Below are 72089 nucleotides of genomic sequence, written 5' to 3' on the forward strand. Positions count from 1 at the left end.
TTTCAATGCTCCATTTGAAATCATGGAAAATTACGCTTTTCATTTGATTTCTAGGTTCACAATACCTCAAGAACAAGAAAAACAATCCTGTTTGTCAGGTGAGATTTTAATTTAAATGTGTATCTGGATTTTGTTCTATACACACGAGTACGTGGGTGAAGACTATAATAGTGTGTATCAGTCCAGTGGAAGGACAGTGTCAAACCAGACCAGCAGGTTCAGTAACCTGTCTCTCACAGAAACAGTTACTAATGCCTCAGAAGAAGATAAGAAATGCTAGGAATAAGAACAAAGGAATTACTTCATCCGTGGTTGCTCAATATCTTAGAATATGACAATTTGAGGAGTCTTCAAAGAAACGATCAGCTGTCTGGAAAATAAATATTTCTTCTTTTATAACTTGGTGAAGCATAGAAGCTAATTTGTTGCTAAAATTTTAAAAATATGAACAGAAAAATCCACATAATTAGATGCTTAACAATCTGGCACCAGTTCTGTTCCCACTAATGAATTATCTGACTGAGGACTCAATAAAAAAATTAAAGGAGGATAATATAATTAATACTAATCGATATGGGTTTACAGCAAATAGATGCTCTCAAATGACCTTGTTTTTCTTCCTTTTAATGAGATTACAAATTTGATTGACTTCTGGAGCACATTTAACTTGTAACCACAATGATGCTGATTACAATTATAACAATTAGACAAAATACTAAATGCATTTAATGGATCTAAAGCTATCTATTTAACCTGCAATGGATGAAGAAGAGAAAATAATGATTAAGCATGTAAATTCCTAATAGAGTCTCAGGTTGCAGTTCCTGCCCTGACATTAGTTTATAATCAACCATGAGAATATATAACACCACTGATGACAATGTTTGTAAGTGACCGAAAGACTGCGGGAAAATGAATGAAGGGGAAAAATGTACCGTGATCTGAATTGTATAACAAGCTGGATGCCAGCAAACAGCTTATTAACAGAGGGAAAACAAATGTGTGCATCTCAGGAGAAAATACATGTCTTTTCCCTATGAGATGGTAGAGCTTGCTCTGGAAAGCAGTGTCTTTGAAAGGCAATTGCTGGTCATAGGTGACAATCCACTAAGTAGGAGCTTGAACTTGAGGGCAGAAGGGCAAGAGTGTCTTATGTCTAAATAAACAAAAAGATATAATATACTAAATCATAAAGGTCATGTTGCACCTGTCACCGATGTGAAGCAATTGCAAGTGGAACATTATGCTCCTGTCTGATATGTCCCCTTCAAGAAAGCTGTTGGTGGACTGAGTAAAGTGATGTGGCATCACTTATGTCATGCCAAAGCATTGTCTGAAGCTTTGCAGAAAATGACCTAGGGGTCCTGGTGGACACCAAGTTGAACAAGAGCCAACAATGTGCCCTTTTCACAAAGGCGGTAAAAGAGTATCCTGGGCTGCATTAGCAGGAGTGTTGGAAGCACGTGGTAGATGATCATTCCCCTCTACTCAGCACTGTTGAAGCCACACCTGAAGTATTTTGTCCAGTTCTGGGCTCCTCAGTACAAGAAGGACATGGACATACTGGAAAGAGTCCAATGAAGGGCCACTGAGATGATTAAGAGCCTGGAGCGTCTCTCATGGGGAAAGACTGAAAGAGTTGTGACAGTTTTGCCTTGACAAGAGAAGGCTCAGGGGGGAATTTTATCAATGTATGTAAATACCTGAAGGGAGAGTGCAAAGAAGTCAGAGCCAGCCTCTTTTCAGTCGTGCCCAGTGACAGGGCAGAGGCAATGGGTACAAACTGGAACACAGGAGTCTCCCTCTGAACGTCAGGAAACACTTTTTTACTGTGAGAAATGACCGAGCACCGGCACAGGTTGTCCAGGAAGGTTGTGAAGTCTCCATCCCTGAAGATATTCAGAAGTCATCTAGGCATGGTCCTGGACAACTGGATCTAAGTGGCCTTGCTTTAGCAGGCAGAATGGCCCAGATGACTTCCAGAAGTCTCTTCCAACTTCAACCATTCTATGATTCACTGATTCTTTGAAGCATAATGTAAGACAAAACAAGTTTAATTTATTCATCTTAATAACAAGGTGATACAGAGAACTGAAAAGGGTTAACATATACCCAAGATATACCCAAGCAGAAAAGATTCAAATTCAACAAAATCCAGAACAGAAAACAGATTTATACGTTTATCAGAGATAGTGATTAAGAAAGGAACAATTCATTAAGCTAGGCAAAGATTTTACAGCCATGGCCTCAAAAAGTAAAATGAGGACAGTATTATTATTAATTCTTCTGCAAGGTTCACTGCAGCTCATTCAACAGTTAATCCATGGGGATTTTCTGGCCCATGTTCTGCAGGAATTAGATTAACTGAGCAATTGCAGGTCTTGTTTCTGTGAAGCTGTGACTGTCCCCTGATTCCTGGTCTGTCTGTGGCTGTTTTCATGACTTACACAAGATAGATTGGCTGTTCTACTTTATACTAATTCCATATCCAGAGGAAATGGAAACCCCTAGGGAATGAGAGAAGCTGACCAAACAGGCATCACCCTTCATTTGCACAAGAGATCCTACATGGCATAAGGGATTTTGATGCAACAGGGATCTGTGCTGAATGCTGTTCTTGCTACTCCAACATTGATCCCTTTTATTTTGTGTCAGTCAAGCATCTTCCTGTGTTCACACCTCTAGGATGTGATCACGTTCCTTTTAATTAATTGTATGATAAGGACTGATGGTTAAGAGGGAGCAAGGCAAGCCAGGATGGAGCTTCAGTAAAGAAGCAGGTCTGGACCAAGGTCACACACATGGAAGCAATTCAAGTACGGTGGGGTGGGAGGGGCGGGAAGGGAAGGGAAGGGAAGGGAGAGACTTAAACTCCTTAAAATCACAGTTAATGAGAATTTTAACTTAGGACCCCACTGTTATTTGGAAGGGAAAATCCGGGGAATGGTTTGATTCTGGATATTTTATGAGCAATTTTGGGAGCATGAAATATGTTTCCCCTATAGATACAGTTTGCTGACTTTGCTATGTCTCCTTTCATGTACTCAGAATTTTTTTGACTCCCTAAAGCATTGCCTATGGTCATATTATCTGAGCGCCTACTGCCAGAAAGCAAGTTAAGAGAGTGGAGGAATTCAAAAGAAAGTGAGAGAGGGTGATATTGGAGTAAAAAACCAACAATTCTCAAATCAGATAACAGGCCAGGTCTTAATTTCTCTTCTCTTTCCTTAAAACTGATTAACTCTCTCCTGCCATGAAATTTAAATGTTGTATCTTGAGTGTAGATAATTCATTCTACACACTATATCCTAAAATGTGAAAAGTGTATTTCCTTGTATAAATAAAACTTAAACATTGTTTTTCAGCCAAATCACATACAAACAGTTTGTACCCACATAAACATAGCTGGATTAAATTAAATGAATAAAAATGGAATCTCCTAACTTTCTGTCACGCTAAACATTCAATAAAACTGAGACCTCCCTTTAATGACTGCAGTTTGCCTGTCCTTGATTATGTGAGTCTTTATTTAAGTACAGGAGCTTTTGTTTGGGAATGGGAACAATAAAGAAATTAGAAAAATATACTTTATTCAGATGAATGAGCCAGTTCCAAGTGTCGATATCCCAACTGAGGAAACTGAAAGATATCCTTATATGTTTAGTTTAAAAATTTTTAAGGAAACAAGTTTAGCAACTTTTATGTTTGTTTTGTTTGGCTTCTAGGAGGAAACAGTTTTAGAAAGGATTAATTCACTTTCAGAAGGTGGATGTGGAGAAGAAGGGTAACCCTGAAGCTGTAACAGCAGCTCTTTGGACTCCCCAGACTCCCCTTTGTGTTACAAAGTATAAACCATTCAGTGGCAGATTGTGCATAAGGTCTACAGTTTAATGTTGCATCACCTGACTCCTGCTTTTCCTGTCAATCATGGAAAGCCATGAAGTTAGCACTCAGGATTCCTGTTCAAAGAGCAAAAAGAGTTTGTGTCCTAAGACAAAGAAACACAAACCAAAAACATGGAGCAATCCAAGCTCTTATGAAGGGACAGTAAGACACGAGAAAAGCTTTGCACTCTCTGCCTTAGGGAGCCAAGAACTTATTGGAAGTTCACTGCATAGGTTGAGCACCTACATCAGATCAAAACAAAGATGAACAGATGGTGACATGTGAAGAAAGACCTGGAAAACTTTAATTTTTAACCTGGGACATCTGATTTGGAGCAGTCATTTCTGCTCCAAAGAGTACGGAGCACATAGAACATGTCTGAAGAGGGGATGCCAAAGCGGCATCTAGGTGTCTGATGCGGCATCCCATCACATTACCTCAAGGTCCAGGTCCTTGTTGACATCACCTTCCCATGTTTCTTGTGAAAAAACAGGTAGTACAGAGGGATAAAACTCCGAGACATGATTAGGGTACCTAGTTAAACTTGAATACCAGAGTTCTCTTCAGTACAGTAATACAGACAACACCTGGAGAGGCTCCCTTTTCTAAATAGCCCACAGGCTGCGTGAGGTTTGGCCTGGGAGAACTAGATTGGGAAAAATTGGACGTGAGCCAGCAACATGTGCTCACAGCCCAGAAAGCCAACTGTATCCTGGGCTGCATAAGTTGGGATTCCTGCTATCAAGAATTGGTGATCAAGTGAACACCACAGGTAGATGAGTGACATCTGAGCTCATTTTTTGTCATGATTAGACAAATCAGTGTGTTCGGTTTTGGACTCTACACTACAAGAAAGACATTGAGGTGCTGGAGCGTGTCCAAAGAAGGGCAACAAAGCTAGTGAAGGGTCTAGAGCATAAGTCTTGTGAGGAGCAGCTGAGGGAACTGAATTTGTTTAGCCTGGAGAAAAGGAGCCTCAGGGGAGACTTAATCGCTCTTTACAATTAGCTGAAAGGAGGTTGCACTGAGGGGGGTGCCAGTCTCTTCTCCCAAATAACAAATGATATGACAAGAGGAAATGGTCTCAAGTTGTGCCAGGGGAGGTTTAGATTAGATATTAGGAAAAATTTATTTACAGAAAGGGTTGTCAGACATTGGAACAGGCTGCCTGGGGAAGTGGTTGAGTCATCATCCCTGGAGGTATTCAAAAGATGTGTAGACATGGTGCTTAGGGACATGGTTTAGCGGTGGACTTGGCAGTGCTAGGTTTATGGTTGGACTTGATGATCTTAAAGGTCTTTTCCAACATAAATGATTCTATGAAATCCAAAAATTTAGTTGTTTCTCCAAATAGGGAATAGAGTTCCCCTCAACATGGCTGACTGTCCTTCAGACTGTAACAGTGTGGCTTTACTGGCTATGAATGAATATTTGTTATTACTAGCTCAGAACAAACTTTGGTGTTTTGTATCATACTGTTTAACTTGTATCTATCTGCTTCCTCATATTTGAGAATATTCTCATCCTAAAAAACATACCAAATCACTGAAATGTTGTTTTAAAGTTTCCTCTCACTAACTTTCTTAAGTTTCCTCCTCTTTGCAATCTTACAGCTGTTTGATGATTTTACAGTTGCTGCCAAAAATAAACAGGTGAAAATATTTACCAAGGGTACCTTCAGTGTCTCCTTATGGTAAGGACTGGGATTTCCATAGGGTTGTCTCACTGTCCTAAACTCCTTGCTGTCATTCATCCCTTGCAATTCCTCACCATCCCAAGTGACCCAGACGCAGAGGGGAAAAACAGAGAGAAAACTCCAAAGCAAAGACAGCAACAACGCCCCCCTGTAGACTAAATGTCTTCAAACATACTATGAACTATTTACTAATGGGACTCAGGTCTTACTATCAAAAATGAGTCCAAAGCATTCCCTGAGTTTCCCAAACATCATTATAAACTCGCTTTTAAAAATGGGAGAGAGATGGAGGTAACAAGTCAGCTGGTGGAGTTTCTGTTTTGTGACTTTTTGGTTGATTGTTCATTGTAGAGTCTGTCTGGTGCAGAGCTTTTTTGACTCTCTTCGTCTAATACAAAAGGTCAGGAATGACAGGGAAGACTCCCCTAGCCTTCAGAAAGATGTTTCTGTTCCTCCTTTTCACAGGTGGGGAGTACTGATGGCTGAAATATTCCCTCTAGCCATTTCCAGCCTCTCTGCTCCTACACATGATTATTAGAATGTCTCAGAGCCCTTTTAAGGGAAGACATTTCAGACTGAGTTACTGTCTCTGCCCTGTCCTCCCTGGCTGCAAGCAGTGGTATAGGACAGGAGTGGTAGCCCCAGGGTGGCAGGAGGTGGATCCTGATGCCCAAGGGTGACTGCTTCACCCTGATCTCAGCTTTGGGAAAAGCCTGAAAGGGGCTGTGGCAAAGGGTGTCCCAGGAAGGTCACCACCATTGTGAAAGTCCCCAGCCTCTTCCCCACAGGGTTATTAAATGTGACAAACCGTTTGGACCTGTCCATAGGGGCTCAGTATATGTGGTTGAGCTTTCCTGACTTGCTACAAACTACTCCTGGCATCTATGAGAGCAGGCAGAAGTGAGAGGGTTTGGTGATATCTCTCCACAAAGAATAAGCACTGGGTGGTTTTGGGACAATGTAAAATGATGGGGACAGACTTTCTAGTAGGGCCTGTTGCAATAAAACAAGGGATAGTGGTTTTAAACTGAAATAAGTTAAATTCAGACTAGATATAAGGAAGAAATTTTTTATGATGAGGGTGGTGAGACACTAGCATAGGTTGCGCAGAGAAGTGGTAGATGCCCCATCTCTGGAAACATTCAAGGTCAGGTTGGACAGGGCTCTGAGCAACCTGATCTACTGGAAGATGTCCCTGTCTATTACAGGGAGATTGGACTAGATGACCTTTAAAGGTCTCTTCCAACCCAAACTATTCTATGATTCTATGAAAAACCCTGGTTATATTTACAGATGTAATAGGGAAACCAGATTTACCAGCAAATATGATAAGAAGTTGGATTTATTTTGAGATAAGTTTTGGTATTATTTACATAGAAAATATAAAAAATACACGTGAAATCAATGATTTTTGTAAATCCATAAATAAGCAGGTAGTAAATTTTAAGCTACATTGTGAGATATCCGCAATGTCATATATGATTTTTTTTTTTACCCTGTGAATTAAATTGCCACGAAACCTTTTAATCAAAACCACTGAATTCTGAAATACACGTGAGAACATAAGAAATAAAAGTGTCAGGAAAAAAAGAGCTGGTTTACAAGAAAAGATACCAAACACATCCAAAAAGGCTTTATTTTCAGTTGTAACTGTCAGAAACTTGCCTTTACAGGAGAGCTTGCAGTGAGCAGCAGAGGGCGCTGAAATAAATTGATTTATTTTAAACTCTAGGTAATAATACAGATTTGCTGGCAGTTGGATATAGAGGAGTATATACTTTATTATGGAGACCTTCACTGGGTTTGAAAGGCAGAGCAGGATTGAAAGTCCATTTCTGAAACAGGATCTTGACTAGATGCAGGCAAAATTTTTTTTAAAAAAATAATAATCCCAAAGCATCACATGAAATGAGAGGAGCATAACTACTTGAAATAAGATAAATTTCTTTTTTTTTTTTTTTTATTTCTCACTGAAGTGGCCATTGCAGTGTTGCAGGTCCTCCTCTCCCAGGGCTATTAACAGGCATCTTGTGTAAATGATTTGGATATTTGACTTGGGTTACACGCTGCATTTAGAAGTAGAGGATAAAAGATTTATTCTAATTATAAAATAGAGATTCAAACACTGAGCAGTCTGTTAAGAGAAAAAAAAAAAAAAAAGAAAAAAGAAAGAAAACACAGTGTAAATAAGAACCTGCAGCTTTATCCTAAAGGACCAAACACTCTGAGTGGAGCAACGTTTCTAGCGGAGGAAATGTTTGGCGGTTTGTAACTCCCAGCTATAGGTATAACTGGGATTGCAGGGGCAGGTGAAGGGGGGGAAAGGCAGCAGCTTTGAAAGGGAGCTGCTGCAGGGAGCGAACCCCATCAGAGGGCGCCGCTGCCCCGCTCAACACCGCCCCGGCGCGCCCGGCTCCCCGCCGCCACGGGGCCAGCGCCCGGCCTTGCTGCAGCTGGAACGGCGGGGAGGGTTTCCTCCGGCGTAAGTAGTGCTATACGTTAAAGTAGCTTTTTTACTCTTTGAGCAGAAAACACAAAAGTGTGAAATATTCCTTTGCAATTGCAGCGGCCAAAGCTAAGGCTGCAGTGCTCCTGCCCAGCTCACCGCTGAAAAAGCCGAGGCTTTCGTTCAAATAGATTGTAAAAGCATGTCCCAAAACTCTCCAAAACCGTCTGGTTCCTCTCCCACCTCTTCTCTCTCTCTTTTTTTTTTTATTTTTTTTTCTTAGGTTTGAAAGTATAAATTGTAATGGTCAGTTCTGAGTACATCTCACATTTTGGACCCAGGATTTATTTGCACATTTTGGGTATAAATGGGTGCAAGTCTTCCTATTTGAAACTGCTAAATTAGACTTAAGGAAGCTGTGGGGGTGGAGGGAGCAAAACAAGCACAAAACCCGCAAAGAACCTTTGTTCAATTTAATTTTCTAAATGGTCACTTAAGACACGTTTGTCATGTTCTGCAAGTGCAAGTGGAAACTAATAATAGTGGGATCTGAAAGTAAGAATTTACTATCTATACCATTCTGAGAGCACAAAGCCAGTGGTTTTCAAATCTATTTTAGCTTCTTTTTTTTTTTTTTTTTTTCCTCCCCTCCTCTCCCCTCCCCCAGCACGTACAGCATATTTAATCCAGGGTACCACGAAATGGTGAAGCATTAGCTGTCATGAAGAACATTCGCTCTGCCCTGTGCCAGCTTTCCAGGACATGATTCAAAGACTTTAACAAAAGCGATGGCAAACTGTTCCTTTATGAGCCTGGCATTTTTCTAAGAGGGCCATTTAAATCTATACGTGCACAAGGACACGTGTGGCGTGGCTGCGTGGATATCTCCGCACATCCACATGTAAACAGCGTACATCCTTTCTCCTTTTTTTTTTTTTCCCCAGCATTTTTTACACTATCTCTTCGCTTGAAATGATCTGTCCAACCCACTCGAAGAGGAGGTGCCCTTTTCTCCTCCTCTGTGCTGAGGAAAAAAAAACAAACACAACTCATCTCTGCTTTAACAACTTCCAGCAAAATCATTGTCCGGCTCCTGTTCTAATATCTGCCTGATATTTGTCTCTTGCCTTTTGAAGGTTGAGTTTTTAGAAGAAGATGTACACTTTGAAACAGGGGATGTGGGGCTGTGCTGTAGAGGCTGAGGGAAAAAGGGATGAATTTATACTTTCTACTTTAATTTGAGGCCAAAGCGAAGAAAAAAAGAAAAGCCCACCCTTCCCACCAGCCAACCAAACACCACTAAAAGTGTCTCCTGGTGAAGTTCTCTTCATTTTTGAGATTATATTTATATATAAAAGCGTTTTTACCTGTAGGACCTTTGAAAGTACAAAGGACACTATGCACTTTCCCACAGGATCCCATGCAGAGTAACAAAGATTCTTAGGAACCTTATAGACAGAACTTGAAATTTCCAGAGACAGGACCTTGAATTTAGAAGCACCTTCTTTCTCTCTTGGCTCTCTGCCTCTATGTCTCTCTTTTTTTCCTCCCTCTCCTCTCCTGGTGCACCAGCCCACTGCAAAGCTCGATTGTTTCTTTTCAAAGGCAGAGATGGGCTCTGCTCGCCTGCAGAATAGGTCGCCTCTCTGCAGTACAACGTGTTAAAAAAAAAAAAAAAAAAAAAAAAAAAAGGTTAAAAACGGTCCAACTCCTCCTCTCCCCTTCCAAACCGAGAGCTACCCGGGAAACGCACAAATCCTACTCTGGTTTTAATCGTTTTCAGAAAATAGCTAATCGCTGTTCAAATTTGTGCATTGAAGGGTTTGCTAAACTCTTTTTTGTTTTTCTTTTTTCCTTTCTTTTTTGTGTTTTTTTTTCAGATAAAGTGTTTCCAAGTTATGAAACATACAGCCCAAGTCCGAAGTGTAAGGCTTCCAAATGAAAATCATTGCTCTAAATTTACTGCTTTTAGATATGCTTCAATGTGCTTGATGAGACACTGGTTCGATATTTTACTGTATATGAGAGGATAATTTCTGGACATGTAAATATAAGCATATTGTATGTGGGGAAAAGTATAATATCTCCTTGAAAATGATGAATTGTCTAGTGCAAAGGCAACCTGTTCTTTATTTTAATATAAACAGGATCCAAAAAATATTCATCAATATCTCCATTCTATTCATTTATCTGTCTGTCTATCTATCTATCTATCTATCTATCTATCTAACTATCCATCTAACTATCCATCTATCTATACATCTACTAAAACAGTGGATATATGCACTATACAATATACATATTTGATCACAGTATATCCACATATATATGTGCAGATATATAAATATACACACAAATAAGTATTTATATACACTCCTATATAAATTGATGAGGTTTGTATGTTTACATGCATTCATAACATGTAGTATACATGTGCCTACATATGCAAGAATATATATAATTGACACGTGTAAATGTGTCAATTGATGTATGTCTGTACACGGAAAAAGTTTTACGTTTGGAGATATATGTGTGTATATGCGCGTGTATATGTAGGTCTGTGTATGTGTAACTGCGTATACGTATATGTCTTTATATGCCTGCACACAAGTCTAAGTCTATATATGTGTGTATATGTGTATATATAGTCACATATGTCTGTAGATATATGTAACTATGTAACAGATAATGTTTTTTACTATCCGATTGAGGTAGACTTCTGCAGCCTATTGTTTCAAACAGCAGATATAAGTTGCGATGGAAGAGGAACGTCGGATTTGGTGTCTGTCCCCCATTTCCAATTATAGATGGATCATTACAGACAGAGAAGTACTGAGAATCCAGACATCTGCTCTTCACATGAATGCACTCACCTCCTAGAGAACAGCCTGCCATCATGCTCTGGAAACTGGTTGAAAATGTCAAGTATGAAGATATCTATGAGGTGAGTATATAATATGCATATGAGTAAGAGAGTATATGTATATTTAAATGTACATCTAGTATATAGATACAGGCATGACTATATAATACATATATAGCTCTACATATACATACAGGCAGATATAGAGACGGGTACATCAACACACACAAGTATAGAGACGGGAAATCAAGAGTAAACGCTTAAATGCTTATTTATTTGCATATTTGTATGCGGCATGCCAAGTCCTAAACTTTTTTTTTTTTCATGGAAAAGCTGTTTGATGCGATTTAAAACATCAAAGAAATGATCTGGGGGTTGGAATGAGGCAACTTAAAGGCAAGAGTTTGATTGTTTAGACCTCGAATTAAATATAATTTGATTAAATACGGACAAATGTCGAGAAAAAAAAAAAAGCTGAAAATAGAAGAGAAACACAATCTGGTATTCAGGGACTGGATACATTTCTTTCTTTTCTTTCTTTTATCTTTTATTTTGCAATTCCAAGCTAAGCTCAACCTGAATTTGGATTCTTTTTTTTTTCTTGTTTTCACAATTGGATACGGTTTTTACCACTTTTTATACCTATATACCAACAGATAAGATGTGCATGTGCACATATACATTAATTAAGCAGCACGTACATTCTTGCACGTATGTGAGTACACACACCCGAAAAGATACATCCAAAGGCAGCTCCGCGAAAGTTGTGTCTTTATTTAGACCTCCGGTCTATTTTCGAGGTCAAAAGCAAATCAAGAGAGAAAAAAAAAAAAAAAAAAGGAAAAAGAAAAAAAATCAGAGCGCAAACACGGCGAAACCTTTCTCTTAATTTTTCACCAATTCTTCACTCGGATGTTTCCCAAACAGGCTCCGCGAACGCGTTTCTTGTAAGTTAACCAGCGTGCTGGATTTGCTCCGAAACGGAGTGGGGGGCAAATGTGTAAGGAAAGGAGCTCTGCAAAATATTAAAAAAAAAAAAAAAAAAAAAAAAAAAGAAGATGTATTTAATACGGGGTAGGCGTTTGCACGGAGATGGCGAGGGGAGATTTTCAGGAGGGTGCAATCAGCCGGCTCCAGCGCGGAGGCTGAACCGTGGGGAGGGAGGCGGCTGTGTAGGGGCTGGGGACCGGGCAGGAGACGGGCAGGGACCAGGCAGGGGCTGGGGAACGGGCAGGGACCGGGCAGGAGCTGAGGACCGGGCAGAAGCCGGGGCGACCGTGAGCGCACCCCGCGGAAGCACCGTCGGGGCCGCACCGGTCCCAGACCCGTCGCTTCGGCCGCGGCTCTCCCCTCCGGGAGCGCGTTCGCACTTACAGAGGGAAAACTCCCGAGAAAAGCGGAGAAAGAGGCAGAAAGAGGGAGGGCACATGGCTCTGGCTTTCCGCAACCGGAGGAAGGACGGGACGGAGGGAAGCGGGGAGGGTATCCGCCGGCTGCACGGGAGAAACGTCTCCGCTTCCAAAAGCTGCCGTCAGGCTAATTATCAACTGGCAATAGTGTGTGTGTGTGTGTGCGTGTGTGTGTGTGTGTCCCGCCGGCGATCCCCAGCCCGCTGAGCCCTCGCTGCTTTTCCCTCCCTGTCCCCAGGCACAACCCGGCCATTGTCTCTGCCCGCAGCAGCAGGCGACAAAACATCTCCCCTCCCTGGCCATCGAGGTCGGGGAACGTCGGAGATTTTGGGGTTGTTGGTTGGGGTGTTTGGGGTTTTTTTCCCACTTTGCTTTTGAAGGGGATTTTTAAGCCGCCGTGCGCTTTAAGGACGCTCGTGTTTCTAGATTGCCGTGGGAGAGAAGCAGAGTTGGGGGGAGCGGTTGGGTGGGATTTGGCTACGGGCAGGGTATACCCTAACTTGGGGATGCGCTCCAAGACATTTTTTAACGTGTAGACTTAAAAAAAAAAAAAAAAAAAAAAAAAGTTTGGGGTTTTTTGAAAGAGCTGAAGCCCTCTAGATTTATCTTTAAAAAAAAAAAAAAGTGTTCCTCTCCTTTCTGATTTATAATTAACAGCACGATGGCAGAGGCGTCTCAGTCACTTAAACTGAATCTGTTCTTAAAACAAAAGTGTGTGAATGTGTGTGCGCGGGGGGGTGGGGGGTGCTCTGGGAAGTGTGAGTCTATTTAGGAAGGAACGTAAGTTGAACTTTAACAGAAATGGCAGACAGTCCAGTTGAACGGGTTCCTGCAACATCAAAAAGGTTTTATATCGCCCCTGGCTTTGCCTCGAAACTATAAATTTACTGTCCTTTAAAATTCACTGCATACATTTTACATTTGGGTGAAAATCGGGAGATATATGTACACATAATTTTTTTTTCGTATGGGGTTGGAGGAACGGGATTCGGGAAAAAAAAAAAGTAGAGTCCAACTTAACGCAGATTCGAGTATTTATTTGGCTATTGTGAATAAATACGATCTGTAACACGCACCAGAAAGGCTTAATCTCCGCTGTAAATATTAAAAAAAAAAAAAAAAAAAAAAAAAAAAAAAAAAAGGAAAGGATTAGAAAAGCCTCTTTTTCCTCATTATTTGTAAAAGAAAAAAAAAAAAAAAACAGGTCACAAACCTGCAAGAACAAAAGCACCAAAAGCAATCAATTCCTCGTATTAGGAATGTATAATTAAACGTAAAAAAAAAAAAGGAAATATGTTTTTTTCTTCTTCTTCGCCTCTAGCATTGCTTCATCTCACTTCCTTGCTCCAGCTCAGCAGTGTCTACTTTCCTCATCTTCCTCCGCTCGAGTTAATTGAAGTTATGCCTCTTCCTTGCTAAACTTTTTCCCCCCCTCTCCCTCTCCCCAAACTCTGCCTCTGCCAGCCCCCCTCGTCTGATTACATCTAGTAATTCTCCACTGAATGAACGTCATTTACAATAGTAGGGGAGCTCTCGAGCTGGCTGCCAGCTTCACGCTCCATTTGGTCCTGCATTCTCCCTTTAAAGTAGTCGTGTAATATTAATAGTCATGAATATCAATTATTATGAGGCGGTGTAGAGAAGGAAAGGGAGGAAGGGGTAGCGGAGCAGTCTGAGCCTAGCCTTGGGTTGAAGAGGATTGTATTTGGGAGCTCAAAGGGAAAAAAAAAAAGGGGGAGGAAAAAAAAAAAAAAAAACAGAGAGGGAGGGGTAAATCCTATATGCAGATAGAGGTTTCCAGGCTCGGTTTTGGGGGCATTGGTCTTTTTTTTTTTTTTTGTCTTTTTTTTTTTTTTTTGATGGATAGACTTCGAAATATCTCAAGCTGTTCTCCTGTGTCCAACACGTCCCTTTGCAGATCTCCTTGATATTTTTTCCCCCTCCAATTATTAGTATTATCACCATTATTTTCTTTTTAGCTATTACAAGACTTTTTTTATTTCCAGATGTTAGTCCACACCTATTCCGCCATGGTGAGTTTGGATCCATGTTGTACTAGAATTGCATGTTCTCTCTCTCTCTCGATCTGTTGTCTCTCTCCCTCTCTCTCTCTTTTTAAACGCCTTTGGCTTGGTAATTTAGCACAATAATTGGAGGAGGCTTGCAGCTGCTTCTCCCTTTTTGCATTGTGTGTTCTCGATTTGAGCAAGGGGAGTTTGGGGGGGAGAGTAGGGGGAAAAAATAAACTTTTTTTCCCTTTTTTTTTTTTTCTTCTTGAATCATGTGTGCCATTGCTTGTGGGGGTTTCAGCTACACTTTGTGGAACAGATATTTTTCTTGTTTACTTTTAGCCTCGTAGCTTCAGCGCGATGGAGTTGGACAAAACTCCTCTCCCACCTTTTCCCTGAAGCCTCCACATGCTCCCCCCCCCCACCTCCTCCTCCCCCCCCACCCCAAAGACTTTTCATTACAATTAACCCCCACCTTATTCTCCGGAATATAATATTGGAAAAGGAGACAAAAGACACTGGAAGTTGCTGCAGAAATCACAGCGACTGGATTTGTTCAATACCGATGTTTCATCTTTACTTTATTTGTTGGGTTTTTTTGGTTTTGTTTTTTGTTTTGTTTTGTTTTGTTTTGTTTTGTTTTGTTTTTTTTAAGGGATTGACTCTTTTATCTAAAGAGCTCCCGTGATTTTTTTTTTTTTTCCAAGTCCTTCTCGGAGACCTTCTCGTCTAGGAATCCTCCGAAAAGTGCAACTTTCCTTTTGGTCTTTTACACGTGAAGATGTGTTGGTGATTTTGAGTTTCAGAACTTCAGCAGAGGCAATAAACAGATGTTTGGAAACTTTAGGCAGGACAAGGGGTGGGTTATTTGAAGACATACGTAGTTTGAGGTTTCTTTTTTATTATTATTTTTTAACCTTTGGTTTTATTCGATGGAGCTGCTGAAGGGGGAATCGCATTACTGGACTGAAGTTACAGATCATATACTCATGTAGAGCACCAGTCCTACTTTTTTAATTATGACATTTAACATTTCTCCCTCACCGCCCCCTCCCCCGCTTCCCCCTTCTTGGGAGTGATTGAGGATAGACACGATCCGGGTGTGAAACGCTGAAACATTTCTAATCTGCAGCGGGAGAGGGGAACACATCAGAATATTAGTTCACGACGGCTGACGTTTTTATTTTATTTTATTTGGGGGTGGGTTTGTGCTCCTTTCACTCCCCCCCGCCCCTAAAAATTCCTCTCTTTTTTGTTGTTGTTGTTGTTGTTTTTATTTTATTCCGTTTGTAGGACCGGCATGATGGAGTGCCCAGCCACAGTTCCAGGCTGTCCCAGCTGGGATCCGTCTCCCAGGGACCCTACTCCAGCGCTCCTCCGCTCTCTCACACCCCATCCTCGGATTTCCAGCCGCCTTATTTCCCACCCCCCTACCAGCCTCTTCCTTACCACCAAAGCCAGGACCCTTACTCCCATGTCAATGACCCCTACTCCCTAAACCCCTTGCATCAACCCCAGCAACACCCCTGGGGACAGAGGCAGAGGCAAGAGGTGGGATCAGAAACCGGGTCACTGCTGCCACAGCCTCGGGCCGCCCTGCCCCAGCTCTCGGGACTGGACCCCAGGCGGGACTACCACTCAGTAAGGAGGCCAGATGTCCTTCTGCATTCAGCTCACCATGGCCTTGACTCCGGCATGGGGGACAGCCTTTCTCTGCATGGCATCGGACACCCAGGGATGGAGGAGGTCCAGGTAAGGCACCGCGTTTCTTTCTCCTGGGCGATGCAGATGGAACCCCCATCCCTCGGCTAGAAATAGTGAGGAGTTTACAACAGTATTGGTGTGGGTTAACATCCTTGTTCTGCACTGGGATTATAATTGTGATACTCTCCCTCCCTCGCCTTTTCTATTATTTATTTTTAATTTTTTTTTAAAGCATAATTTATTTCATCGCTGTCACACACAGGCTCTGCTTTGTAAACCCTCCCCTCCATGGCAAGCCAGCAGAGTGCAGGGGGAAGGCAAACATGCTGCTCTAAATATTCCACGTGTTTCAAAAGCTGGCAGAGTTTAAGCCTGGCTTTTCAAATTCCAGCTATTTCCCACGCAATCTCACCTCCCCCCCCCCCCCAAACAATTTCCTGCAGTTCAAGGATTTTGATGAAACTGTCAAATTACTACATTTTTCATCCAGGAGGGAGGGAAAATATAAACAAAACCCAAACCAAAAGCAATAACCGGTGAGTAGGAACAAGACCCTCACTCCCTCTTGGTTTTGTTTTTGTTGTTTTTTTTTTTAAGGATAGTTGGTAGGCTAGCACTGATTTGAAATAGTTTTATTCCCTCTTTTGGGTAACAAAGGAGGTTCACCGGGCTCAAAGCACAGTATTTCCCAGCCTTCTTCCATCCCACGCGAAACTCAGCATCACGTGTTATTTCCTAAAAACAGAAAGGCCCTTAACAGCTTCGGTGCTGGGGTGCTTTGCACCTTGCTGGAGCAGGCCATGGCTCCAGGTGGGGACCCCCAAGCCAGAGGCCGGAGCCCCCAGGGGCCAGGTCCTGCATTAGGCTTTGTTAGATGGGATTTGGGGGTTCCCCTTCACTGTCTCTTTTTTTTTTTTTTTTTCAAATCTATGTCATGTATATCATATATATATCGTAAATATGTATTTAAACTTGGAATAAATAATGATATAGGCCACTGGATGAGATATAGACTTCAAAGTCACAGAAAGGGAAAAAGAGAAAGCTGAGGAGGCTAGAAGGGAAAAAAAATAGTCGTGAAAAAGGATCAGGCTGACCATTATAGAAATCAGCGGCAGAGAAGCAGGGGGGGGCTGTATTGCATTGGCTGGAGGCTTGTCTTAGGGCTTCACGGGAAAATCTCTCAGCTTTGCTGGAGTGAGTTGCTTTAGAAATAGAAAGATTTGTCTGCTTGGGTTTGCTCCTGCCTCCAAGTTCAGTGGCCTTCGGGTCGCTGGTTTCTGCGGGTTTCCAAGCTGGTTTTGAGACCTGGTGACAGCCCCTGACCCCCACGGGCACGATGTGCAGGTCTCATCTCGTATTCCTGGCTCAGACAAACTGGCTTGCAGGTCAAGGCGAGTTTTACCTCCGTGAATGCAGAAAGGGGATGGCTCTCCTTGTTTCCCTCTACAATCGGCAGACGTTAAGTACTGTTCGTGCTTTGATATTTACCCTTTCCCCAAAGAAAAAACGATAATTTTGTGAGAAAGAGAACAAGAGAGAGAAGAGGGAAGGAAAGGGAAAGAGATAAAAAAGAAGGAAAAGGAAAAGATGGAAGGGAGAAAGAGTGAAAGGAGAGCGAAAGGCAAAAAGGATAGGGAAAGAAGAGAGGGAAAAGAAGAAAAAAAATGAGGGAAGAGAGAAAGAAGGAAAAAGAGAAAACGGAAGAGAGAAAAAGAGAGAGAAAGAAAGAAAATAAAAAAGAAAACAAAGGAAGAAAAAGAAAGGAAGAAAGGAAGGAAGAGGGAAAGAAATAAGGAAGGGAAAAAAGAAGGAAAAGTCCCGCTCAGCTCAAATAAGGCAGCTCTCCCTCCCTTTTCCAGTAAAACATCTCTTCTGCGCGCAGGGCACAGCACTCACGGAAAGCGCGTCCCCTCGGCGGCTCCGAGCGCAGCGCTGAGCCCCGCGGCCACTCGCCACCCGCTCGCCTGGGCGGGCCGAGGCCGGGGATGGGATGGGGATGGAGAGGGTCCGGGGTAGACGAGGCTGTGGGCCAGTAAGGGCTAGGGTTCTTGTTTTGGGGTGCTGAGACAGCGGGAAATGAAACAGGCGCTTTATTTCTAAAAGTTTGGTCTCAGGTTGGGGGAGGAGGGGAAGAGGGAGAGGAGGGTATCCCAAGGAGAAACACGTGAAGGAAGAAGCGTCCAACTGCAAGTTAGCACGGGCAGGAGGGAAAGCAGTCTAGTACTCGCTCCTACCGTTCAGCGTTTTCTATTCTTGTCCCCCAACTAGTGACAGATTAAGTTGGGCAGATTTTCAACCCGAGTTTTAATATGGATTTATTCTAGATACAAGGATTCCGTTCTAGCTACAGCAATTCCTATTTAGGCGACATATACGGATTATCCACGAACCCTAGAGAGAATTTCCAGGAAGGATCTCAAATAGTTGTTTGTTTGGGTTGTGGTTTTTTTTTTTTTCCTTTTTTTTTAGTGATTCAAAAAGTTGAAGCGATATTTAGGTACATAGTTGTATAAAGACGTTTCTCTTTGCTTTAGCATATGTGTGTGATCAAATACATGCCATGAGAATGGGTTGGGCTGAGAAGGGAGAATGAGACGGAGGAAAAGGGTGCGTGACAGAAAGAAACAGTGGTTATTTTATAAACACCAAATCCAGGCCATGTGTGAGCCATTGTCCAGGGGTAGAATTAAGTGAATGTAACACGATAGCGCTCGGTTATTGTAAACAGGACGTATTGTATTGCTATTGCTGCCCTTTTCGAGAGGAATTTTCAATCTGCAATTTACAGACCTCAGACAGGGAGCACAGAAGCCAAGACCTACTTATTGAAAACAAATTTTCGTCATCTAATAGGGACTGAAAAAACACCATTGCAACCCTGGTTGTGGGGTTCCCCACCCCCCCACCTCCCCCCGCGCCATCGGCTGGGCAGAAGTAGTGGTTTACTAGTAAAAGATACGATAAAGAAAACATACAGGACAACATCCAGATTCTTTAAATGTAAACAGAAAGATCAATCTTTAGGGTTTTTTCCTCTGATAGATCCATAGCTGTTGAGCAAGGTGGATTTATCCGGTATACAGGAAACTCCAAGCTATTAGATTACCGGGGGAAGGGAGGGAAGAGAATCATCCTCTCTAGATTTTCTAACTCTATCTGGAAACTCATCACCTTTCCCTCCCTGCACACACACCTCCTTCTCCTCCTCCTCCTCCTCCTCCTCCTCCCTCCCTCCCTCACGCTGCCGTCCCTGCTCCGATGTGCTAGCTAGAGCCACGGAAAGTTAAGTTGCACCAAAACACGCAAGTCTCTTATAAAGTAACCCCTGGTATCACTTTTAACTAAAGAAGTCTAGTAATTAAAAGTCTGAGTTGTTTTTCCACGTTTCCGCATGCAGTCCTAATTAAATCTTTACGATCCTCTCTGTGACTATTAACTGCCAGCATGCTGAGCGAATATCCTGTACAAAAACCCAGCAGGAGGGCGTAATTAGATAGAAAATCAGACAGGAGTCTTCTCATTAACTACAACAACTAACCCACGTTGCTGATGGAGCGAGCGGAGTGCACGCACACACATAAAGCGGGTGCACAACCATCTACTCCAGAGATAAGGTGAGATAAGGAGGGGAGAAAAAAAATAAATCCAAGGAAAAGGTGGCGTTTGATATTTACCTCTAATTCTGTGCCATCGAGGAGCACCACGATGCACTCCAGCAGGCTGCAGGATTTGCTCATCATCCCTCTTTGGGAGCTGCTCAGGGAAAGGAGGGAAGACATTGTAATTTTATTTTGTGCCCTTTAGGTATGTAGCCTATTGATTATGAGAGAGAGGCACAGCCATGCACAAACACACAACATAAGGAACCGCTCTGTGTGTGTGTGCTCTCGTTTGAGTGTGGATTCAAGCAAAATGAAAGGAAAGATCTCGTAGAAATTGTTGTTCCGTCACATTTTTGGGAGATGTAATTTTCTCCTAAATCGTATTCCATCTTGAGACGTCTCTGCTGAGCAGAGAGCGCCGGAGATAAGGGCTGGATCCAGATAAACTCAGCCCCTCGGTGTAGCAAAGATAAAGTTAAAATAATAGGGAAGGAAATCATTGCTTTGCTGTAAAGATGTTTTCCTTATCAGGGAAAAAACGTAACAACTTCCCAAGTATGCAATAACCCGGAAAAAAACCCAAACCCTAAATAATAAGAAGAAAAACAAAATGTCAAACCCAAGAAACCCACGGGTCGTCCCTTTCTCCAAAACCCAGAATTTACCCTAAAACGGAACCCGTCGTAATCCTGCAAGAAATTGCGCTTACGACACCTCCTTCTCTTTGAGAGCTGATTTTGCTGTGCCGACCGCAGATTCAGCGGTAATTTTTGTTTGTTTGCTTGGTTTTGCACATCCCACTTTCGCGTTGAGAAACGAAACCCAACATTTGCTGTGTCCTCTGTGCCCGTCTTTGTTCTCTCCCCCGCTAAAGAAGTTAATGCCATAATAACAGGTGTGCTCCAAAGCGGGCTGAAAAGCAAGAAGAAAAAGGGGGGCAAAAAAGGCTTTGAAAAGTCGGGAGACTTTTTCTAGGCAATCAATTTAATAGTTCAGACTTTTCATAATGCGTATCCCGCTCCCCCCTCCCTCCCCGTCCGCACTAGTTCAGGACATGGAAGCAACCTCGGGAGCTGTAAATCTCTTTCTGCCTGTACCCTACACGATGTGGGCGTTGCGCTGCACTCCGAATTGCTCAGGCTTTAATTAAAAGTCCATAATGTAAACTATTATATATAAAAAGTAAATGGCCCTTGAATTATTAAGATGTAGAAGGGTTAGACAAACAAACAAAACACACACACACACAAAAAAACAACACCAAACCCAAAACTGGGAGGGGAGAGGGAGAAGGAGGGAGAATTTAAGTTGTCCTTAATTGTGTTCATTTATGTCATGCAATAGATCTTGCAGATGTTGCCAAATTTTCAAAGGAAGAAATATAAAGCTTTATCGAATGCAAAGAAGACTATGTGATATCTATGTTTTATAAGATAACAAAATCAGTATTACACCCCATATGCTTCACACCATTTTTTGTTTTGTTTTGTTAGAAGTCTATATAATTTGCAAGAATTTCATTTCCTTGCCAATTTGGGGGAATAATACTACTAATAGTAAAAAAAAAAATCCTTCCTCCCCTAGTGAATTAATATAAATGGAAATAACAGAAACTCCAGTTTGGAATGACATGATTCATGTACGCGATTTTTTAATATCCAGTCAATTTGAATAGTGATGTTTTTATATCCACAGTCAGTTGAAGATGCCAATAACAGCGGTATGAACTTATTGGACCAGTCTGTCATTAAAAAAGGTATGGATTATTCCAGCGAGCTAGACAACTTTTACTGTGTAGCAATATTTTCATGATATATTTTTACTTTGGGGCAATTAATTTATCCGGGAAGCAGGCGTACCTGGCAGCGAGATGAATAGTTGATTGGATCGGCAAATAGAAGGAAGGGAAAAGGAAAGAGATGGGAAAGGAGAAGCTGATCTCTCCCCTACCCCGGCCTTCAAAGGGTTTCATGACACAAATGCTCTCCAGTGGAGCACCCCACGCTCAAATGCAGTTTCCAAGGGCCACCTCCTTTCCCTTCCCCACCCCGCAATGGTCCTCCATGGGGATCCCTTGGCTTTTAATGGTGGAAGGGGGTTGATTCCCTTTGGGGTTTAAATGCATTTCCCAGGCGAATAAAACGTGAAGGAGAGAGAAAGAAATGCCTATGGAAAGGCAGCCCCGACCTCCTTTCCCCCTTCCTGCAAGAATCCCCCCTTCCTCATGCCCATTTTTTAAATCTTTCTACATATGCGCACATGATTTAGTGTAACTGCAGAATCACCCCATACTGTTAAAGGGAATGTGATATTAACAAATGTTTGCAGTCTCTTGTACAGCTGTAAGCAAAATAATTAACTAATTAAACTAATTAAATGTAATTACAATAACTCATTTTGGGCGTATTGCAGCTGCTTAATTTTTTTTACATTTCTCTGACAGTCACTCGAAGATGCTCGGCGATTAGTGTTGTGTTATGCTGATAGACATTAAACAGATCACACACTGCAAATGTAGGAAAAGCTATCTTTAATTATCTAAGGAGTTTCTATTTCTAGATTCAATTTTAAGTACCAGAGATGAGGCTTAGAAGCGCTGGCCCTTATGCTTCCTATCAACAGCACTTATCTCCAGGACCTTATTATTTGTCAAATGCGCACAAATACTTTAATAGACATGATCTTCTAGAATGTAAAGCAAAATAACAGGGAGGGTGTTTATTTAAAATGTGTTCAAGGCAGCATGAGGTCCTTCCGTGTATTTATTGTGTTTTTTTAATTTAAATCCCCATGTACAGTCTTTCTTTTTCTCACATGTACGATCAAGTTCTAGTTATTTGAAGGAGGATAGATGAAAACTTACAGCCTATTTTGCAGCATCGTGCATGACCGGCGGTTGAAAAGTCGAAGGTGTTTTTGCGAAACAAAAAAATACTTACAAAAACCCCCAAGTTATTTATCCTGTTTTAGTTCAGATTGAATGTTTAGTAGGTTTTGTACTCAGGGTCTGTAACCTGATGGCTTTTGGTTGTATATTTCTCTTTTTTTTTTTTTTTCTCCTCACTCTCCTTCCCCCCTCCTCCTTTCCCCACCCCCTCTTGACACCTCACACCCGATGTTTTCTCTTGGGTGTCTTTGATTAATCGGTGCTTGATTTGTGGTCGAGACACTTCTTTCTAACGTCTGTCCGTGCTCGCGTTTTACTTTGGCAATCTCTATTTTCGCAGAACACTTTCTGTTGATCACCCGCTCCAAAATACTCTTTTTTTTACCCCCTCTCTCCCTCTGCCTGTGTCTCTCCCTCCTTCAGGTGACGAGGACAGCGGAGATATTTAATGTGCACCCTGAGTGGCACGGTTAGATGGCGAGTAGCACTAAAATGTGAATGTTAATAGTGAGATAATAATATTAGGTATAAATTAAGGTGTGGTTATTGTGCATGGGCATTGCAACGGCCCTGGGCATATATGGCTTTATATGTGCCCATTTGGAGCCATAGGAAGAGATTCTCTGATTTTACCCATGATGAACAGGATACATATGCAACTTTGAGAATTAGGTTACTAAAAAAGATCCCGAGATTCGTCTGTTTTAAAGTCACTGTAGGACTATTTTCTTCCTTGGAAATAACGCTGAGCTCTAAGAAACTTTCCAGAGTAAAGGAATATTGCGAGCTCAGGGTCTGGGTTTTTTGTTGTTGTTGTTGTTTGGTTGGGGTTTTTTTGTGGGTGTTTTTGGTTTGGGTTTGTTGTTGTTTTTTTTTTTTTTTTTTTTTCCACAGCGAGTTTCCTGGGTGAGGAGGAAGAGAAATGAGTAATAAATAGTAGGTCACATTTGTGGCAGACAATATTTAATCAGGACTGGAGAAGGAGCAGCACAGAAAGGGTCCAGTATCAATTTCGCTTTGTCCCCTGCAGTTTGTAGCTGTGAGGATGTACTTTGAAGTTAAGAGTAAGTTATTTAAACTCTGTAAGGCGCTATTGCAGGCGGATGGCATAGGTAGATAGACAGACAGATAAGTTTTGATTGATTTTTTTGTGCAGTGGAGCACTCTCCGTGACACATATTTGCTAGACGAGGGTTGGAGGGGGTCTACTTCACCAAAACCTAGTTTAGCGCTTAAAATGCTTTAATTACAATGTAGTGGGGAAAGTACGATGCAGATTTGAAGTCTAAACTTAATTATATCATCCGGATTTTTAAGTGTCTTATTCTTTATGGTCTTTGAGGCCTGCAGAGGGAATTATCTATCTATGCAAAAGGATTGCCAAAAATATTAAGGAAATTGCATAGGGATTCATACGCGGCGATCGATTTATCTCGCGTATCGATCCCGCACAATAGATTACATATACACAGTCTCTTGTTATGTTTGCTATCTGAGCTTACTTGACATTTCTGAAGTAATTTAGTTAAGAGGAAATGAGTTGTTCCCAGTAGAGAGAGCAAACGAGTGGAGTGAAGGTAGCCAGCGTGATAAATGGCTCTTTCATTTGGAGATCTCCAGAGCTCGTTTAAGGCTAATTTTCTGTATTAGCCCCCTTTGAGCTATTAATGCAATAGGCAGGGACCGTGGCCCCTCGTCTCTTAGCTGCCCCATTAGAGCGAGCATTAAGCTACCAAGGCTGAACTCTGCTGTGGTGGTGGTGGTGGCGGTGAAATAATGAAAGGTGCTTTTTAAACTCGCCTAATCTAAACTGGCAGAGGGTGGTTAATACGATTTGAAGGGGGCTGGTCAATGAACAATCAATAAACTAATAATGAGAAGGATGCGGTACATTAACAGTCTAAAAATCCAACGAGACATTAAAAAATCATCGTTAGCTCCTAGTTCCATTAAGATTTGGGTGGTGGAAGTGAGAGGGAGGGAGCCAGATAAATCATCAAGATGATAATAATCACCGAGAGCATTAATAGCAGATTTAACTCGGCTTTGAGAGCTTACCGGCTACACGTTTTGAGGCCTTTTCCCTGTGTTTCTGCTGAAATGAAGGGAAGGTTTTCCGTGTGTCAGGAATAAAAAATCGGGTCCCCTTGTCAACTGCTCGTCTGAAATTTGCTTGGCATCGTTTATGACGAAAGAAGTTGTTCTCTTGCAAAATCTTGCGCGGCCCGAGTCCCAAGTTAATTTTTTGTGACTCTGGGGCAGAGTCAGTGACCTTAAAATTGTCCTGATGTATTTATTTACTTTCAGCTGTTTCTGACGACCGTCTGCACGCGCACATCTGATTTAGCACGAAAGGGCGTTTTGACCCCAACACCTTCATTCATTGTCTCCTTGCAGACACGCTCATATTGTTTTAAAGAAACATATGAAAGGAGATGTGTTAATATTTTTAAAAATTCTTAATAATACAGCATAAGATTCCTCCCCACCCCTTCTTGAAGTATTCGGATAAATGATTAACGGAAAACCACTCTGGCCTCAGCTTTTCAGGTAATAAATCTGGGAATCGGAGATGTTGCTTTGCTGCCACTCAGTTTCGTGCTTTTTCCTGGATTACCCATTGAACCTTATGATCCCCTTTAATTGAATGCAAAACAATTTCAAGGGAATACGCCTCACTTGGAAATTTAGTCCCAGCTTTCAGGGTTAAGGGAGAGGTGGAGGAGAGGGAGGGGGAAGAGGAGGAGACGAGAGGGACGGGAAAGAAGGGAACGTGAACACGCACTTTCTGTATTTATTTATTAAAATTAAAATAAGAACGGGGTCTCTGAGTGGCAATGGGTTGACGTTGTCCCTGGACTTTCTAGGTTTGGTTACCAAGTCAGACCAAATCAGAAGTTACGACAAAGTCCTGGTGTTATAATTGATAAAGAACTTTTTACTTATTTCAACCCCACCAGGCAGATAAAGAGATTTGAAGGCAGTTTGACAGCTGATTAGTAATCAGTTTGTCTGTGACTTTTGTTAGTAGGAAATACTTATTCTCATTCATTGTTTGATTGACTGATCAACTATCATATTACTTTCCAGGGCTATTGCAACGATATCCATAGCATAGAGCCTCGCTATTCAGCGATTTTCAGGACATATTTCTGTTTATTTATTTTTAGCGTGGCTGAAATGCCCCTTTTATTTCTATTTTCTCTTATGCGTGCGCATTTGTGCGCATTTTCACGCGGTTGTGGAGAGTAACCCAACAGAGAACCACCACCACCACCACGAGAAGGGGGAGAAAAAAAAAAAACCAACCCAAACCAACCCTAAGACTTAATGTATGCACAGAAAATTGTAAACATGTAAAGAACTGAAAGCTTCACGCTGAGTTTCGCCATGCTCCATTTCCCCACCATTTCCTGCTGTCGTTTTAAAGCGATCTCACTCATCTAGAGATCCCGTTTGCAGGAGCAGTATGCTTATAATTACTAACAAATCAAGCGGCTACTGTTGCTCTCCCGGTTTATTGATAAGCTGAAGAGAAATGGAAGGGGGAGAAATGACAAAGAGGCTTGAAGTAACCACAGGAAGATAAAGAGAGAAAGAAAGAGAAAGGGGGGGAAGAACGAAAGAAAGGAAGAAGAGAAGGAAAGAAAAAAGAGAAGGAGAGAAAGAAGGAGAAAAAGGGATCGAAAAGGATAAAAGAGAGGAAAAAAGAGAGAAAGGAGAGGGGATAGAGAAAGAAAGAGAGAAAGAAGAAAGAGAGAAAGAAAAGGAAGAAATTTTGGAAGGGGGAATTATGCATTTGCGAATGCTCACATACACACAGCAAGTAGAGTTTGGGAGTGAAAGAAAATCTAATAGTTTCTGCTGGGCATAAGACGAACTAAATGGAATAAAGTTCAAGAAGAAGTGGTGGGACGCTGACTATATCTGTTTGTGTTATTCTGTACTATTTCAGCAGTTATGATAATCCCCAACCAACTGGGAAAGTTGACATGGACTAAAAATATACTGTACCACCACTCAGATTATTTACATACACGCAAGGATGTGACACATGCAGCTGCACACACGAACGTGTATATCTCTTCACCCACTAAAACCTCCACATTTTATTATCTCTGATAATGCCTGGGCTATATCTGAAAAGCTATAGCCATGATAAACACACAGATACGATATAGATAGAGATAATTCATTCCATGGCAAACACTTTTTTTGAGGCAGCATTAGGTAATTTACAGAAGATATAGAGTCTAGATAGACTACATCTCTCTGAAGCTATGAAATTGCAATAGATATGCTTACACCGCCTAGTAAGCCTCTAAAATGGGTTTAGAATTATTAGACTCCAACTGATGGGTATGTTCATAGGGTCTTTTTCGAGGAGGCAGTGGTAGAAGAAAAGCTGAGGGGCTCTCAGCGTAGCAGGGAGGGGAGCCAGCTTACTTCCCAAAAGCAATTTGCAAGGAAAAAAAAGTACTGAGCAGGTGAAAATCCATATTTCAAAGGTTAACTAATGTAATGAGTGCTCCAAAAGGCCAAAGTGAGTGGGGCGAGGTACATTTGAGCATTGAACGGGTCCCTCTCTCTTTAGTGAGTTTGGACTAAGATCAGATGTTCGTGGAATTGCTGCCTCTTGTTTAATTTCTCAGTTCACTGGACAGTGACCTGATAAACTGGTCACTAAATATAGCCACTGTAAAGGTGTACTCGAACCACTGAGCCCGTGTGTTTGTCCAAAGGAAAAAAAAAAAAATGCCAGTCATGAAAATCTGTCTGGTGGCACTGCTCTAATATAACTCTTTTTTTTTCCTACCCCACTTTTTTCCTGATACTTCACTAGAATGACGTTGCAGAACACAGCACATGAAATAAGTGATACATCTATGTGTAATGAGAAGAGAGAGGATTCTTTCTATTTTTTTTTTTTCGTCTGCTAGTACTACCTCTGATACCCTAAACGAGTCTTTTCCTATAGAATCAATGGAAAAAAAAAAAAATCCTATTAATAGCAACGAAAGCAGGAGCGGGCCTCTAACTCTTTTATAACTGTTTCTTTGCCGTTTTCAAACTATTTGAAATCGCCTTTATGAGCTGCATAAAGTGCCTAACTAAAAATAATAGAGAAACAGGAATCCATTTCACTTTCTTATTCCCTGAAGTAAAGCCACTCAAAATAATTTGTTTATACTGGAGACTATATACAAGGCATACGAAGCAATATGTATATCTAAAATCGACATGCCTTTTGGTTTTTAGCTGTTACAGAGCTTTTATTGTGGGGGTCTGGTCTGGCAGTAGGAAATGATCTGTAATAAAAACAGTGAAACACGGTTGTGTCTATTCCATACACTGAGGTTATAAAATTGGCAATTGCCCAGTAGTTAGCACTTGGTAATATATTAGGATACCCGATCTTATTGTTTAGCAGCTCCAGACGACTTAAATATCCCCTCAACTCTAATGGTTTGATTCTCCAGATATGTTGCAAATAAACAGGGGGTTTTTATGACTTAACTGACATGTATTATAACTACCTAAATAGCTGGCATATGTGCAGGGTAGAACCCTATTATTTGCCGAATTGGTTTTGCAATTGATTGAGTGGAAAGGGGAGACTGTGAAGCAGTATCTGCTCGACGAGGGTGTGTAATCAATTAGTCTTCTCCTCTGAAACATGCCCGCTGGACTGCTAGGACTTTACCACCAGCAAACCTCTCGATTTCGGGGTATATTTTCTATAAGGAAAGGCGTATTGCCGCGATTCCGAGAGGAAGCAGCAGTAGCAGCTGTCAGCTCTTATTAACTCCTGCATAAAACATACCATAAGTACGGTTTGTTATCAATTACTTGCAGAAATGAAACAACTGGGAAAATGCAGCGAGACTCCCTATAAATTAAAGTGATTGGTTGATTGATTAGAGCACCTGCTGTAAATCATAACAGTTACACACAATTATGAGGGAGAGATTTGAGTTCGTTTGTAAACAAAATTCAGGTCACGGGGGAATGGCTCTCATTTCCAGTTTGCCATTTTCGGTTTGTTTTGTTTATTTCTGAGTGTATCTGGTTGCTATTATAGAAATTTGTTCTTTATAATCCCCTTGGTTACTCTTAAAACAACCTCACTAGTTTCTCAGAGAAAAGAATTATATTCGTGGACAGAATAACACGGTTTTATGCTGTTTAGTTTGGCTTTATTGTTTTGGTTTTATTTTTTTTCCCCATAACTACCTTTGAATATGTGTTACAGTAACTAGATCAGCTTTATTTAGGGACTGGAGAGTTCCTACTACTTCACAGACAGCACAATATGATCAAGGTGGTGAACACCATGGTTAGACCAGATTTTTTTTTTCCTCCTAGTGTTCATTTTTCTGAAGGAAAAGACTCATTTCATTTCATAAACCAGACTTAATAAAAACACAAAGCAATAACAGAGCTGTCTTCTGGTTGCTGTATCCTCCAGCCTTGATCCTTATTTAAGACAGCAACTCCCTTCATCTAGTGAATTTATTCCTGGCTCAGTTTAGCAGTAATGGAAACATTAGCAAAAAAAGTAAATTGTCCTTTTTTTTTTTTTTTTTTTTTTTCCCCTCCAGAAAGGCGCTGTCCGTTGTACAAAAGGCATCGGGGGGCTCTGGGTGAGACACAGGCTCAAACCCGAAAGTTGCCAGGTGCTTGCCAATATGTATTTTCTTTCCCAATGATCAAACCCTGCATAGAGGCTGTACTGCACCACCTTTCTCTCCATCCATCATTCATGGAGCAGTTTCTTAAGAGGTTGGGGGAGCAGCACCCTTTAGGTTGCTGGAGATAGCCAGAGATTCAAAATTCCCTTTCATTTTGCTGTTCTGTGCATGTCAGAGAGACTGTGGTTATCCTGTGATCCTTCGTGGCGTGATGGTTTCTCTCTCCCCTCTTCCCCTCCTCTTTCTCCAGTTCCGGTTCCTCCAAAATCTGTGACTTCTTTGATGATGAATAAAGATGGCTTCCTGGGTGGAATTTCAGTCAATACCGGAGAGGTGTTTTGCTCTGTACCTGGCCGCTTGTCTTTGCTTAGTTCAACTTCAAAGTATAAAGTAACTGTGGGAGAAGTTCAAAGACGTCTTTCTCCTCCAGAGTGTCTGAATGCGTCCCTCCTAGGAGGAGTACTTAGAAGGTAAGAGACTGGAGTGAGTGTGTGAACACGCCCATGTGTAGGCATCCATCCATGCACCAGAGATATTTCATCAACGGTAAAGATGATTGCAAATATATATTGGCCTTATTGTCACAGCGTATGTGTGTCATGTTCAGGGTAAGGTGAAAATATGTTGTGTTTAGACATTGAGACGAACATATGGAGACTAGAGAAAGGTTTGGCCCTCTACATTTTCTATCAAAGCATCTCAAAATGAAAGAACTGAGACAAGAAGTTCATGCACACACCTTCTATCTTTTCTTCTCCTTCTCCTCCCCCTTCTTTCTCAGCAAGTGGATGAAATAAAATGCCATGATGGGCATATTGCAGTTAGATGTTCCAGAATGAGCTGGATGTATTTCAGGAACTGAAGTATTTCTAGGGATTTCCTAGAGAAATCTATAAAGTCCCTTGATAAGGCAATTAACATGGTGCCACACAAGACATTATTGAAATTGGCAGGGGATTAATAGGCAACCTGTAAGATAGGTAAGTACCTGACTACAGAAAAGCCATCAACAGATAGCTTTGAAGGTCAGAAACTTAACCCTTCATCTAGAGAAGGTTGCCAAAGGAATTACTCACAGTTGGTCTTGAGGCCTTTGTTGTTTAACGTTTGTGCAAAGCACCCGCTAATGTCCTGGTGGATTTTGCTGAAGACCTCAAAATTATTGGCATTATTGGCACTGAGGAAAATGAGGAGCAAGGAATAACCTGAAGGCCTGGTTGCCAGTCCATCATATCAGGTGGGATATGTGCATTTAGGTACCAGCAAGGAGAATTTAAGCTCTGAGGTCATCAGCTGGAAAGACTAACAGGAGAAAGGCCTTTATCTTCTTAACAGTGACTGAAGGACTGCGAATTGTCACTGTGAGAAAGGTGAGCTAAAGCTCTATCTCTGGTCAGAACAGGAAAGAAGTCATGATACGTTATGAGGTACCAGTTCTCTCGAGCCAGTGGAAAGCTGAGAAGGGATAAGACTTCATTTTCTATGTGTGAGGAATATGCCAGTCTGGAAGATATAACATAACTTCAGGACAGAAACAAATTCAATGAATTTGGCCCTGAATAAATTTCAGATCATGTTTAAAAGTTGCTGATCTTAGAGGAGGAAATATTTGCCAAGTCCTGTAGCAAGGCTGACTCTAAGGTGTATTAAAATTAAGTTGTTTTTTGAATATCTCTTTTTTTCAAAAAAAAAAAAAATCCTTGATGGCAGGAGCTCTAGCTCCGTGTCTAGAGAGGAGGAGGAAAGCCCTGCTGCATGCAGTCAGTTACCCAAAAATACATGTGAGAATTAGGGTCTCCTAAAATAGATACTGTTCCACGTGAATGTCTGTAATCAATGTTTAGCTGTGATCCTTGCCAGTGAGAGCAGCAGAGATTTTTACTTACAGATGCTAACCTGCCTGCTCATTCTGTACAACTACAAATGGAACAGCAGAACATCTGAGAGACACACTGTAGAAAATATAATTATCAAGGTAAAGAAACATCGTTATTGAACTTCAGTGGATTTCTGGAGATGGCCCAAGCCATAATCATTGGCTGCTGCTGACTTCAGTTCCTATCTTGAATCTAAATTTTAGACAAGCTTTTGGTTCATAGCAGATGAGATATCACTCTCTTGCAATTCTGCCATCCAGCCTTATTTACTTTGATATAAAATAGTGGGAAGCCAGTCTGGCTACTCTGTCGTTTCTGACTTCCTTTCGCTAAGTCTGACTGATAATTCTTAAATAAATTTTAAGTAAGAACTACGAGATATTTGGGACGGACTCGGATCTTAGGTGCCAAAACTCTCCCTCATTTCGCAGGTGGCAAGATTTCATCCCTGGGGCTTTACATATGTATAGGCGTCCGAACAATAGCTCTGCGTTTCCCACCTATAGCTCGCTCATCCTTTTATTGCCCTTATCAGTAACCTCCGACAGATATTCAAATTTTCCTTCAGGCACTCAGTTCCCTCTGTATAACGCACCCAGCCTTCAGGTGAGCTCTTCCTCTGTAGCATCGGCTTTCCGCACACACACAAGTTCGAAAGGGTTTCTGAAGTTTCATAAATATTTTCCTCCTTTTCTACTCCTTTTCTATTCATCCACAGGAACACACATTCTCCCTTAGAGCCTTTCAAATTCGACACCCCCCCCACACACACACCTTGTTTTTCTTTCCATTCTGGCTCTTTCCTGAAATAACTGAGGATTTGATTCCCCTCCTCTACCTTCCTGCCCATCTCACTCCATCCTAATATGAGTTAGTGTCATACAGTAGGAACCCATTTGCTCTCTACATCAGAACCTTGTCCATTAATTATCGCTATCTGGCCTTATTTGATTTCCCTGGATAAAATAGGGAGAAAAGTGGGTTCATCCCCGCTCCGACCCCTGGGAGAAATTAAGCAAATCTTAGTAAACCCGAGCAGAAATCAACACACCCGAAGTCCTTAACGTCGAGTGAAAAACCCTCCCCAGGCTCCACTGACTGCACAGACTAAACGTTTCTTCCAGGAACACTGCGGGGTTAATCACGATGTTAATTTCTTTGCAATTCTAGAGCCAAATCGAAAAACGGGGGGAGATCTTTGCGAGAAAGGCTAGAAAAAATCGGTTTGAATTTACCAGCCGGCAGGCGTAAGGCCGCAAATGTCACTTTACTCACCTCCCTGGTGGAAGGTAAGCTGAGAGTCGCAGATCCCTTCACACCTCTGCCTGCTCTGAACTCGTGTCTGACATTTTATGAATCAAAAAAACCCACAAACCAAACAACTTACCCAGAAAAAAAAAAAAAAACAACCTAGAAAATTTCGAGATCAGGTGGGAAAACCTTGCAGAGGTGAAATTCAGGGCGGGTTAGGATGAACGCTGGCACGGTTAGGATCCCATACATATGTGCGCGTATCTATGTGTGTGTATCTATGTGTGTGTTTATATGTATGTACACGTGTGTGGTTCTCCCGGGCAGTCCCATTCCTCCTTGCTATGAATTTCCAGCCTGTGCTCTCCCACTCCACGTCTGCTCCATCCTGCCGCTAATTCGCTCCTTTCGAGCTTATTTATGGCCACTATAGGACGCTCGATGAGGAAAATAATAATAATAACAATAACAATAATAATAACAATAATAATAATAATAGTTATTATTATTATTATTATTAAAACAGAGCAATTTAAGAGTGACATAGCGAGGTTTACCTTAAGGTGGTTAGAACTGAACAAAGAGACAAGCTATTCCTGAGGAAGGAGAGAGGGGAGACTGAAGTTTCCCCTCACTGCAAGTGAACTGATGTCATTTTGGTGTTCCGCGTGGTTTTTTTTGATTTATTGTTACTGTATTGAAAAGTAAAATTTAGAGCCATTAGTATGTTTAGGATATGTGCGTGTTTATGCTAAGAGAAGTTGGATCTTCTCCAAAAAACATAACCAGAATAGTATGGATGGAATTATGAATTATATGTATCTGCATTACACATACACACCGAGAGGCGTATAAATAATCCACTTATCTTCCCTGCATATAAGCATGCATAAATATTTGTGCTAGATATTAACTTTTCTACTCTTTTTGATTGAGTTGTGTGAGAGATAAGACCTCACCACATGCAGAGCTGAAGGCAGGCTCGCAAAAAAAAAAAAAAAAAGGCTGATAAAAACGAGCTCCTCCTGGCACCCGCGTGTAGGTTATGCCGAGTATGCAAAGCACAGCGTAGGTTAGGGATATAGGGTCGTGCTATAGGAGACGTGAAGCCTCTCGGGTGTCACAACTGCCCTTTAATACCGGACTTAGTGCAGCTTCACCGCCGCTGCGCGTGTGAAAACCGGCGCATCCTACTCACAGCAAAACCAGCCCTTCCCCGAAGCTGTCTTGAGGTTCAAAAGCCTGTGCGGTTTTATTAGTGATGCTAAAATCTGTGTCAAGTGTGTAGTAAGGTGTGCCTTACTCTCCTCTCCCCTGATTATCTTACAAATCAACAGTTTACCTTGAGGGAGCTCCCTCCTTTTGGAAGAAGCCGCACCTGCTTGAGATTTATCTTTTTTTTTCCTGCCACCAGCCAGGCTTTAACGCTGCTGCTATTGTATCGCCCAGAGCAGAAACGCTCCGGCCAGTCCCGGCCCGGGATTACCCGAGCGGCGCCCGGGGGGAGACCCTGCCCAGCTCGCGGTGATGGCGGCGGGGACTCCCCGGGGCCCCACCGGGCGCCCTCGCTTTCATTAAGCCATTTGGTGATTAGCGAGAAAGCCTTAGAAAGCAGAAGATGACGTTGGAAAGCAATTCTTGATGGTTTAAAAATACGGTGGTCCTGCACTTATTAGACGTATCTGTTTTGCGTGTTGGAAATCTTCCTCCCGGTCCCTCAGGCAGCGCTTTAAAGGGTTTAATGCTTTATTCTAGAGGGGCTGAGCTATAATCTGGTGGAATCCCCCTAGAGTCTGAGGGGTTTGGTTCCCCCCCCCCCCCCCGCCTCTTTCCCTCCTCTCTGCAGCTACTGTCTTCTTGTAGCATGAAGTACATCAGTAGGAGTTGGATGACATGAACCTCTGGAGGCAAGAAACCTGAAACCAGGCAGGCAGGAAAAGTGACAATTAGAATTAGAGTTAGAATAATTATTATTTATTGTTTTATTATTTTTTTCCACATAAAAGGTTGTCATTAGTTGCTACCCTTCCACCTGGCAGAGAGGAGTTCCTGTTGCACAGTGATCAGTTAAGAAAGCAGATTAATAATTTGCATCGGATGAAATGTGGTTAACTCCATCATTTTACAGACGTGGCGTTAATTGCGATAATGATGCGAGTTCTCTGTGTGTGTTTATAAGCGAGGGTGTATATAATGTTCAACAGAGAGCTGACATTAACGTTACGTCCACATCTGTAAAATTTTGGACAACTTTCTGGTGTATTGAAACAGGAATAGTTTCTCTGCTGTAAGGGAAGTTCGGATCCTTCTGTCTTTCGGGATTTAACTGGTTTCCCCCGGCTTTTTTTTTTTTTTTTTTTTTCCGCCCTGTTCATTTGAAAGTGTACGCATGTGTGTGTATATATTTATGTGTGTTACGTGTTTGTATGTGTGTGTACTTTCCCCACAGCTCTGCACAACTAGTTGCGTTGCCTTAGCTCTGTAGCTGGAACAGACCTCACCAGCTGAAAATCTGTCCCATCAAGTTACTTCTGCCCCTAAAAAAAGGGCTTGTGGAGGGAAAACACACAACTAGAGCCTGTCCCTGAGGTTCAGGGGGTGTTACAAGGCTTCTAAACACGGCCCGAAGGAGCCGGTCCCTCCCGGAGGAAGCGGGGGGCAGGAGTCTCGGCAGGTGGGAGCCAGCCAAGCCCGGGGCCGGCGGTGCCCGGAGGTGTTAATGCCCTTCTCCTTCCCCTCAGGTGAGGCCGTTCATTTAGCTCGGGATTTCGGGTACATCTGCGAAACGGAGTTCCCAGCCAAAGCTGTTTCGGAGTACCTGAACAGACAGCACACGGACCCCAGCGACCTCCATTCCAGGAAAAACATGCTGCTTGCTACAAAGTGAGTGCCAAATTGACTATTCCCTGCTTCCGCCCTCCCCCGAGAAAATCCTCCCCCTCCTTAAACCCGGCCCCTGAGCTCATTTTGAAACCAGACAGAGTTTCCAGGCTCAAAATTATACCGGCCTCGCGGGTGCAGGGAGGTAGGATGCTTATGGCCCTATGGGCAGGGTGGACCCTATAACCTCTACAGTGGGGTTTCTGCCAACATACGCTGTCCCTATAGAGGATATAGGTCCCCTAGCTAATGTCCCTCGTTTGCAAGCCACTCTTAGTTCAAAAATCTTTATGGAAAGAGGACCAAAAATCTATGTTTTGCTTCCACAGCATGTCTGTCTGTCCCTCCTGCTGCTCACACACCCCTGTTTGTCTGCTATCAAATTATAATGCCTTTCTCATATGATTTATTAAAAAAAGAAAAAAAAAAAGAATAAAACTCCACTACTACGTACTCTTAATGATCCTGGGTTTGGTCCCCGCCATCCATCTCTCTCCCATGGGACTTTGTGGATGTGCTGTTTCGGATGATTTATACTTGACTGTGTCTCTCAGGCTACTAACTGGGTGCTTCATAGCTTGTTGGGGTCCTTGGCGGTGGGTGCTGTGTGTCTTCATACTCTCTCTGTCTATATGGCAAAAAAAGGGGGAAAAAAATAAAAAAAGAAAGAAAAAGGGAAAAAAAATACCAGCCCAAACAGCTCTCATTTATTTCATGCTCTGGGACGTGGCTTGCCTCCAATGACAGTGTAATTTAAAGAAATATATGGAGGGTTGAAAAATCATTTGCTCAAATTTGTCCAGATGTTTTTTAGACGTGATTGGAATTTGATTGCCCTTTTCCGCAGGGTCAGAAGATATTAATGTCCCAGAACTTTAATTGCTCGCAGACTCCGCTTTGCTCTTTGAAGATGTAAAATGTTGGACTCATTACTGTTTGTTCTCCAAACTCAAAGTTTCCTCTCTTGCACTTTCTTAATGGATAATACACATAGAAGTAGACCTTTATCTTTCCCCACCCTCTGACACCTTTAACCCACTGGGAATTTCAGAGAATTTCAGAGGATGAGAGCTGAATGCCTTTTTTAATGGATATTTTTTTTTTTTTTTTAATTCTGGCCTTTTTTTCTCTAGTCCCTGAGTAGGCATCTGTCTCAAAGAAACCATTCCTTTGGGAACCTCACCAGCCCCCAGGGTTTCTACATTGCCCAGGCACCTGTTGACTCTCTAGTCAAGGCTTTTTGGACCACAGCAATGCAAAAGAAATTAATTGAAATTAATTATAAAAAATCAAATCAGATTTTTCAAAGGCATGGGCAAACAAACAAGAGCCAAATGTCAACTCTGATGAGCTGAGATGCCACCTCCCAGAATAAAATAGAAAATGCTAGCTTTGCTCCTCATGCAATGAATAAGCCAGCATGGAGTCTCAAAGTCCGGATCTTTCTTGACAAGGCGGGCCAGCCTGAGCAGTCTCAGAGGAGGCTCTATTTTGGCCCTTCCCTGCACCATGTCTCTGTGCCACCCAGTAACTTTCAGTGTGTGGTCGTGCCTTCCTTCAGGAACAGCATTAGTGGGAGCTGCCTTCAGCCAGGGTCAGGCCTCCAGGAAGATGGGTGGTTGGCAGACCCATGGCACATCTGCCTTTCGACTTGGTTATTTCTAAAGCCACCAAGCAGGCTGGGTTTTCACCATGCTTCAAAAGCATCCTTGTGATTCCTGGAGAGATTTCTATCTCCAGACCCAGTGTTATCCTGCAATTGCAGAAATCTCTCTTCTGAAGATCATCATTCTGAGGGTGGTGAGGCACTGGAACAGATTGCCCAGAGAAGTTGTGCATGCCCCATACCTGGAAGTGTTCAAGGTCAGGTTGGATGACGCTTTGAGCAGCGTGATGTAGTGGAAGGTGTCCCTGCCCATGGCAGGGAGGTTGGAACTAGATGATTAAGATCTCTTCCAACCCAGACCATTCTATGATTCTTTGATTCTATCCTGAGCAGGGAGATATTGGCTCACCATGGCTGGTTCCCAAGCATTGTTGGGGGAAAGAAAGGTGACAAAAGATCCTATTATGGGTCTTGGAATTAGCTTTGGCCTAAACCTGCCCCTTCCTTTAACCTTGGTTGTCTCAGGGAAGTGTGAGATGAGCCTAACCATCGTCTTTCTTTCTCTTCCTCTCTTTGCCTTTCTCTCTTCCGTGCAGGCAACTTTGTAAAGAATTTACAGATCTCTTGGCCCAGGACAGGACACCCATTGGAAACAGTCGGCCCACTCCTATTTTGGAACCCGGTATTCAGAGCTGCTTGACTCACTTCAGCCTCATCACTCATGGCTTTGGGGCCCCTGCTATCTGCGCTGCCCTCACGGCCCTTCAAAACTACCTGACTGAAGCTCTCAAAGGCATGGACAAGATGTTCTTGAACAACAACACTGCTAACAGGCACACATCTGGCGAAGGACCAGGTAGTAAAACTGGAGACAAGGAAGAGAAACACAGAAAATGAGGAAGAGAGAGAGAGAGAGAGGGGAGAAAAAAAAAAAGAAAAGAAAGAAAGGCAAAGGAAAAAATCAATAAATAAAAGGAGAAAAGAGAGAGATAATCTTCTAAAACAAAACCGTCTTAATTTTAGCTTTAAAAATATTGGATTGGGCTTTGGAAGAATTCTGTTAGGTAGGACAAAATAATAATAATAATAAAAATAATTATAATAATAATAAAAGAAAGACAATAATTTAAGATCAGAGGAGCACAATGGCGCAAGACCAGTGGTTCAGAGTCTCTTGCCAGGAACATGTGAAGACAACCACCAGGATTTTTTTCCCACTTCTGTTCTTTCACATTTTTTAAATAATGATTGGGGGGGAGGGAGGTGAATATAATAATAATTAATAATAATAATAAAAGAAAGAAATGAATAACTTATTGGAAGAAATCCGAGAAACATTTTTGGTGTCAGTGCTTTGATTTCTTGAGCTGCACGGTCTGTCTTGCTATTCTTTTTATTTTATTTTATTTTTTCCTTTCTTTTTTTTTTTTTCCAAATGACGTCCTGTCTCCACCTTAGCTAAAATTATCTTCCAGAATGTTCCTTCCTGAGCATCCCCATCACCTCATTCCACCCCCCCACCCCCAACTCTTCCTATCTCATCTCACCACCCTGGTTCTGTCTAGACTAGGAAAGGAGGAGAGCTGAGCACACAGACCTCTCCCAAAGTCATCAACACCAGCCAGTTGGAGCTGCATTCATGGCAGCGTCTTAACGTTTGATGCCATTAGATTGGAAGGTTCAAGTTGTCGTAGCTCAATCGAATCAGCTGACTCTGGGTTTTTTTAAGAGCTTTTTTTTTTAGTTTTCCTGGTCTAGACAGACTCTCTGTTTAGATTACCAGCGTTTACAGGTGTGTATGGGCGCGTGTGTGCCTATGTGTGTGCATACGCGTATGTGCGCACATAACTTTGTAGGGGTGCGTGTGTATCCTATGTATGTTTGTGTATATATGTATATATAGGAATATATACATATATATTTAATATGTGTGTGTGGCCACACATATTCATGCATGCAAACATACCTTGGTAATTTAGTACTTGCCTTTGATGGTAAAATGCCTTTGTCTATAATGGGTTGCAAAATATTCAAAGTGAGGTCTGGTAAAATGTCAGCTCTATCTGATTTCTTAATTTTCTGAGATCTCCTCTTTTTCTCTAGGGAGTTTTTTATTCCTAACTATGCCAATGTTTCAATCCTTAATTTCCTTGAGTAGTGTGTGTGAGAGATGTCTTCCCCCATTTTTTTAAAGAACTGTTAACAACAACAAAAAATGAGTGATATGAGTATGTAATTCTTTCTCAGGAGTATGCACTATTTTATTTTCTTCTGTTTCCTAAAGCTTTGCCCGCTTGGCTTATGAGCTTCTTCAAAGAGGACTAGAGATCCCTACACAATATATCAGGTACAGAGAAAAAAAAAAATCCACAATTCTGATATTATGATACTTTTCTTTTTTTTTTTCTTTTTTTTTCTTTTTCAAATCAAAGCCAGTTGTTTCCGAATTCTGTAGGTGCACTTCTTTAAAGAAGCTCAAAGGGAATCATTTGAATGAGATCAAAAATACAAGTTGAAATCGAGGTGTAATGTTGCAAAGAAAATACGAGCTGTGTTGAATGTTACCGTGCTTGCTTGGCACGAGGGTTTGGTACCCAGGGAGGAAAGGGTTGCCATGTGAGCTGGCTCCTCGTGATGGGAGCGGGGAGGGTTTGCCAGGGAATATCCTGATTTCTGGGCTCAAATCTGAGGGAATCTGTTTCTCTTAGAAAGCTTTTTAAACCCAATGTCTTGTGACTCGCGTTAGAACAAGTTGCTGTGGTAGAGGGGGAAAAAAGACTTAACTCCAATGTTTTTCTCGGTGGTTTGGTGTGTGACAGGATGTCTTATGCTTATGATTTTGGGGGGGTGGAGAGGGAGTCTGATTTTTTTCAATTTTTTTTCTTTTCGACATACATTTCTTTGTCTTCTATGGTAAAAATGATGCTGAAGTGTAAGGGTATGAATTTCTATCTGGAGTCTATCGTGTCGGGTAATTGCATGTGTTTCTCAGTGGGGTGGGGTTTGTGCACTAACACACCTTTTCGCTTGTGTCAGAACAGTTACTGGGTGTGGGTAAATCTCCTGGAGTCACTGGCAAAACTCCAGTGGGGTCAGGCCTCCCCCCCAGGTCCCGTGTTAAAGCTGCAGGACTCAATTCCACCCACCCAAGCAGGCACATCTGAACTCAAAACAAGGGGAGGAGAGAAAAAAAGAGAAGCCTTAGACTTGTTTTAGTTTCTAGAGACCTTCCAAAGTGGACGGTGGGGGAGAAATAATTCAGCAATACTCTCCACATCCCCCAACAAGATTTTCTTCAAACAAAAAAGCAAATGAGCCTCTTGACTGTCACCCTTAGTGTCCTTAGCTACTTGAGAAACGTCTACAGCTGAGGGCCTGCTCTGCTTTTCAAATGTTCATGCAGCGAGCAAAGGTCTCGGCTCTTGTCCCCTACTTGTGAGTTGGAGACGTGTGTGGCAATAGAATCCCAGGAATCATCCAGCCCCGAGGAGTATGTACCCCTCTGGAGATGCTCCTCATTCATGTACCTTTGGTTCTTCTGGGGCAGAGTGCTGCTGAGAGAAGGGGGAAACTGAGGCAGGTAGCCTTCTTCAGGAGCTGCTGTGATGAGTTGGAGGTAGCCTTCAACCTTGGTAGGGCCCTGGCAGTGGGTTTGGTAATTGGCACACCCCTGCGGACGTCACCAGAGGAGGTAGGATCGCTGGGTGATGTAGATCTCTTGGATCCCCCACCAGTAGGTCAGAGACTCACAGATTGAAGAGCAGACCCTGGTCCTCCACAACCCACCTCTTATCAACCACCCCCAATTTCAGCAGGTCCCTGGGGAAGGACAACCCAAGCTCCAGCACAGGGCATGCCCCAGCAGTGATGGCAGGAAAAGGAAGGGGGGTGTGTGTGTGTATCTGGGGAAGAATGAATGACACCACCTGAAAGCACATCTCCCGAGGAGACTATTCTATTTACTGAAGCCAAGCACAAAGTGTCGAATGTTGCTTTGCCTGCCCTCTGCAAAAAGCCTTTGTGAAGAGCCCATGGGTCCAGGCCTCCAGCATCACTCAGCCCAGTGGGGGTCCTGGGTGTGAGGAGACCCCAAATCAGCTCTCAGTCTTCCACCTCCCCATCTGCACATGTAGGGATGTGTGAACACGCTCCCTGCCACTCCAGAGCTTCCAGCTGAAGGCTTTGGGGAGATGTTGGGAGTGGTTTCTCCTTGTCTTTGGGGAGATGTTGAGGATGCTCCTTTTAATTGCAGAAGACAATATCCCACCACCACTGTGAGTTAATGAGGAGAGGGAATCTCTTGCAGCTTCCTGGGGAAAGACCTGAACATACATGTGCACATGCACACACGTGTGTCAGGGCCTGATCCTGCTGCTGAAATCTCCCCTACACCCAGTTTTTGTCACCTGGGCCAGAACCTAAATCTTGAGAAGGTTGAGGGAAGAGTTTCAATTGACTTTGGATCTGCCCTTTGTGCCTTCTACCTAGAAGAGACAGACCACAAAAGCCAGGCAGTGCTTCACTCAGGTGAAATCACAGTGAACGTAGAATTCCCCTTGATTTTGGTGGGACTCCATTGACTTTGGTGGGACTCCCCTCATTTCTTCCCCAAAGCAGGGAGACAAAATCCATGAGGTTTCCGATTTAAATGCAAACAGGGAGAAAACATGGCATAGGAATATCTCCATCTCTGTTCTTTCCCCTAGCCTAAGTGCTGGTCCCAGGGGGAAACATCCATTCCTTGGTGGTGGTTCCTATAGGTGCTGAGGACTAAGGTCCCTCCCAAAACTAAACTCAGCCTGTCACTGGAAGACATTTTCCTGCTCCCTCTGCACTTTCCCAGCCTGACTACTTGTGCTGGTGGGGCACCTCAGACGTTTATCTGATAATTGAGTTATTAAAAGATTTGGTTTCCTCGGGATCATAAATCAATAAACAGGAGGATTAACACGGCAGCTTTGCTTTTTAACTCAAGGGAAAAGTTTGAGGAGAGACCGTGAAAAGTTTGTTTTCAAACCAAACAGGTGGGTTGCTGTAAATTTTATTTCAGTCTTAGTCTCGCTTTTTTTTTTTTTTTTTTTTTTTAAATAAATAACAATTCTCTACTTTCTGTTGGAAAGATCTTTCTTTTTCATACGCTCCCTGACTTTTTTTTTTTTTTTTTCCTTCCTGGTTGTTATTCACACAAGGTGTGAAGGAAACAAGAAGCCAATTTTATGAGAAGCCTTTTACAACCCGATGATTTCTTTAAAATCGGGTCGTGTCTTGTCCCACCTAATAGAAATTCTCTGTGAGAAGCTGTTTCAAGTCCCTTTGCATCCCAGACCAACCTCCCTTAGAATCCCCAAATTTACATTTGGGGCTGGGTGAGAGGGGGAGGATGATTTTAAGACCTTTAGCTGTGCCCAAAGGGCTTATTCCTTTCCACTGCTCATCTCTTTCTGACCGGTTTATCACGCAGACCTATTCGGCTCTGTTTTAATACGTTTCTCGGAGAATTTGGTGCTCGTTTCAGCTGCCGTTAAGCATTGCCAGATCGATCCGGCCAAACTCCCCCTCCCCTCCGGCTTCCCCGTGTGAGAGACCGTGGGCTTTTTACAAATAGTATATTTTCTTATACAAAGGGAAAAAGGAAAAGAAAATATCCCCAAACACACTGGCAAACGCCTGAACATGTCGAGAGAGACGAAACATTGTGTGCCAGAGAGAAATAAAGGGGGGAAAAGAAAAACCCAAACAAATGCAAAGCTCTGAAAAATCGAATGAGAAACTGGAAAGATGAAAGGAAAAAAAAAAAAAAATCTCCTTTTATGCCCCAAACGATCCTTTTCACCTCCTCTTCTTGAAAAATCTGACCATACAGTGAGAAATATCAGTTTATCGACTCTTCCTGAGAAGAAATGAGGAAAGGCATTCAGTATTGAGTTTGTATATATTTATTTATGCTTAATTTAACGGGAATGTGTAAATATGGCGAGCAAGTAGTTTTTGGGTTATTTATCTGTGAATCTATACCTCTGTGAATGGGTGGGGAATTTAAAAACAAAAAGTAAAAAAAAAGGAAAAAAAAAACAAACAAAAAAGAAAAAATAAAGCCAACAAAAAAAATCCCGCTTGACTAGATAGTATCCTATCTGAATCTTTTCTGTTCTTTATAGACAAGCTGTTATGGTAATGGGTAGAAATTGGTTTCTTGTCCAGTGATGACCTGATTTACATAAATAATAAGAATAAGAATAAAAAAAAAAGAGATTGTTGTGTTTTGTTGTATTTTCCTCTTCAGTTTTTTTGAATGTTGGTGCTGCTTCGATTCTGCAGACGGATTTACTTATAACGCCAAGAAGTCTTTATTTTCCCAATCTAGGCTTTGGGGAAATTCAGGACATGTCTCTATATTAAAAAAAAAAAAAAAAAAAAAAAAGAAGACAATAAATATTGCTTCTCAGAAATGTTGGTATTTTATTTCTGTCTGACTCAAAAGTGTCATATTTTTACCACTCTTACCTCTTAATTCTAAGCAGACCTATAATAAACCTCATGTCATGTTAACGTGAGCTTTCGTTTCATTTTGCTTTTACCAGCTGAATTAGAACTAAACCTTCTGTTTCTTTTTCTTTCTAAAGTACTAGCCATTAAAACAAAATGTTTTGTAAACTTTCAATATCAGGAAAAGGTTTGTTTGTTTTTCTTTTTTTTTTTTTCTCCCACTGCTGTGTTACTGTTACTGTACGTTTCACTTATGTATACATGGATGTGAGTGTGTATATGTGTATATATATATATATACTCTTGTATACAGATCAGGACTGATGTTCGTATTCACGACGTGGGTTTATTTTTTACCTTTAGGTCTACAGGTGCAGCACCTGTAGTTAGCAAAAGGAAATATTAAAACCAAACCAACTTCTTCACCCCTCCCCTCCCTTTCCTAAACAGGCTTTATTTAGGTTTATAATTCACACTCATGAAGAAGAGCTGAGGGGAGATCCGGATCCCTAGGGTTAACCTGGAGCCACTCCGAAGTGACTCGGGATTTATCCTGCTGCTAAGTGAAGTAGGAGGGGGCGCAGATTAGGGCCTCAGGATTATTATTTTTTTTTTTTTTTTTTAGATTTATTACAGAAAACACCATTTTTTTTTTTTGCCAGTAAATCCGAGAATGGAGAGGACTGTCAGTTTAACCCTCCGCACAGTCACCCTGAAAACAAACACACACGTGTGCAGTAACCGGGAGCCCTGAGGGTGGAAACCGATTTAAAGCATCGCATTTACTGCGGTGAACTATTTTAGTTAAATACCCACTCTGAAGACTTGTCTGGGTTGGATTTTGTCTGTTGGTTTTTAAAGAGAGAGGTGATTTAAGAGGGCAGAGGGAGAAACTCAGGAGCCGTAAGAGGCTATGGATCGGGTTTTTGCAGCTTAAATATTTCTCTCGGAGGGGGGTGGAGGAATAGCAAAAAAATAAATCCATCCCCACCTCCATCTCCGAAACTACCTCCCTTTTCCCTCTCCTTCCAGCTTGAACTACAGGAGCCGACTCAACTGACCGCCCAAGGTGCCCAAAATAAATCATCATCTTCATCATAATAAAAAAAGAAAAAAAAAAGAAAAAAAAAAAAAGGAAAGCCTTGTAAACGACGACCCCAAAGTCTGTTTTATGGGGAAGCTTTCGAGGTTCGGCTGCCTCGGCTTCAGCCAGGCTTCGACTCAGCCGTGACCTACTTTATCTCCGTGGTGTGACGGCAAAAACGCCCGGAGCAAGTCTGGGGGGTCCGGGGTGGAGTGTGTGAGGGGGTGGCAGCAGCAGCGCCCGGGGTCCGAGCAGGGGGAAAACGAGATGGGGGGAGCAGCCGAGCTGCGAGCAAAAGAGAAAAGGGAATATGCACCCCTCCACACTACCCTTTCCTCCTTTTTACCGGGGCTTTGCAGGGCGAGGAGTGGGGACCCCCCTCCAAACCTTCCCTCCCCAGTCCCATTGACCCAGCTGCGGGCAGGTGTGGGGTGAAGGGTGCCCGCGGGCAGGGGGCACTGGGAAGACCGGCGACACTGGAGCTGATTTCCAAAAGCCAGGCTTGCATGCCATGCTTTTTTAGTTTGTTTTCTTTTTTTTTAATCGCACCGATGATATTATTTTTAGTAGAGCATATGTTTTGCATGAAACCTTTCAAAAAAGCTCTCGCCGTTTCCAGCGGAGTCTGGGAGGGTTGTTTGGGGGCCGGAGGGGCTGGAATCAGGAAGTTTCTCTGTTGTCCAAGAACTGTGCAACAGTTATGTAAAAAGGGGATTTAAAAAAAAAAAAAAAAAAAAAAGCACCAGGGAAAGCTCTTTTATAACTCAGCAGAAACACGCGTTTGTGGAAACCGAGGGCTCCCATTAAAATGGGATCCGGGGAGACGAGGAAAGGCTCACACTGAGTTTCCCAAGCTCCCGGCGACAGCGTCAAGGTTGCGAACCCAAAGTACATATATGCATATATTTGTAATAAAGTACAGCCAGCCGCTCCGGGAGGCTGCCGGTGTGCCCGACCTCCCCCGGGGCCGGGGGCTCCTCCCGCTCCGCCCGGCCTTGCAGCCGGCGGTGCTTGGGGTGAGCTCACACACTGGCGGGTCTGGAAACGTAGTGTCGGAAAGAAGAAATATTCCTACGGGTCTCCCCTGCTCTACTGCGTTTTCCCAAAGGTCTTCAACAAAACATGATCAGATTCATTCATTCTTTCTCTCTTTTTTCTCTCGTTCTCTTTCTTTCTCTTCCTCTCTTCCTTTTTCCTTCTTTCCTTCTTTCCTTCTCTCCTTCCCTCTTTCTCTTTTTCTCTCTTCCTCCCGCTATCTCTCGTTCTGTTTTTCCTTCCTTCCTTCCTTCCTTCCTTCCTTCCTTCCTTCCTTCCTTCCTTCCTTCCTTCCTTCCTTCCTTCCTTCCTTCCTTCCTTCCTTCCTTCCTTCCTTCCTTCCTTCCTTCCTTCCTTCCTTCCTTCCTTCCTTCCTTCCTTCCTTCCTTCCTTCCTTCCCTCTCTCTGCCCCCCCCCCGATCTTTCTTCTTTTCTAGCTTCTCCCCCATCTAAGGTTAAAAATAAATGAATCGGAGGAGTAACCCAGCTCATCAAAACTTCCCCTCTCCACCGGTCTGATGTTATAATCTGCTTTCCAAGCCATGACCAGCGGGGACCTTCTCTCCGTCTCTCCTGCCTTGCCTCAGTCTCTTTTTTAAACTCTAAGTAGTTCTAGTTTCCATTACAAAACTTCACCTTGATTTATATAGTCATAAACATCATTTTTGTGTTTCATCCCTTTGGGCTGAACTCTTTTCTTTCTTCCTTTTACTTTTTTTTTTTTTTTTTTTTTTTCCCACCTGCATGGTATGGCCCACATTTATACGAGACCTCATAAATAACATCTGGTGTCCCTATGATGGAACGAGTCAAATGTCTTAAATAATCCTCAGTACCAATATATTCACTGAATTCCTTTGTTTTCTCTGTCTCTCTCGTAAACAGGCATCCACGCATATTTTTCCCCTGTAGCTGGACGTGTGTCCGCGGATGTGCACAGCTGTACCAGGACATTGTGTTACAAGTCGTGTCACAACTGCGCGGAGCTCTGCTTCGTCGTGCGGAGTCGGTGTCCCGCTCGCGCACCACTACTGACTTTTACGAGTTAAGGAGGGGGAAAAAAATAATCCCTCTCGGTTTTGCCTTCGGAATTAAACCCTTGCAATGGACTCGAGCCAGTGCAAAGGGCCGGTCCTCCCCGGCGCTTCCGCCCCCTCCCCAAACCCCATAGTAGGGCTTTGCTTTCCGCACATCTCACGGCCCCCGGGGTCCCACAGCCGGGCCCTGGGCCTGATCCGGCGCCCCGGGGCAGCGGAGGAAGGGCTGCCCTGATTTCCCTTCCAGCAAGTAGCTCCTTTGCCTGTGAACGCTTTCTGGGGAGGGAGAAGGAAATCTCTGGGGATTTACGAGTTAAGGGCGTCTCTATAGTCTCTTTTTAAACCGAAGATGGAAAAAACAGAATCTCACCCAATTACGAAATCACAGCAATTACTTTGGAGCTTCCTCCAAACAACGCTACAATTAAAGGAGTGCGTTGTGTGTTTGCGGGTGCATTTCTCACCCGAATATTCAGAGACAATAATCCTTTTACCCCTCCCTGCCCTGGATCTGCCTCGGATGGGGCAATCGAAAAAATCCCCACAACGACAAAAAAAACCCACCCACAAAAAACCCCAACAAAACCCACCCCAAAATCAACAAAAAACAACCCCTCAAAAGGGTTTAACGCTCGACAAGGTGTTTTTTAAAGTAAAAGCAAGCACTGTCCTGAGTTCTACCCGGTGCAGTGTGACCTCCCCGGCTCCCCAGCGCGGGGAGGTGCTGTGCCGGTGATTATTAGTGCTATTAAATAAATAGTGGCGTGCGCGGAATAGCCGTCATCTTCTGACAACGTGCGAGGAGGATGCTTTCCCCAGGTCGAAAGGAACGTTTCTTTTAAAGCAGATGCGTTTGGCTCTTTCTGGGGGATGAAATGGTGCGAGTTGAGATTTACAAAGAGCATTGGGTATAATTGCAATTATATCCATAGTTTTACTCGCTTAAAACGCCAACGTGAATGATGTGCGTGTGGGCATTTCTCTGCCTCGTAAAAATCCATCAAAGTACCAGGGAAGGAATCTTTTGCCTCATGAAACCAGCGCTAACAATAGTTTATCAATCTCTTGGTGCACAGAGCATCACCTGCCAGTCTTCGCTCCTGAAAAAACTCCCAATGATTTAACCTAAAGCTGTTGTTGCCTGCAAAGCAAAAAATAAACAAACAACCAAAAAAAAAAAAAAAAAAAGACCAAAAGTAACCCCCCCAAAAAACTGCAGGAGCACTTCTTTCCAAAAACTGTGAGCAACGATCGGGACGAGGGCACGCCGCGGTTTTCCCAATACTCCGTTTTATTTCAGTGCAGAGTGGATCTTGTTTTGGCTGGCAAAAAAAGGGAACCTGTTTCCAGCTCTGTATAAAAAAATCACAGTACAGTTACTGGTGACAATGGGAGGGAGTGGTGATGGAAGAGCTGCAAATGGGGCTGGGAAACATTTTTGGATAAACGCTTTTCACGTAAATAGGCTGGATTTTTTTTTTTTTTATGTTTAAAATGGGAATAACACGAGCAGGAAGGAACGAGGTGAAATATTTTAAAACGAAAAGTTCTGGGTTTTTACATCAACGTTTGAAGGCGAATGTGGGAGAGGGTTTTGTTTGACGAGTGAATTGAACAGCGGCTTTAACCTGCCCCAGAGAGAGCCGCCTCTTCATCCCCACGCTCACAAAGCTCCCTGCAGACCCCAGAGTGAAGAAGCTGGAGAAAGTGAAGGAGACTATCGTTTAAATCCCTCCAGCCGTGCCTTTCTGGGACCTTGCCCTTGCAGCCGGAGCCCGGGGGCTTTCCCTGCGCCCGCCAGCTGTCGGGGGAGGACGGGGGCGACGGCCGAAGCATAGCAGGAACCTCCTTCTTCCTTACGCTTCAGAGGTTTCTTTAAACTTTAACTTAGGAATGACATGAGACGAGCGAAAGTAACTCAGCCCCGACCTGTAAACTCACGTTTTGGAAACAGCGTGTTTTGGTTTTTTTTTTTTTTTTTTTCCTCCCCCCCCCCCGGCCTCTCTTTTAATTTAATTTTATTTTATTTTTATCCCCTTGCTCTGGCTCGGCTTGAGAAGTTGGAGCTTGTTTGCAAAGTTTGGAAAGAATAATTATAAAAAAGAAAAGGGGAGGGATAGTTGGTTACAGAGAGTTTCCCTTCTGGATAAAAGGTGGTAATTATAGCGGTTTGCTCGTCAACGGGGAGCAACACCTCCTCCCCAAAACACACATACTGGGCTGGGGAGTAGTGCAGGCGTGTTGGAGGATGGGTGTGAAAAGTCAAGAAGGGCTTTCCCCCGCTTCCCCTAGCTTTCGAAATTGTGCCTTGGTGTTTGTATACATCTACGTACTTGTGTTCCTGACCTGCGGGAAATATTTTACAGCTACTTATCTCTCCCGGTGCAGAAAATGAAGGCTACAGGGTTGTTTTCTCCTTGCTGCGTTGCTTTCTCAGTCTCTCCCCGTTTATATGCCGTTGCCCCATCCCGTGCAGACAGCCTTTCACAGTCTCTTTTATTTGCCCAAAACACCTGACACACGGCTCCGGGAGGCTCTTTCTACAGTCTGGGCTATAACCCCTGCCAGGAGGGATGGCCCCCGCTCAGAAACATGGCTATGGATGGAATGATGAAGGCGCGGGGGGAGAAAAATCGAGTTATTTCCAGGGATAGCCAGGGTCAAGGTAACCCCCGTGCTAAAATTAGGAGAGGAGAGAAGAAGACCTGGGAGGAAGCTCATCCTTCTCTCAACCTCTTACCGAGTTCTTTCAGCTCTGCAACCCTCTCTCCCTTCTAGCAGGATCTGCACAGCCCCAAACCGGCCCCTTCTCCCCTCCGTGCGGGGTGATAAGGAGCTTGCCCTGTCCGCTTTGCTTCCCCGACCTCCCCCCTTTTCCCTCGCCCCCTTCCCAACATCCTGTCAAGCAATAGGCTGTAAAATAGTTATCCAGCCCAGCACACAGGCAAGTGCCGTTTGAGAGTAATTTCTGCCCCGAGCGTTTGGCCGGGGGCAAAGCAAGCGTGCTCTCTAACTGATCAACCTGGATATTTCATTATTCATTAATTTACTGTTTAACCAAATCCCACTCATTATCAGAGGCAACGCTTGGCAGAGCCCAGCGAACAGTAGCAGTTGGTGTCAGGCGTGGAGAATTGGCCCATTTGATCCTGGGCTGTTTTATTATTCAACACCACTGACTGAGAAAAAGGCCCATGAATAATAAAGAGCCAAAGCGTGTTTGAACTGAGAAGCATGACACAGCCTTACAAAACAGCAGTTAGGAAATTAAAGGCGAGGTGGCCCAGGCTTTGCATTTTTTATTCTCACTCTGGGCACAGGCATTGGGATCCCACATTTTTGTTGCTCCTGTGTTTATTGTTGTAGTTATTACTATTTTTTTTTTTTTTCCCACGAGCCGGCTGGGAGGTGTAAACCCCAAATCTTAATTGGGATCTTTTTATTGCAAAGTTTCTCCCTGCTCTATCCTGATTGTCATTTTGGTTTTAATAATGGCACAGATTGGGCTGCTTGCTTTTTCTCCCTTCCTTTACTCCATGGGAAATGAGCCTGCTACAAACATCAGATCGGGATAATTTTGGGTATAAATTCACAAAAACACTCACAAGAGAAGGTTAACTGAGCACTGGGATGCCAATGGTGCCACAGGAGCTCTGCTGAGATCCTGAAGGACCCTCAGGGCTGGGACTAATCCATCAGGATCAAGTCTCCAGAAAACTACTCCTCTGAAGGCATTTTTCATATTTTGACACTACCTTCATCTCTAGGCACTGATCAATCACCAGCTGAAAAGAAGAATACACCTCCTAGACAGTGACAATGTTTAAAATTTTTTTCATGTTAGTAGTAATCCTTATTGTCATCATTGTGCTCTTCACTCTTCTGAACTCAGATCTTTGCTTTTGGTCCTGATCTTTCCCTTATGTACGGCAGAAACTCACAAGTGTTATCTCGGTTACATCAGGATCAAATTACATTTTCTAAAATGCTGCCATTTTTGTAGGACACATAAGACTGTCCTATAGAGAGGTGACACTTAGCATGTCTTTAAAAAAAGGTTTTATTCTCTAAGGTGGCTAAAACATGGGATGCTGAAAAAGAATGAGGAGCAAGCAGTCAACATTAGCTATGAAAAATGTTGACCAAAAGGTCTCTGACTTATAAAAGCTGTCCAAGAACAGTGGAATAAAATGACTTATCTGCAGCCACAATAACCACGAGTGAGCCTGGAATATTCACAGCCTAACTCTAATCTCACCCTGTTCTAGTAGGAGAGTTTTGCAAGACTTTTGGTCAAAGTATTCTTTCTGCATTGCTGTTTTGATCTTTGTTCATTGCAACAACTGCTGTTGAGAAACGCTCTCCGTTTTCTTTATGTTGCATTACAATTTATGCTAGAAATAACATCTCTAATGTGTGCTTGCAGGCCAGAAAGCCGACTGCATCCTGGGCTGCATCAAAAGAAGCGTGGCCAGAAGGTCGAGGGAAGTGATTCTGCCCCTCTACTCTGCTCTCGTGAGACCCTACCTGGAATACTGCACTCAGCTCTGGAGTCCCCAGCACAAGAAGGACATGGAGCTGCTGAAGCGAGTCAAGAGGAGAGCCACAAAGATGATCCAAGGGCAGGAGCATCTCTCCTATGAAGACAGGATGAGAGAGTTGGGGCTGTTCAGCCTGGAGAAGAGAAGGCTCTAGCGGTGATCTTGTTGCAGCCTTCCAGTGTTTAAAGGGGGCCTACAGGAAAGCTGGAGAGGGACTTCTTACAAGGGCATGTAGTGATAAGACAAGGGGCAATGGATTTAAACTGAAAGAGGGGAGATTTAAATTAGATATAAAGAAGAAATTTTTCACTCAGAGGGTGGTGAAGCACTGGAATAGGTTGCCCAGAAAAGTTGTGGCTGCCCCATCCCTGGAAGTGCTCAAGGCCAAGTTGGATGGGGCTTTGGGCAACCTGGTGTAGTGGAGGGTGTCCCTGACCATGGCAGGCGGATTAGAACTAGGTGATCTTTGAGGTCCTTTCCAACCCAAACCATTCTATGATTCCATATTCTATGATAATATCATCAGGTTGTGGCAAAGATGTGGCTTTTAATCTTTACTTTTCTAACACCCTTCTGTCTACTTGGCCAAGAATTGTGTTAGGAGCAGTCATGGTGTTTCAGTCCTCCCTGCACGCAACACTGGCCACAACACACTGTGGTAGGCACAGAATAGGGGTGCCATCTCCATAACACAGAGACTGGTCCCCCTCCCTTTGTCATTTGTATCTGTACAGATTCAGATACCATTTAAGATGGTTGGATGATGAAAAGAGATTGTTCGTGTTTGAAGAGATTGTTCCTCCTGTTTGTGTCCCTTCCTATCTTCTCTCTCATCTTCTCTCCTGCCTCCCCGAGATACACAGAAGTGGGATTTCTGATGGGGAGTAGCTGTGCAGGGAATGATAATTACAAGACTGAGTGTAGATTATCTGCACATATTAGTTCTGGTCAGGATCGACAAAGACGTCTTAAATGATTTAAAGTTACTTGAGTTGGATTAATTGCTTATTTAATAAAAAAGTGGCCAATTCAACCCCACAGCGCATGTCTTGTTTTATTTGTGGCCTGGCTCCCTGCAAAGGCATCTTTGAATAGGCCATGTGTATCCCATTGTGGCGGTAGGCACTTATCCATAGGCTCTGTCTCATCTTGCAGTGTGTTTTTTAGGTTTGGGTGTTTTTGTTTTTGTTGGGTTTCGTTTAGTTTTGTTATTCCCCCCCGCTTCTCCCCCTCCATTCCCTGCTATTGTTTCTATAAGAACTGGTTTGAATTTCATTGGGATTTTTATGTCTTGATTAAGAAAAAAAACAAGTCCAAGTCTCTGTCAGGAATATGCGATTGGAAATTTGGCTGCTTAGTCAGAGCTTGGCCTTATCTTTCTAAATCAAAACCTGCTTTAGAAACCACTTTAGATTTTCAGAGCTTCCTCTTAAGTCTGGTTGAGACTGACTATGGGTTTTAAATACTGGAAAAAAATAGTAAGATGTCTGTGCATGTGGGTGCGCATGGGTTGGTACAGATGACACTTGCTCTGTTTATGCCTTTGAAGTGTCTATACACAATCTTTTTTTCTATCTTCATTTCTTTCTGATCTTTTATTAATATTCATGACTACAGTTAGTGTTCCTGGAATTGAATGTATCTGGTGAAAACAGTCCCGCAGGAGCACAGATTTCTTGTTAGCATCTGCCTGGGCTTCACACACCTCTGAGGTGGGTCCTATCATCAGGAAGACCTGATGGGTCTAAGGGCAAGGTCCATGGTCACTGAAATAATCTTTTTGCTGACTTTAGGAGAAGAAGGATTTCACCTGCACATCACCACTACCAAACTGCAAAAGATGGCCATGCAGTCATGCGGAAGAGACTACACATACACATGGTTTCAGATGACTGCAGACTGCTTGGATGGCCAGTCGTTGCAGTGGTGAGTGGTTGGCCATGTGTTAGGGAACATCAGTAATTTGCTTTCATAACATTTCCATAGGTATTTCAGGGGATTGTGTCAGTGACCTTAATATTCCTCCATAAGAAACTCCGCCATGTTCTCCTGCTGAAAGATAGATACAGCTCTAATCTCTTTAGGGTGGGAACTGTCTTTTGTTTCAAGTGCCCAGCATTTTGTGAAATGGCACCTAGACTTTCATTCCTGCTAGGTATTAAAATAAAACCAACCACAGTATACATTCTTCAGGAGGTATAAAATAAGGATTCAAGATGATTTTCTGGGAAGGCAATGTTCTGCAGGAACAGTAGGTCCTTGGTAAAAAGTAGGTGCTCTTTGTGTTGCTGCAAGAAAAAAACTGAAAACCACTCTGCTGTCAGGATGAGAGAAGAAATCTGGTGTTTCCATGCGTGCATGAATGTGATGAGCAGACGTGCATTCCAGTGAAGGCTGTTGAGCATAAGTGAATGCGAATGCCAGTGAAGGATTATACCGTAGGTGCAGAATTGCAGGTTTAATCACATGTGATTATAATTGAGTGTGGGGGGAGGTGGGCAGCACTGGTGGTGTAACTGAATGGGGAGTGTGAGGGTGTGATTGTAATTAAGTGTGGGTGTAGGACTCTGAACATAACTGAATGTGAGTGCCGGGAGTTGGGTATGTAACCAAATGTGAAAGTGTCTGAGTGAGTACATGTTAGTGGAGGGATGAGGGCATGATTGAAGCTGAAGGTGAGTGTGGCTGAGCGTGTATGTGATGGAGCTGGTGTGTGGTTGAAAGACTCTCAGAAACCAGAGTGGCAATGGTAGGACCGCAAGAGACCGTCTTCAAGACCATGTTTCTGGAGGGAGGGGTGTGAGAGGTGAGCGTGGGGAGGCATAATTAAAATGCAGTCTGGATTTTCTAAACTACAGTGTTAGCCGGGACAGCCCTTCTGCTGGTGTGCTTAAAGTCAGGAGCAATCTCATTGACTTTACTGTAGCTGAACATGTATGAATAAGTGCTCAGTACCAGCAGCAAGGACTACAAAATTAGTGGAGGTAATTAACAAGCCCAATAGTGAATGGTGCTCGACTAGTCTACAAAACATTGACTCCTCGCTCAAAAAAAAGACCATATTTATTTTTTTGTTGTGTTCATGTTCCCAGTGTATTAATTTTTTTTAATATATAGCTTAGCCTGGAAGTTTACTGCATGGAAGTTTGTACAAACAAAGAATTTCCAATGACTGTTAGAGGATATTTGTGGTAGTTATTTTCAAATATTTTTTTCACGTGTAACACATGTTTCTAACAACTAAATTAATCCAGTTAAGGCAAAGAGCTAACACATCATAAACTATGCATTTAATCAAAACTAATTAGCCCAGTTTGATTGTCATATATCAACATATACAATGAACAGCTCATAGACGTGAGACCAAGATGCCTCATAGAAAATATCTGGAATGTGAATTCAAATAATGAATATATTGTAACCTTGAACACCATGAGTGAATCTAAAAAGAAGTTGAATTAATTAATTTCTTCTTTTCCGTTCTGAACTGGTTGTGCAGCTCTAGTTGTTTGTGTGCCAGAATGATTTAAAATGATGCTACCAGCAACACTCTCATTGCCATTTACCAATATATGCAAGTTTCCTATTATTTTCACCTTCCTTTTAACAGCTTCTCATTGAGACAGGCACACACTTCTCTTCACATGCCTTGGGGCTTCTTGACACTTCAGAATTTACCAGAACAGCTATTCCAGAATTCTGGAATAAAATTGGCTACATGGGGGCTTTAATTAAACAACTACTTGGGAACTATTATCCAGAAATAGCATATTTCCAGGAGTAGAAAACCTTCAGAGAAACAATGTGGCTCAGTGAGTAGAGACATGGCATGGGAGTGAGAAAAAAAATGTAGTCTTTCCTCAGCTCTGCTGGAACAGCTGCTTTATCTCTCAATTGTTATATGCATAAATGGGGATAGGAAGCCATATTCTGATTGTTTACTAAAGGACTGAAGTTAATCTCACTAGATTTTACTTATCTCTAAGGTAAGTTTAAGTCGTAGAGGTTCCCTCCATTTGAATAGAGAGAGCTTCTTCCAGCAGCTGGCTTGTGCTATCCTGACATGAGTATCTAGATAGCCTGGATGAACATCATCTATATGTCTTTATTTCTCAATGAACTTGGCAGGGACCTGAGGGACTCAAAGGAGATGGCATCAGTTGCCTTTTAAGTTCAGTGATACACTTAATGAACCAAGGGGCCACATCTGATACAGCTGCTAAATTAGGCACAGAGAAGTGGTAAAAAGATGATGACCATTGCTACTTATTTTATGTTGAGAAGCACTTTGAGGCCTTCAAACATAAAGAATTGCACTTCCCCAGCAGTCTCATTGCTGCCATAGACTTTCCTCCTTCTTTGTCATATGCTTCTTTGCATAAGTGGATTTAACTTGCGATATGGAGGGGAGATCCCCTCAGTTTGACCTTGGAGGATTCAGCTTTTATGGTGTAATGGGTAAGACATGAGTTCGACTTCCACCGTTTCTTTTGAGTCACAGATGTGCTCACCACATCCACTTTGCTCTGACGCCTTCTCCGCTGCTTGGTGTTGCTCTGCTTTCATTTGTAGACTTTAATAGGAGGAACACATAACTTCTACTAATAGTAGAGAATCTCTGAATATAGTCTTCACAGTTAACACTTGCCACCATTTGTAATATGGAAGCAGGTCTAGGACGCAAAATAGCTATTTCCAAAGGGAAATCATACTCCTCCCTGTTTCCTCACTCTTAATTTTACAGTGGCTTAATCGCAGCATGAGAGACTAAGACTCTTTTTTCTAAAGCAGCCCAGTGGTTTAAGGGACTTTACTGGGAGACAGGGGCCTGAAATGTTTCAAGAGGAGCAGCTCACTTCCTTCTACCTGGGCAAAAGCTGCTCTTACTTCAGCTACACTTTGAATACAAGTGGTCATGAACCAAAAGTGACACCACTTGTTATTCACCCACCCTGCTCAGATCAGAGCACGCTTGCTGGGTGGGTCTCAGATGCACCCTACTTGTGAACCTTGGGCAGGTGGCATGTTAGCTCAGCACAGGACAGTGGTGGTGTAATGCAAGAACAGTTTTCTGATTTGTTATGAACTTATCTATTGTAGACATGAGCTCTTGGATCGTGCCCCCAGCCTCTCTTTGAGGTATGAGGGTCTGAGGACATGAATTCTAGTCTGATTTGTGGGTGTTAAGTCATTGAGTGTCAAACCTGTAGTGTCTGATTGGACACCCATTCGTCACTGCTAAAGCTTTTAGTGACATCAGTGGCCCAAGACTGGGGCCTTCCAGTGTAAATTTTAAGGAACGAATCACTGCACACTTCTATAAAGGTTCCTGCTGGAAATGACTTGATTAAAAATAACACACTTAGGAGAGGTGTTTCAGCTTCAGCCAGACCTCATTAACAGAATCACTCTTGATGTTCTCTTTGGCAAGCGTTAGGTCTGCTCCAAACTTGTTTATGAGGTTGTTTGAGGTTTGTGCAGCACACAAGATCTACAGTTGGAAAAGTGTCACTGCATGAGGCTGTAATCCTTGCTGTGGTCAACGTGTTGAGAGTTTTATATTTCCTGACCGCAGGATCTTTCCATAAAGTGAAGGGGGGAGGGATGTTATTGTGATTAACCAGCTGGTTTATTAAAACTTCTGGAAGCCACGGTGAAGCTTTAATGAGATTATTGTGTCCATAAACTGCAAAGTTTCTTCTGCTCTTTCTTATTACAAGGAAAATAGAGGAACTGGCCAGGCCTTTCTCAGGCCATGTGAAAGGTTATTAGAGACCATAACTCTGGGTGTGAATGGTGGCAGGGAGACAGGCAAAGACCTTCCTGATGCACTCACCAGCTGAAAATTTGTGAGGAGTTTTTTTCCCCTGTGGTCTCTGGAAGTGTAAACTGCAGCAGAAGCTTTTGGCAGCTGCACTAGAAACAGGGACAGGATTCCCTCCTTCCCTCAAACCTCCCTGGTTAACCTGCAAGCTGAAACATGAGCAAGCTTTCCACAGGCTGGCCATGACCTGTGGTTTGAAACCATATGTTGCGTTTATAGACCCTGGTTTGGCAGTCCTTAAGCACCTACGCAACACATGTGTGACTTCAGCCTGACTGCTCAGGTGATGTCTCCAACCTGAGCCATACCAGACTCTCTTTTTATTTTATAAAATCAATAGAGCAGCAGTTTTCACATGATAACAACAACATTTAGCATTTGTATAGAACGACACCTGTTTGGCTTGCTTTCCAACATCAACTAACTCATTGCTCTGCCAGGTGCAGTGCATGATGCAGTGCACGAGGAAGAGGTCAAGTGTGGCCAGGATCTAAGAAAAAGCAGTCGTAAGGTTAGCGGGAAGAATTTTTTGACCTTTCCATCTTGATTCCTCCATGTCTTCTACTAACTTGAAATGAAATGTGAAAAAATTACAGGCTGTCCTAGTAATTTCCTAATCTTCTCCGTGTTTGTTAATTATATTATTCTATATCTTAATTTCCTCATTTTCATTTCTCTTCTTTCTTTTTTTTTCCCCTCCACTTAATTTTTTCTTTGCTTTCATAGTCGTGAAAAAATGCACGATGGCATTTAGCCAACTGTCATTTCGCTTAGAGATGTGGAAAAGACATTGGAAAAACTTCACAAGAAAGAATAGAAGTATGTCAGGTTGTGTCCATTTTGGTGATCCTTTCCGGACATAAAAAAGAAAAAAAAAAAAGACCTGAACTGTAGGAAACTCAAATGGTATTTCTAACATAAGGAGTTATAAGTCCATCTTCTACAGCAGACAGCTTGGAGCTATCAGGCCCCACTTACTTGGCATCAGGCCCAAATGGCACAATCTAGTCATATCAGTATCCATATGGGGCAGATTATCCTTCATTTGGGTGACTTTGATGCAAAAGCAGACAATATCACACCTTCTGGTGTCAGGCCGGCAGTAGACAATCCCTCCTGTACCCAATTCTTTGTAATTGTACCAGTAATTGTGTTTTTTTGAATAGATCAAGAGGGAAAGGGGTGAGCCTCTTCAGTAGATACCCTCTGTACATCCTAAGGTCCTACAGGTCCTGGGAGCCATGCAAATGTTTTTAAAGTCCTGATTAAACATTTCTGAAAGAAACCAGTGTGTGGTCTGTTTTATAGTGAGCGCAATAAAAATTACTGGACCCAATTTATCCTTAACAAATGCAGGGCCAGAGGTGAATCCTATTTTTTTGTTGTTACTGCAGCGAATATTTACTTCCCCCCCCCCGCCCTTTTTAGGCATCAGCTCAATAATTTCTGTTTATTTGTAACATAAATGAAGGAGAAAGGATGTTGTTAAACGAATAAGCCATTTAAATACAGACATTATAAAAACACAGAGTTGACTATTAAAGTACTCAGAAAAGTAGTTATGAAGTCTGATTCAGCTTTCATTTCAATCAGTAGCAAAATTCTAATTGATTTCAGTAGGAACAGAGCCTGGCCTTAATTTCTTCAGTCTTGTCCACTGTAAAGTCATTGATTCACGTTACTGGCCTCTTAAAGCAGCACAGCCTGTTCCTTAAATTTTCATAAAGACGATCCACCCTTGTTATTTGGGATGGGTCAGAATCAGTGTGTGATAAGAACTCTTTCAAGGATGTGATTTTATCATCCTTACGTGTAAATAACTTTCCTTGTAGAATATATATAGGAAAAGCGGATTTTTTGGAAGTAACCAAGTTGAATTCTGATTATAATCACATAGTGCCAGTGACTTAGTAGGCAGAAACCCCATCACTGTAGGTAGGTCTGGAAACACCTGCAAGCAGACTTCCTTTATTTAGGGAGGGGTAATGGGCAGGAGTCTTTTATCCTCCCTGCTTTGACATACTTTCAGTCATCAAATTTGTACTGGATAAGATCTTTAACATCCTCAACCACTGCAGGAATGATCCTCTTTAGTTATACACTGTTCAGTATCCAAGAAACTACAGTTTCCCCATCTCTTATCCAACCACATCCAGAAATCCAGCTCATTTCAAGCACTCTGAGACTGGGATAAGTGATTTGACTGTCAAGCGGCGGTGACATGGTATTTCTTCTACATTAGGGATCTTGTACAGTAACAGTTGATAATTTGTACTCTTCATTCGGGTTGGCCTTGAGGTGACATTGAAGGTTACATTTGTTCATCCTTCTGACACTGAATCTCCATGGAAAGGTAGAGTCCATGTGCTTGCATACACATGGAATAGGAACACATAAGTGTCTATGAGGAGTCTACACTGGAGCTGTTAGCGAGGCGGAGGACAGGAAACATCCCATGGTTACAGCAGCTCCACCTGTAACCTATTATAGACATAACCATGCTTTAGGAGGTGTCTTCTTCATCCCTGAGCCTGAGAAGTGATGAGTGAAACTTTTATACTGGGTGAGATAATCCTTTACACCTCTGTTTGGCCAAAAGGCCAGTAATCACTTTTCCAAAGGGAAAAGTGGTGAAAAAAATGAAAATGAAAAGTGAAAAAAATGAAAATGAAAAGAAAAAAAGAAAATTAAAAAATGACCTCATATCCAGTCACAGGGCCTGATTGTTAAAGTGAGGAAAATCACAATTTTTCACTTGCAAAAATATGCTGTAGAAGCTCTTGATTTAGAGAGCTACTGCAGGACTTGTCTGGTTCATAAATGGTAAATATAAAATGAAGGTGAAAGAGTTCTTCAGTTTTGCCTCCTGCCCCATCCTCTCCTTACCACGGCCTCATGTGTTCATCTGTAAAAGGCTTGAGCAGCCCGTATTCTTATCAATTCTACAAGCCCAAGTCGCATGTGTGCAGACGAGCAAGGAAGTGGGTCAGAAACCTTCAAGAATTAAGACACGAGGTAGCAATGACCTTAAATCACAAAGTTCGATCTGCTGGTGAGGGAACGGGGAGTGTGAGATGTTTTAAGAGGAAGTTTCTCAGCAGGAGCTGCGAATGGCCCAAAGGTAATCCTCTTCATCTCACTGCATTCTGGACCCACATGACATCAGGAGCACCTGCTATTGCGGACAATGTTTCAGGTGATGTTAAAGGAAAGGGCTTTTTTTCTCTGCAGCTGCCAGGCTTCCAGGGAAGTTCTGCATGTGGACACTAATCCCCTGCCAGAGATAATAATATTATCTCCAAATTCTCAGTGCGTTTTTGGTGGGTGAATAAAGTCTGTGCCTTAGATTGCCTATAATGTTGCGTTGTTCTATTAAATCACTGTGGCAGCAATGGTTGTCCCACAACAGAAAACATCTTCATGAGGAAAAGGTGTTTCGATCGATGTGTACAGGGTATGTGTATCCTCCAGGCAAAGAAATCATTGGTCACTCCGTGGGACTGCCAGTTTCAGTTCAGGACTCTATATCTACATACAATACATGTCAAAGCCCATCAGCCCCATCCCTTCCTCCATGTCTAACAGCACAAAATTATTCCCCAGGTTTCTCTTTTTGCTAATTGGCAGCAGCTCTGTAATTATGAGATAACCGCTCCAAATGAAATATTTGGGATTGGGCTTGAAATATTGTCTCTTCCTGCCTGCCTGGGGGATTTATGCAAATGCAGAAAAAATTGTACCCTAAGTCAAAAGATTCTGTGGTCTTATCCACCTCTTCCAGGACTTTATGAGCAGGAAGGAAGGTTAGGGCAGTTTTTCATTTCCTATGTGAATGTCAGAGCTTGGAACAATAATGGGGTCTGGAATTGCTCTTCATAAAAAGTATGTTGAAATTATCAGTAGAATGGAAGGGAAATGCACCAGGTGAGATAGGAGATAGAAAAATAATTTTCCTGTTACAAAGTAGTTTTCTTCTTTTAAATGGCATGAAGGTCTAATCTGTTTAGTATCCAAGCAAGCTATTTATCTGGTAATTTATTTTCCTGCAAAAAAGTCCATCTGATATTATTAGGATATAAACAGACCGTATATGTACTTTGCTGCTTTTTTTTTCCTCTCATCTGTTTCAAATGCTGAAAAAAGCTCATTATTTTAGCTGTGCAGCTGACAGTCACTGACTGTAGGTCAGAACCACAAGCTATAGATTAGAACATTTGTAAGACTCAACAGACAAGAGGTTAATTTTAAGTGTGAACTTTAAAAGCCTCAGCTGACTAAGTTTGGAAGAAAAGATGAGACAGGTTCAAAGGTTAACATGGCTTAGGTATCCCAGGACAAGCTAACTACAGCACTTGGGAGACTGTGGTTTTAAAATAACCCTTAAGCATATAAAATTAATAATAATTTGGTACGGTTTTTAAGTTCCAGAAGTTTCCCATGGCCAATAGTTAATGCAAAATGTATACTCTGCCTAGAATTTAGATGCAGAAATTTGGAGACTTTGTTGGATTTCCCACTTTTGTGTTCATAAGAAACCAAACAAAAACAAATGCCATAAAATGCATGCATGCTGCATTACATACGCAGATACAATTAGTTCGTATGTATACTATGTATATACATATACATACAACATACACGTGTTTAAACAGAGGAAGAGGAGAATGACAATGAATCATTGTTGAAGAAAAAGAGAAACACTAACAAATCAAAACTTGCTTCTGGGAAGCGTAAATATGAAAAAGCAGTATTTGTTACTGCAACAACACTCGTGCGATTTCTAAAGAGATACTGAATATCTGGGGGGTAGATTAGTCTCATGTAATGTTAAATGTCTAGACGGTAGGTACCTAATCTAAGCTAGTTGTCTAAGCTGTTGATCATCTCTCAATAGTCAATGGAAGCAGACAGGATCCTCCAAAGAGCAGTTCATCTCTCTTATACTTGGATAGATTAAGCCATTTCTAGAGGTTCACATCTTTCTTCACTGACTATAAGAGGATCTGATTAAATAGTGCAGACAGATGTCTAACTTTCTGATGGGTAAAGCTAGGTGAGGTGAATTCACTCATCCTGTGCTTCCAGGTTAACACCTCCAATCCAAATAATTGCTTTAGTGTTTGAGATACATTAGGTTAGAATGCTAATCTAAATATTAGAAAGCCACAGATTTTGAACTACTCAACCTTTTGTACACCTCCAGCCTTTAAGCATTAATTATAGTGCTACAATATTCTCCTTCATCTGTCCTTCATCTGCCCTTTCTCTGCCACTATTAGCCAAATTAATGGTGCATGAGGCCCCATTCCCACCACTTGGATAATACCTGAATCCTGTGCCTATATATAGACACTGCCTACAATCCAATGCCAGATGAAACCAAGCATACAGACACATACAGTATCATTCAGAGATGAAGAGAGGTGGGATTCAGTTAGAGGTTAAGACACTTAAATGTTGTTTCCAACATGCAGGCACCTCTGGGCTCTCCGAGTATCAAACTTCCTACTATGGGAAGAAGCCAACACTGTCAGTGGAGCATAGAGCTCACAAATTTAATTTTAATCGAATGCTCCAGAAGCTCCAGTCGAGAAGCCAAATGTCCCACACCTGACCTTGAAAAATCATAGAATCATAGAAAGATTTGGGTTGGAAAGGACCTTAAAGACCATCTATTTCCAACCCCCCAGCTGTGGGCAGGGACACCTTCCTTTAGATCAGGTTGCTCAGAAAGGAGCAAGGAGAAATGCCAAATTTATGAGGCCAGGGGAACAAGAAGAAAAAAACTCTGCAGCTGGCTTGTATCCTGGGATGGAAGACTCGTGCTCTTGTCACCACGTATTCACTGTGCACTGAAAAGTCATAGGATAAAACACATACATAGTCCCTGGAGAGCTCTTTATCAGTCCTGATGGGGCTTGCTGACTTGTCAGGTAACCTAAATGTCATCGTTTGGATCAGCCCACTGAGTGAGTACCTGCTGCTTTTTTGATCCTTGTTTTGCGTGTTTAAAAAAAAAAACCATTTAAAAAAATACAATAATGAGGGCACATCAGAAAAATGCACCCAAACTTTATTTATTTGGATTTAGAAGTAGCTACACTGAAATCATCAAAGCGGCGCTGGTATAACGTCAATGCAAGCAAGGTCACAAACAGTCACGAAAATCTGTTTTTTGAGCTCCGCTAAGTCTTTATGATAATTCCCATGCAAATCATCCAGGATACCTTGCTTCTAACAGGCTCCCTCTGAAGCTGTAACATTCTGCAGTCTATTTCTCCCAGGCCTTGGATTTTCTGGTGGTGCACACATGCTCACTGTTAATAAAAGCAAATGGCTACAGGAGATTCTGAGTCTTAAATTTAATAGCGAGTAAGAGTTAAAGCAAACAGTGACTTTGCACTGGTGCGAAGGGCTTTGCAATGGATGTGCCAATGGTGAACTGTGGCTGAGTGGTCCTCTTTCCTGGACACAGACCTCATCACTATCTGGCCTGTGTGTAATGGTAGAGAAGGAGAAACATCTTTTCTCTCTCACTCCCTTCTCTTCCTCCCCTCAACCTCTCCTTTATTGCACCTGTGAAGTCTCAGCCTGCTTTTTTCCCCCTTTTTCTTTCTTCCTTTTTTAGCTCTCCAGCTACTGATGCAAAGGGAATTTCCAAAGCATCCAGGATCCCAAGAGCACTGTGCTAGGAGTAAATAGCACAAAGACTAGTCATTCCATGGCAAATACCACTCAGTAGGAAGCAGGAAAACTGAAGCAGTAAGTATGCCAGTAATTCTAATCAATATGCCCCCTTTACATGTCAGGCTACAAATGCAGAACAAAATTGGTTAAAATGCACGTCCTGGGACGTTTTAACATCTGGAACTTTTTATGTATTCATGAAGATTGTGAGTCAGATTGAAAAAGCTGTTTAAACAAGTGTGTTGATACACATAAGGTTTACTGTATATGTAGAAAAAAAGCATCATTGTTAACATGTTTTTTTGTATCCCTGCCAACCTCCTGCCAACTGGGGATAGAGTGTAGGTTGTTGGCATGCATTCCTAAAGCTCTCATTGGAATGGAAACTTCCCAACGCTGGTTCAAAGGTTAGCTGAGTGTTTGATTTAAGCCAAGCAGCCTTAGAAAACAGGGATTTATTTTTTCATCAAAATGAGTGTTTATGTTGGTAATTCTCACATTTGGTTTTCGTTGTTACTGGAGATGTTTATTTGGGCTTGAAACAGGTGGTCTGGTTGACTTGGTACTAAAAGAGACTGATTTAATTTGGGTAAGACTTGCATTCACGCAGTAGCTGACTGTTTATGAAGGGATTAAGCTTGCTTCATGTTGGTTGTCCATAGATTAAACACCTAGTTCTGGTTAATCAACCTGTTTTAGGGCTGAATGAATCACTGTCTGGAGGCTCCTACCTCTTTAGCATTGAACACGTACATGGATGTTGGATGACTGGTTTGGTCCAGGTGCCTAACGCAGACTTTAGTTGATTAGTGCCACCATTAATAGGTGTTAGTGATATGAGCTTCACGTGTGCTTCAGCAATATAAGCACCTCAAATCTATTGAGAAATCCTCACTTCTTTAAGAAGTGAAATTGAGGTTTGTCTCCAAATTCCTTTTGGTTTTAGTAAGTGGGAGTGAATTAGCTATTTATTCCAAAACCACGTGCTTGGTGGAGTGTGAAGCTGCTCTTCATTTCATGAACCCTCCCATCAGCCGCCACAGTAAAACGCAGCCTCAGATATCTACAGGTAACCGGTCAAATGGGTTAGGATGAAAAATTGTCACCTGAGCCCTGTGGTGCACTATGTAGGTATCTTCTTAGGGGTAAAGCAGGAGGCAAAAAGATTTAATTTTTCCACCCACTTGTTCTCTAACCATAAGGGACTCTATGCCTCAGGGAACCCATCAGGTAGTTTTCTATCCAAGAGAATGAGTTTAAGCTATAATTAATTAATTAATCACTGTAAAGCACTCTGAGATTTTGTAAGAGTTAGAGGCAAAAATGCTAATACTTAGGTATATGGCAACAATAAAGATAGTGCACACATAAAAAGAAATAGTATTTTATGAATGTGTTTACAGTATCCTCATTTAATATCCATTTGGTTTGATTGCCCTTAAAAACCCTCTTTAGTCAAAATGTTATGTTCCGTTAGCTCCTTGTAGACCCATAAACCATAAAATGTAATGTATTCATTTTCAAAATTGTTATTTTTTCTTAAAAAAGAGTAGTTTTTAATGAACAAATATCTTATTGTAAATATTCTGCCAGATGATGCTTGCATCCAGCTTTCTGGTTAGAGTTAAAAATATTAAATTATGCCTCAGTGCTTTTTTAAGGTGGAATTTGGGTGTCTAAATCTGAGGAGATTGTTCTGGATTCTTTTTGTATGCAGTGGAGAAGACAGGTAATTATTGAGACTTAAAACCAGAATTTAACAGAGCTGAGATGAATGACTCTCTGGAAGTGTCTATTTTTCTTTCCTAGTTAGGGAACTTGCAGTTTTTACTGCAGATGATCACTATACCGTTAAGCACGTTAGTATGACTTAAGTCATCAAGACTTTAAACACGCTCAGATAAGATGGATGCCACCTACAGGTTCCATTTCTTAAATGAAGCAATACAACGGATTTCTCTATTTGACTATGTTTGATTTACAACAGTTATGTATGACTTCCCATGACAGAGGCTGGACAATCTTCAGTGTAGTTAACTTCACAGCTAGGTGTTGCTGATGGCAGCAAGATGCTTAAATTCCATGGAAATTAAAGCATATTAAGGATTCAGGCCCAACATCATATATAAGATCACAAAGAAAGTCAGTGATACATGAGAGGGATGGATCTTGGTCCCTTCTCAGCTCCACACGTACTATAATTGCTGCCCGTCTGTCTCCTGACTGTCTGACGAACTTTGCAAAGCTGCTGAGCATAGATTAACTCATGCTGAAATTCAGTGGGGTCGCAAAGTGCTGCTGTCAAGGATACAGCCTGGATGAATGGTGGGATTTTCAGAGGGCTGCAAAAGCCCATTGCCTTTCCTTGAAAACTGCATCTCCCACTCTGTTGAAGTTCCTTGATTTATTTTTTTTTCAATACTTGAATATTGATGTAGGTCCTCATCTTAAAGGCAACTAATGAAAGAGTCATGATTTTCAAAGAAATGCTGAGCATCAGTAATTTAAACTATGGGTCTCATTTAACCTATCTTCAGCTGGGCAGGTAAAATCAAAGTACACTGAGGACTTGAGTTAGTGACTCATGTGTTGGTCATGATCCCTTTGAGATGCTTCAGGATATTTTAAATGGAGCTGTCGAATATGACACAGAGATATTATAAAGAGAATTCTTTTGGAGTGGAGGCTGCAGACACCTGTTTGTTGAAGTCTTGGACTTAAATTGTGTAAAAAAGGTCTGATATTTCTGTGAGAAGATCATCTCTTCAGAGATTTCTTCAACATCTGCTTCTCATCCCATCACAAATGCTGCCTTTCTTTGGGATGCTTTGGCATTTCCACTTCCAGTCCCAGCTTGCAACCAGCAGTAAAAGAACATTAGATGAACTTGATGAAGTCTGGTTTGAGTTTAGGTGTAAAAATGACTGAGGCTCATCTGCTTTCTATCTTCTATGAATTGCTGGCTAGTCCTTTTCAGTCAAGATGTTCAAGTGAAGATTATGTACATTTTTAAGGAGATTGTGTAGGGGCCTAGAATAGGGGCTAGGTTAAAAGAACCAGGAGATCCTTCTCCCTGTGTCTCCTCTATAAATCTCTCATTATCAAAATAATGCCTCATTTGTGGTCTTGGATGGCTCTGCCTTGAATGACTCACATTTCTTTTGATACAGATGATTCATATCACTTTTAGTACAGCTCAGGATTGATCTGCAGAAAAGCTTAACAGCAGAAAAGCTATAGCAAACAGGCTCTGCACATGCTCTGCGTTTCTGATAATCAGCCTTTATTTAATCAAGCTTCATATCTTTCTTGTGAGGTAATTATTATTATTATACAAGTTGTACCATATTATAAAAAAGACGGAAAAAACAGAAATATTAAAAGATTGATGAAAGTGATGGAAAGTGTTCTTGGGAAGATCTGGATTCAGAAGTGTCTGCCTTACTATTATTACTTGAAAACACACAATGCCCTTTTCTAATGCAAGTCATAGATGTATACTCAACACAGCCAAGAAGTGTCTTTATTCAGCTCCTGTTGCACACCATGTTCTGATTCAAGGACCACAGAGTGCTGTGTCCCTGGCTTTAGTGATGAAACAGTTTCTGTGTGCCTTTTTCAAGAAATAGCAATTAGGAAGTAGAAATATGTGTCTTGGTGAGGTTTTGCAACTAGAGACAATGAATTATGCATATGTGTTTTTTTTGTCAAACTCTGGTCCCCCTGCTATCAAACTGCATGGATGTAGTTTCTTAGCCTGCATCCATCAAAGAATAATCATTCTCTTCCTCTCCCAGCAAACAGGGTTGCCTGGCATTTATACTAGGGAGAAAGGGATGTTTTTCATTTTAGACATTGTGGTTTCTGCACTCTTGCTGCACAGAGCTAAGATCAAGTACAGTTTCTGCATTCAGAGAAGTCACCAATGTTGCAGTTTAACTGGACTCAGGCTCCAAGAGATGTGCATATACCTCAGGTGAAAGAAGCTGTGAATGAATCCCAGATGAGGGAATGTGTAGTTAAGTAGTGATTTGAGACAGTTTGCTCATATCACCCTCTTTGCTGATACAGAATCACAAGGCAACATAATCTTCACAGCTCAATCTGGCAACTAAAAATGTATATTCTCTTGACCTTTCTGTGTTTCACTGGGGACCTGAAACCAAACACTACAACCAATTTTACCTTAAAAAATATATGTACAAAAAGACCTAATCATGTGTTAATCACATCCCTTGTGTGGAAACAGTCAAAATGATATGCACCTGTAGAAGACCTACAACTTTCAACATTAGAGAATTATGTATTTTTTTTCCTTCTCCAAGTGTTTTTTTACATCATTGAACCAAAGACAAATTAGCCTGAGAAGCCTAACAGTATTTGGCTTATTAATGATTGCTCTGATGTATTAGCAGATATGATCCAATACCAGATTTCATCCTATTTACTCCAGATTAATCATGAGGACACCTTCAAAGATAAAAGTAGAAAATACATTATCTTTAAATAAGAACAAGATACATAAGTGATGTTGTCATAACATCACAGAAAGAGAAAACAGCTTATCGAACAGTGTGTGGCCCTGTCTATTCAGACACCCGGGCTGGTTGCATCTGCAATTATTTTCCTGAAAGAACTTAGAAAAGATGTCTAATCCTCCTGCGCCTGTATTTCTATACATGTAGAAGTGGGAATTTGGAAATGAACGAGTGATGAGATGATACAAAAATCAGACATTATCAAATATAACAACACTCATCAAGTAAATCAAAACAACATTCGCTAAAGCAGCAGCAATAACAACTCCCACACCCTCCATCTCACATGGAGTTTCTGTTTTGAAATGTTACATTTAATGCAGTGCACTATTATTTTTCCTATTGCTGTTGACTTTAGGTGAAAAAAAATTCAGACACAATGATCTTAGGCAGCAAGCTAAAACTAGAAAGGCAGCTTGGTTCTGCAATTACTGTATATATACGTTATCAGGAGGTTGGTGCTTGATTTCTAGATCACTGAAATTAATTTTTCTATAAAGCTGTGATGACCTGCTGGATCATATGAACTAAGTCGGCTTTCCCAGTCCAGTTCCTTGCTTACCAAGAAGCACATCACAAATGCAGTCTTTAAATTCCATCACGTTGTGGAATATGTTGTAATTCTGATTCCAGTGAAATAGATGCAAAGCTCTTTTTCTTCTACCTACAGTTGGCAGAAACATCTCAGAAGGAGGTGGCAGACTGGAAATTTGCAGAGAGGTTGTATCTGTTTGTGTGGATGAGCAGACATTCATTTTCCAGGTCAGCATCCTTTTGCAAAACATTTAATTCACATTGAAAAAAAACCCAAACAAAACAAACTTCTGAGGGCCTTGAAACAAAACCTCATCTTCTTGGCAAGAAAAATAAGTCCTAACATCATGCTATAAGTTAAATATCTAGAGAGATACAACTGTAATTAATTCAATTATAATGACATAATCAATACATTGACACTTTCTGATTTGACAAGGATGATTACTAGATCGACCGTTATGTCCCAGGTTTCTCAATAGTCAATGCCTCTAATGAAAAGTCTCCTTTGACTCTTTCCCATTTGATGTTTTAGCTTGTTTGAATTATTATCTCTAATTTTGTCAAGCTGGAATGTTACAGACTGAGCTGCTAGGATACTGCAAGATTCATGGGTTTTGGATATTGTACCACAGTAAAACAGCTGGAGGGGAGGGGAGAACCGGTATGGTGAGTAATGGCAAATGCATCCATCACAACAAAGAAACTTCTATCAACCCACTGGCAAAACAGTGAGTTACTGAACTATCAAGGATATCAGGCTGAGGATTTTGAATGATAGCTAAATATACTTTCCCCTTAGAGGAGTGATCTTGCTTTGGACTGATTATATTTGTTGCTATCAATGATGACAATGAACAGCTGTGCTCGGTGGTAGCTGCTTGTAATTCCTTTGCCAAACATATCCACTCACAGGACAAATAGATGCCTTTTGAAATGAGCAATAAAAAAGGCCAAAAAAGCGAGCAAGATGTACAGATATGTGGTACTGTCCAGCCATCTTTGAAAAAGTTATTTTTTGACTGACCTAGTAGCATCAGAGAGTCTATTTATACTATCTCCTACATTTTGTTATAAAGCTTTTTAGCAGGGAGGTACAATATCCCTATGGGGTAAAAGAGCTACCACTGCACAGAATTTCCTTGTAGCGTAAAGCCAAGCCATGAGATCTGTCAACTCATAGTTTGTCACAGAATAGATACCTTTCCTCAAAACCATATCAGTGCATCTACAAAAAGTACCAGGAAAAAAATTGTGGCACAGTCGAAGTTAAAGGCAAAAGTCTCATTAAATTCAAAAAAGACAAGAGTTTAATCACTTAACATAGCTCTGAGGTTCTCTCAAAATTTTAGTATGTGTTTGCCAAACAGTTTTTTCAATAGCAAACAGGATTCCAGGACCTAAAGTCTGTAAATTTGGTGTTTCAAAAACTTATTTGCCTTAGGGTCCAGTATGGATTTGGAATTTTGAGCTGTCTTTGGTTTATGACTGTTCATCTTGGTTTAATAATTTTGTCATCATCATTACATTATTTGATAGATTTGGGGAAAGCTCTCACATAAAGGGTCATGTTAGTCACATGAGTTTCAGATGCATGTGCAAAGTCAGATTTGATAACTGTAAGGTTTTCTTATTGTCTTAAAAATCTCTTTAAGATTGTAACTCACACCTATCCTCTTTTTCTTCCCTTCCAGTTTCTTAACCGAGAGTAGTAAAGATTGCAAAATAAGGGAAAGGCTAAACATGACGGAAACATAATGAAAATAACAATAAGCATATCTCAGAACTTAGAAAAAATATTTAAGGAAGATGTACACTAAAAAGGGTGCACAGAGTATGTCATGATTGCATTCTGGTGTCAAGGGAGTAGTTAAAACACACCATCCAAAGTGGAGCAGTGAATTATGAGAAGTGAAATAATAATGGATAAGTAAATAAAACCACAAACTGCAAAGAGACAGTCAAAATCAACTAGGGAATGAAGCCACTTAATGCATCGAGCCTAGACTCAGATAGGCATGGCACAGGCCAGAAGGAACCGATGTAACTTTGTGAGAGACAACTGACCTTTTTTTAGCACCACTCAGGACACCTGAAACCCATTCCCTCCTGGCTTTTGCAGCGAGAAGAATTGTCTTCAATACTAAGTCTTGAATGTCTTGTATCGAGTTTGTATTTAAAATACATTGAGACTAACAGTATCTTGTGGATTTGAAATAGCCACGGTCTGTGTCCTACTTGAGCATCCAATGCTGTGGGGAAAGGATGGTTGTCTTCTAAGAGGGAACAAAATTGATGTCTGTTATTGTTTAGACTTCATGCATCTTTGGTTTTGGACTTTACTCCTTGATCTCCACTTATTTCAAAGACCATGGTCTGCACAAGATGTTTAGATATTGTTTTCTGTGGAATGAGCAAGGGGAGAGAAAGAGAAATGGATATATTCAACCAGTGTCTTGTGGGTCTCTAACCTGACTACAACGTCTAAATTTAAGATAATGAAGGGTTGATTCAGGCTATTAGTATCTACTGTTGGCTGAGTACTTGAATCAAACTCTTAGTTAATACAGAGAAATTCATCTCCTCTTAAGGCAGACATCTAAGAAACATCTATTCTAGGAAATAAAGCAATATCAGCGCCCAGGGCTGTAGTGTAGTTTTGGCTGAGGTCAAGCTAATACTCTCACAAAATCTTCTAGGACTCAGACGAATTTGCACAGATGAAAGATTTTCCCAATAGGGAGTTTGGGTTTGTCTATCTCATTCTGGAGGCCAGGAAAGTTCAAATCATGCAGATGACCAGACCTTGCTGGATGACAAAATGATCCTGGCATGACACTACTGACTGTATTGGGCATATCTGTAATGATGAGGTTTTGAGCAACTTTATCTAGAAGGTGTCCCTGCCTGTGGCATGGGAGTTGGAACTAGATGATCTGTAAGGTCCCTTCCAACCCAAAACATTCTATAATTCTATGATTCTGTGAAAATGGGAGCAGAAACTCTTCCAGCATGTTTAGACACCTGCATGTAGGCATCAATGTTGAGAGTCTTAATCTTGAACTGAATTTCACCTCTGAAACAGGATGGGGGAAGCTGGGGACATCCTCGATCTCAGGGCATCAAGCACCTTGTGGACATGAGGACATGAGCGCGTGAGTTTGGATTGGAGTCAAGATTAGGCCCAGTGAAGATGACTAGGATTAGACACAACCAGGCAGGGCCAAGACCACATCTGCATATGTTTCCATTCCTTTCAAGGGGCAAACAGAACATTTTCTTGATCTGTTCAGGCTGGTAGATATTTGAATAACATGTGCTTTTGTTAGAGCTGTGATCTCACGGTTGCTCTTAACTGATCAAACTGGTCTACTGGATTGTAGTATGATGATCTTCTGCTTGCACTTACGTATCTTTCTCTCTTTCATGCTGGTTTTTTTTTTTTTTTTAAATTTTGTTTGGTTTAGGGTTTTTTTTTGCATCTAGCAGTCATCTAAATGATTTACCTGAACT

General features: G+C 41.9%; 1 protein-coding gene across 5 annotated transcripts; it reads left to right on the top strand.

Moving 5' to 3' along the window:
* Positions 1-10890: 10890 nt before the first annotated feature.
* On the top strand, positions 10891-39135 carry TFAP2B (transcription factor AP-2 beta). 5 transcript variants are annotated; one of them, XM_086623937.1, is made up of 10 exons: positions 10891-10971; positions 14306-14332; positions 15602-16060; positions 21313-21373; positions 29107-29181; positions 29447-29666; positions 32244-32362; positions 35066-35207; positions 37407-37666; positions 39095-39135. In XM_086623937.1, exons 1-10 carry the CDS (start codon positions 10891-10893, stop codon positions 39133-39135), a joined length of 1485 nt encoding a protein of 494 aa, XP_086480063.1. The 5 variants fall into 5 exon arrangements, with proteins under 5 accessions (XP_086480063.1, XP_086480071.1, XP_086480081.1 ...); XM_086623945.1 differs by lacking the exon at positions 14306-14332; XM_086623955.1 differs by lacking the exons at positions 14306-14332; positions 29107-29181; positions 39095-39135 and having other exon boundaries at positions 37407-37707.
* Positions 39136-72089: the final 32954 nt, after the last annotated feature.

This window comes from Tauraco erythrolophus, chromosome 2 (assembly GCF_009769465.1).
Source record: "Tauraco erythrolophus isolate bTauEry1 chromosome 2, bTauEry1.pri, whole genome shotgun sequence".
Lineage (NCBI taxonomy): Eukaryota > Metazoa > Chordata > Aves > Musophagiformes > Musophagidae > Tauraco > Tauraco erythrolophus.

Coding starts and splice junctions, on each gene's coding strand:
- TFAP2B (XM_086623937.1), top strand. CDS start 10,891: ATGCACTCACCTCCTAGAGAACAGCCTGCCATCATGCTCTGGAAACTG. Junction 16,061..21,312: donor CAGGGATGGAGGAGGTCCAG/GTAAGGCACCGC, acceptor TTATATCCACAG/TCAGTTGAAGATGCCAATAA. Junction 29,182..29,446: donor TCAAACCCGAAAGTTGCCAG/GTGCTTGCCAAT, acceptor CTCTTTCTCCAG/TTCCGGTTCCTCCAAAATCT.